General features: G+C 31.5%; 3 protein-coding genes across 6 annotated transcripts; 2 read left to right on the top strand and 1 right to left on the bottom strand.

The window, feature by feature from the left end:
- The first annotated feature begins 11785 nt into the window (after nucleotides 1-11785).
- On the top strand, nucleotides 11786-14290 carry LOC120071481 (Tautomerase/MIF superfamily protein). Its single transcript, XM_039023792.2, has 3 exons — nucleotides 11786-12152; nucleotides 12449-12649; nucleotides 14024-14290. Exons 1-3 carry the CDS (start codon nucleotides 12042-12044, stop codon nucleotides 14057-14059), a joined length of 348 nt encoding a protein of 115 aa, XP_038879720.1. The 5' UTR covers nucleotides 11786-12041; the 3' UTR covers nucleotides 14060-14290.
- An 8285-nt stretch (nucleotides 14291-22575) lies between these two features.
- Nucleotides 22576-30725, top strand: LOC120070904 (mitotic checkpoint protein PRCC-carboxy-term protein). Its single transcript, XM_039022799.2, has 2 exons — nucleotides 22576-23947; nucleotides 30328-30725. Exons 1-2 carry the CDS (start codon nucleotides 22679-22681, stop codon nucleotides 30487-30489), a joined length of 1431 nt encoding a protein of 476 aa, XP_038878727.2. The 5' UTR covers nucleotides 22576-22678; the 3' UTR covers nucleotides 30490-30725.
- Nucleotides 30726-32047: 1322 nt separating this feature from the next.
- LOC120070905 (transcription factor bHLH35-like) lies at nucleotides 32048-37575 on the bottom strand. 4 transcript variants are annotated; one of them, XR_005480069.2, is made up of 6 exons: nucleotides 37247-37573; nucleotides 36978-37134; nucleotides 36635-36874; nucleotides 36373-36543; nucleotides 32623-32721; nucleotides 32048-32514 (listed from the first exon to the last, which is right to left on the bottom strand). XR_005480069.2 is itself a non-coding variant. In XM_039022801.2 (6 exons), exons 1-5 carry the CDS (start codon nucleotides 37318-37320, stop codon nucleotides 32674-32676), a joined length of 690 nt encoding a protein of 229 aa, XP_038878729.2. In that variant the 5' UTR covers nucleotides 37321-37573; the 3' UTR covers nucleotides 32048-32514; nucleotides 32632-32673. The 4 variants fall into 4 exon arrangements, 3 of the variants coding, with proteins under 3 accessions (XP_038878729.2, XP_090166921.1, XP_038878730.1); XM_039022801.2 differs by having other exon boundaries at nucleotides 32632-32721; XM_090310795.1 differs by lacking the exon at nucleotides 32623-32721 and having other exon boundaries at nucleotides 37247-37575.
- Between the last annotated feature and the right edge of the window lie 34514 nt (nucleotides 37576-72089).

The following is a 72089-nucleotide window of genomic DNA, read 5'->3' as shown; positions in this document are numbered from 1 at the left end:
GTCAACACAAAAAAATCATAAAAAGTCAAAATGTTGACTTATTGGTCAACGATTGACTTTGACCAAATGACTATTTTCCCTTTGACCAAAGTTAATAGGAAAATCCAAACTTTTGTTGGATAATTTCACTAACAAAATAGTGGGCTAGGTGTTGACTTATAGTAGAGACATTAAGCTCACTTAGAAAGTGGATTATAGGTGTTGGATTTTTATGGATTTTGATCATGCAAATGTTGCATGGTTTTTTTCTATAAAACGGTCTTTTGAATAAAAAAACTTTTGCCATCATTTTTTGCAAATGGTTTTCATAATTGGGCTAAAAATTAAAAACACAAACTCAAATTCATTTTTATTTTCCATCTCTCTTCTCTCTCTCGATTTTCTTCATCCATCGGGTCCCACAACCCGGTTCTAAGTCCAAAGGATAGTGGATCAACTCTAGTAGTGGTCCGAAAGAGTTTGAATTGAGATTCAGCGAGGAAAAGCGATTTTCGGGAGCTTCAAAGGTAAGTTAATTTACTGTTTTTCCTTCATTTTACATGTTGGTTTTCTTTTAATTAAAAGCAATTAGAGTATAATTAGATCCTAATTCCGCTACGTATATCTCGTGTTCCATCACTCCTTCACGCCGTCGACGTGAATGAGGACTGTAGGCCTCGTAGTCTCCGATGTTGAATGAGGTAAGTTTGAGCAGTGTGGAATTAGTCATTCAACGAGGGTATCTTCATATGTGGAATTAGTCATTCAATGATTTTTTTATTTTTTTATTTTTTAAAAAAACATTTGTTTCAGGGTTTTGTGTGGAATATTCTTTTCACGATTATCTAGATTTTGTTACCATAGTTCTCTCTTTTTTTTTTTTTGGTTATGTTTTTTTTTTTTAATTTTTGTATTGTGGTTTGGAATTTTTATGTTTTTGTTGATTTTCATTAGTTTTTCAATTCCCCCGATTTTTGCTGTTTAATTTTTTTTTCTTTTCATACACATTCTTTCACAAAACCATTTAGAGGGTTATTCTGAATAATCTTTGATTTCAAATTATAAAAGCAGCAAGTGAAAATTTCGATACAATGTAAACTATATACATGTTTGTAAGCAAATTTCTTTTGAATTTATCGTTTAGCTTGTAAAATGAGTTTATTAATTACCAAATTGCAGAAGATTTTAATTATTATTATTATTATTATTATTATTATTATTATGTTGATGACATTTTGTTCATTTGATTTTAGTTGCTACAGTTTTTCAAAGATAGAACCAAAGGGGAAGGGGAAATTTTATTAGGAGTGTTAATCACTCAACATATGATGTATATTTTACTTTTTCTTATATAAATTCGTAATTTCTATAGATTATGTTAATGGCATTAATTTGACTTCTCAATTATTATCTGTGATAATGCCTGGTTAAATAAAACCCAATAATTTTAGTAGAGAGAGTGTGGGATTGTTGGATGGTTAGGGTTGAAAAATGAAGTCATTTTTAGCTTGCCCACTTGAGGAAATAACATCTCCCAAACTTAAGACTAAGCCCTCTGGTCATTGAGACATGTTTAAGCTTTTACTTCTAAGTTGTAATCATTTCTCGTTTGTACTTCTTCTTCTCTCCTTTCATGTTTTTTTTTTAAGTTTACTTTCTGGTTTAATCCTCTCCTATTGGAATATTCTGTAAACCACCAAATCAAATCCATAAATTGACATCCAATTCTCTCTCTCTCCATAAACTTTTTCAGTGTCAAGCTGGTGGTATGTTGAGAATTGGATTCTCCTCCACCTCATTGGGAAACCTTGGTTTGATTTATTTGAGTTTGTATTGGCTTAATTCTATTATGTTAATGGTTCTTATAGATAAAATGGTTCAAAACTAGTAGGATAATTTTGATTCCTTTTGCTAAATGATGGAGAACTCTGATGATATCGAGGCTTGAATTCAGCAGACTCTAAATCTTTGTTTGGTTTTTGTGAGTCATTATCAGATGTGAGCTTCTAGAGATTGAAAAGGTCAAATAAGTAAGAAAGATGAAAGTTTCTTTCTTTTTCCTTTTTATAAAACATGGAAATGAGGTAATGTATTGTGCAACAGTTATCAATGTAGCTCCTAATTAGTATGCCTCTTTTATTTTGCTTAGTAGATGTATGAACTAATTGGATATTGGTTTCACTATCTCGTTTTCTCTATGATTAATTCACTTGAAATTAAAGAGTGCAAACTTTGGATTGTTAGTGAAGTACGTTTTTAGTCTTTGAGTTTGCTTGTTCAACTGCATATTTAGAATTAAACATTTGTTGCTTTCAGTTAAATATTACTTGTATTTTCTTAACACAGCTTCTTGCTTTATTATTCAGAATAACCATGAAATTTTGTTTTTTGGCTTTTATTTTTATCGATAGGAACTGAGTCCTTGATATTGACTCATACAAAACACGGTCTAAGGACACGGTTTATTGTGATATTTGTTTGGATTGATGTTTGTTTTGATTCAATACTTGATTTTGAGTGAAGTTTTTCATTTGTTAGGTTCAAGTTTGACGTGTAAGACTAAATTTTGATTCTTGGGAATTTTGAAGGAAGATAGGAAGATTGCATTTGACGTGTTTTAAGAAGGTTGATAAGTGGAGAAGATGCACCCAACACAAAAAGGACTTCATAACAACATTAATAACAATGACAAGGTAATATTTATAAGATGCTTATCTTAAAAGTCTATTTGTTCTAAATTTGTTGATGTTGCATATTTTACAATCATAATTTTATGCTTTTAAATTTTCCCTTGTTATTGTTTTTTTTTTTTTTTTTTGTAGATTAAGTTGCATATTTTACAATATGGATAAGTCATGGATGAAAATGAATAGAATGTCAGCTGAGTATGGTTTAGGGGTCGAGGTGTTTATTAAAAATGGTCTACAACATTCAAATATACCGAATGTCATGAGTTGTCCATGTTTGAAGTGTGTTAATGCAAAGACTCTAGATGTGAACAAAATAAGAGAACACTTATTTTTTTAATGGTATAGATCAAAGTTATCAGACATGGATTTTTCACGGTGAGTCATTACCGAATAAGAGAAACAATGAAAATATGTCTACTAGTGAAAGAGACGAAGTTGATGAGGATGATGTTGATATTGATGACACAATTGGAATGTTTGAGGCTGCATACAATAACTATTTTAGTGGAAAATCCGATAATTTTGAAGAATTATTAGATGATGCGAAGAAACCATTGTACCCAAATTGTAAAACTTTTTTTAAAATATCTACATTGGTAAAGTTATATAATTTAAAAGCTAAATTTGGATGGAGCGATAAGAGTTTCACCAAGTTGTTGGAATTAATTCATGACATATTACCTAATCCTAATGAAATTTCAACTTCTACTTATGAAGCAAAAAAGATGGTGGGTACTCTTGGAATGAAGTACGAAAAGATTCATGCATGTAGAAATGATTGTTGCTTGTTTAGAAAAGAACTCTTTAATGCAAATGTATGCCCTATTTGTGGTACGTCAAGATGGAAGCTTCAAAAAAATTTAAACGAAAGGGCTAAGAATATCCCTAGTCATATGGCATTTCCCCTCAATTCTAAGATTTGAAAGAATGTTTCGAAGTAAAGAAATAGCAAGATTATTGACGTGGCATGCTAAAAAAAAAGAAATAGATGGTTTATTAAAACATCCCAAAGATGTTATATCGTGGAAAAAAAATAGACAATTTGTGGCTAGAGTTTGGGTCAGAACCTAGAAATCTTCGTCTTGCTCTTTTGACATATGGGGTAAATCCACATGAAGATCTTAGTAGTAGATATAGTTGTTGGCCAGTGATGTTAGTGACGTACAATCTACCTCCATGGTTGTGCATAAAGTGAAAACTTTTTATGTTGACTGCACTAATATCTGGTCTTAAACAATCGAAAAATGATATAGATGTTTATTTAGCTCCGTTTAGTAGATGACTTGAAAAAACTTTGGAAAGATGGGGTAGAATGTTACGATGCATATGAAGAACAACGTTTCATGCTTAAAGCCATTTTATTATGAACCATTAATGATTTTCCTGCGTATGGTAACTTGTGTGGTTGTATGGTTAAAGGATATCATGCATGTTCAATTTGTGGAGAGAATACTTCATCCACTTATTTACCAAAAGGAAACAGGATGGCATATCTCGGGCATCGCAAGTTTCTACCCCGCCATCATCCATATAGGAAACAAAAGAAAGCTTTTAATGGCGCACGAGAATTAATATTTGGTCCATAACCATTTAGTGAGGAAGAAATTATTGCAGAAACAAGTAAGTATCAATATTCATTTGGTAAGAAAAGTATCAAAGAAAATAATAGTGGAGATAGCACTTCAACTTATTGGAAGAAAAAATCTATTTTTTTTCGAGTTAGAATACTGGAAGTATCTTGACGTGCGACATTGTTTAGAAGTGATGCACATTGAAACTAATGTATGTGCAAATCTTATTGGCACATTGCTTGATATTCCTGGTAAAACAAAGGATTGAATAAAGACTCAATTAGATTTGGTGGAACTAAACATTAGATCAGAGTTAGCCCCTCAAGTAGGAGAGAAAAAAGTTTTTTTACCTCCCGAATGTTATACATTAACACGAGTTGAGAAATTGAGCTTTTGTAAGGTACTATAAAAAATTAAAGTACCTGAAGGCTATTCATCAAACATTCACAGTTTAGTGTCGCTCACAGATTTGAAACTTTACAGACTTAAGTCGTATAGCCATCACGTTCTTATGCAACAATTATTACTGGTAGCCATTCATGCTATTTTACCCAAACATGTAAGACTTGCAATTACTCGCCTATGCTTCTTCTTTAATGCTATATGTTGCAAGGCGACCGATTCATCTCATTTAAAGAGTATGCAAGAGGATATCGTTGTCACTCTATGCCTCTTAGAGAAGTATTTTCTTCCATCATTCTTTACAATAATGGTACACCTCGTAGTGCATCTCGTAAGAGAAGTTGAGTTTTGTGGACCTATTTATTTGAGGTGGATGTATCCTTTTGAACGATACATGAAAGTGTTGAAAACTTATGTACGAAATAGAAATTGACTAGAAGGATGTGTTGAAGAGACTATAGAGTTTTGTTTTGAATTCGTATCTGGTGTTAATTCTATTGGGCTAAACTCATCAACAAAGAAAGTGAATTCAAACATTGATAGAGCATTGTCAGCTGCTTCTTTTATCAGATCGAGTAAGGATGAGTTGGATCAAGCTCATTTTTATGTCATTCAAAATGTAAATGATGTGCTTTCTTACGTCGAGTATGTAGATCTCTATCTTATTCTCGTTTTAGGTTACTTGATCATTCAATAATCTACTAACTTTGTCATTTATAATATGCAACATATGGATATTTATAATAGACATCTTATTCTTTGAGATGGATAACTAATGGACCTTGTCCAACTGTGGCAAAATATTCTAGTTATGTGGTCAATGGTTACTACTATCACACAAAGAATCGCGATGATGTTAGGAGGGTTTAAAATAGTTGAGTTAGTATAACGGCTACCACAATGCAAGTCTCTAGTGCTAAGGATAAAAGACCCGTCATGTCAGATATGACCTTTTATGGTGTAATACAAGAAATATAAGAGCTTGACTATCATGGATTATCATTTATTTTATTCAAATGTAATTGGGTTGAGAATAGAACTTGAGTCAAAACAGACGAGTTTGAGTTTATTATTGTGGACCTCGATCGTATTGAACATAAATCAGACCTATTTATTTTATTCTCTCAAGCAAAACAAGTGTTCTGTGTAAAAGATCCCGCACATTCGGGTTGATCAATTGTTTCAACATCTCCACAACGAACAATTGAGGATGATTTTTATGATGAAATGGGAGACATGCTACAATAGTGTGGTTATGGAGGTATGCAAAGAATGCCTAATGTTGATACATTTACTGAGATTAATGATACAACATCCACATACATTAGACATGATTGTGAGGGTCGATGGGTTGATAAATAATGAATAAAATATGTTACGTCATTTACTATGGTTATATATATTTAAATATTAAGATTATATGTTTTTTGTGTGAGTAATGTTTTTTTTTTTTTTTTCCAAATTGACATGGAAACTCCAACAAGTAGCAACGAGGATGATAGAAATATGATCTCACAAAAATATAGTAGAATAAGTATACCACGTGGCCCAATTACAATGTTTGAGTTGGCACAAATAAAGATATCTGGACAACGGTTGACCATCGATTATAATAAACATGGACAACCGGTTGGATCTGGAACAGAGAAGATGCAGAGTTATATAGGAGTTTGTGTTCGACAACAAATTCTTATAACGTATAATTCTTGGAAAAAAGTTCCAAACCATTTAAAAGATAAAACTTTTTTATTGTGTAGCAGTATGTCTTCTAAACTTTTAATTCATGTGCATAGTAGTTCATTAGTTTAATGTTTAACTACTTTTTTCCTTGTGCAGATGTCATTCAATGTGGACTATTAATCCAAACATTATATACTAATGTCTGCATCTAGGAAGTTTCGGACTTTCAAGACAACGTTAACTCAAAAGTTCATACTTTCGTTTAAGGATGAACCCTCGGTCTTGCAATTTCCACCCTAACAATATTCTCATATAGAGCAAAATCATTGGACATCGTTCGTCAATGAACGATTGGGTGAAGAATGGGAGGTAAGTCATTCACAACAAATTACATGTCGACATTATCATTGTTTTGATAGGTAACTCCAACTAGATTTGTTGTACAGAAAATCAGTCGTGTTAAAAAAGAAAGACGTGTGAAATGTGTATATAATCACCACATTTCTTGGAAGGGCTATGTGAATCTTGCCCAAGAATTAGTGAGTTATTCGACTTAAATTAAATCTTTTATTCTAATATGTTTATGCTAATTCAATATGTATGTTCATGTAGAACCTATCAAATGGCCCTTCTTATTAGGCGACTTTATGGAAAGAAGCAAGAAAAGGAAAGAATAATGAATACTTTGATGAAGTTACTTGAGAATGTGCCGATCGGATTGTAAGTATATATTATGCAAAATTTAAGATGACATATATATAAGCTTAAGATGATATAGATTTGTGTGAAAATTGTAATATGTATTATAGGATAAATTGGTTGAAGTTCATGAAGATGAAGATGTTCTCACCGAAGCATTAGGTACGGAAGAACATTGAGGATGTGTTAAAGGAATGGGTGATTTTATTTCCCATTCTCAATATTTCAAATTAGTAAAACCAAAGTCCTCTATGAGCCAAGAAATTGAAGGAGACTCTAGTAAAAAAAAATGTTCGACATGCATGGTAAAGTATCAAAAGAAATAACTCACAACAGACAATCTCATCAGTCCAAATCATCTGTTGGAAGTGTTGCACCAAGTGCATCTGAAGAGGATACTGAGAAAATATCTACAAAAGAAGATACTGAAAAAATGTCTAAAGAAGATTTGGAGGTAATTTATTTATTGTGACTTTTAAATTTTAATCATATTGTACGTGTTTAACCATGCATGACATAAGTTCTTTTAAATTTGTTAAGGGGACACCATGCCACTTGGCTATAGGAACTGTAGATAATATTGTTGCAGTAACCACAACATTTGATGATGATGTGTCATGCTTAACTGTTAAAGTACTGATTGACATTGTCATTTGAGAAGATTTGCCTATACCAATTCCTGTGAAGGGTAAAATAAAGTTCTTAAAACAAGCAATGGACAACTTCGTAAAATGACCTCGTGAACTTGTAGTTATGGTCGACGAGAAAAAAGTATGTTTCCTTTTCAATATATGAGTTTGGTTATTTATTATTTTTCCTACTTTGAATTTTTGTAACTTTGGTTATGGTAGGATCATTCACCAATTAAGAGCTTCGGCCGGTCCTCTAAATATACTAACGCTAACGGTAACGGACATGCCATGTATAATATGAACGATGTAGACATGATCCGTATCTTGTTGGATGAGCATATATTTGGAAGAGACAAATTTGTTTATTTAGGGTGATGATCTGCTCCAATATTGCAATATGGTTGAAATAAGCTATATGTGTATTTTGACATACATTGCGTAAGTATTACTAATCTAGATTCACTCATGTATACTTTGTTTCATGTTGATAAATAATAACTTTTACTTTGTTTAGGTATCTTTGGGATGAATGTGGTCGTGATATTATGAATAAGTTTTTTATAATTGATCAAGTAAGAATATCGCCACACGTGAAGTCTTAAGATATCCAATCCAGAAATTTAGCCAATCAATTAGAATTGGCTAATTTAGACCAATTAGTCCTCATTCCATATAACACGGGGTTAATAGATACAAGTTCTTAAGTTATTTTTAATTTGCATTATACACGTACTAATATTTCAAAATTGTTGCTTATTATAGTTATCATTGGATATTGATTGTAATCAATCTATAAGAAAATTGTGTTTATGTTCTAGACTCTCTTCGAAGTGAGGTTCAAGAGGATTTTCATGGAGTTATAAATATATAAGTGTACTTGAACTTTCTTAGCTCTTAATTGAAGTATTTATGTTTAACTAATATTTTTAAACTATTTAGTGGATTGAAAACATGGCAGCTAAGCACGATCTCCAACACTATCGGTCTTCTCCAAAATGGAAACCTGTAAAGGTAAATTTGTATTCATTTTTTAACAATTTATGTTCATTCGACTTCTTTATAACAATTTAACAATTGTTTTCAACTTCTTTATATGCAGTGCCCTCGTCAATTAGATTTGCGGGTACTATATGCAAAAGTATATACACGAAATAATGCATAATCCTACTACTCCCATTACTAGCCTCGTACATAAATTATTTACTTTTTATATAGTACTAGGTTTAATTTAATAAATGGACATAAACTTATGTTGATTTTTTTTTTTTCTTTTTGTAGTTCAATACAAAAGACGCATATACGCAAGGAGAGATCGACGTAATTTGGACCCAGTGGGCAAGTTTTGTGGGCCGATTTGTGTAAGGATGTATTTCGTCTCAATAGAATGTAAATGCTAGCTTAGAATGAATGTAAATTTATCTAACCATGATCTTTGTGAGTGGAATTAGTACTAATATGATATTTGTGAATGAGAGAAATGATGGTTTGGTGTAAGTATTCTATGAAAGTCTGGTTCTGGTATTGTGATTCTTGTTTGTGGATAAATTCATAGGTGGAAGACATGATCTATTTATTATTGGAAGCTATATTCATAGTACTGTGATTCTTGTTTATTCATGGAATTAGTACTAATTGATATTTGTGAATGAGAGAAATGATAACTTTGGTGTAAGTTGTATTATATGAAAGTCTGGTTCTGGTATTGTTTTGCAAATTTTGGTGGATAAATTCATAGGTGGAAGACAAATATTGATGAGTATATGTAATGGATTGGAAATATTGGTTCTTGTTTGTGGATAAATTCATAGGTGGAAGACAAATATTGATGGGCTCGCCATGCAAATTTTTTTATACTTTTTAATATAAAACAATGACGGATATTTCCTAACCCAACACGAGACATATAATATCGTTTTTAACTTATTTGATCAAAAAAATGGGTTCGCAACGGAATTTAAAAAACAGACAGATTCGGGCTTCAATGTCGGTTAAGAATTAAAAAAAAAAAGCTTTAATGTCGGTTGGCAACCGACATTAAAGGGCTTTAATAACACTATCTTTAATATCAGTTGCCAATCGACATTAAAGGGCTTTAATAATATTATCTTCAATGTCAGATGTCGGTTAACCCTCAATGTTGAAGTTGTATCTGATGCACTAAAGGTTGTCAAGCTTTTGAATAGATTAGATTTTTCTTTAGCTGAGGTTGGGGTCCCGTTGAGGATTTTTTTTTTTTTTTGGTAACTCTGTTGATATTTTGCCGAATTCCTCGTGAGGAGAACAAACATGCTCATGATCTTGCAGTTCTAGCCTCCTCTTAAGGTTTTTTTTTTTTTTTTTTTTTAATATAGAAAGATGTTCTTTTAGATTGTGTTCTTCTCTTGTTTGGTTAGGAGCTTTTGATGTAATTGTGTTTGATTGTTATGTTTGTCTAAAAAAATGTGTTTTCTTATTTTATTTTTTATTTTTTAAATCGATTATGTTTTTAATGTAGCACATTCCTGAATATATAAATTCAAAAATTTGGAGACATAGTAGAAATAAAGTTGATTATCGATAGCATAAACTAGTATTTTTCTTTTTTTTTTTTTAAGCTCGACCATTGAAAGGGTAAAGCATTGAACCAATACAGACATCTGAAATAGAAGAAGGGAAAGAAACAATGGATTTTTTTTTATTTTTTATTTTATTTTATTTTTTTTTAAAAAAAGTAACATTTTAGTCCATAAATTTTGAGTCTACTTTTTATATGGTTCCTCAGTATCGAATTATTAATATTTTGATGCTCGAGTTTTGAGTTTTTTTTTTTTGTATTTTTTCTCATATATCTCAAGATGCTACATTTTGATAGTTGAATTTAATTTCTAACCGATTAATAGGTTCTCTTACTCGTAAATTTTCACTAATGCCCAATCTTGCCATTATGCATTATTTTTATGGTGTAAATTTTTTAGTTACATCTAGCATGGGATGTAAAATGGTCAAAATTATTTTGATTTGTTTAAATTAAATAATAAAAAATTAATACCAATGATGTATTTAGTGAAACAAATCAATAATAAGAGTGTAGACACCGATACCTATTGATCAAATAGAAATACGACTAAAAAATTTAAGACTAATGACGTAGCATTTTTTAAATCTATGAACCAAATGAAAACTAACCTCAAAACGAATAAAGGTAAAAATGTTAACTTCTAAATTTATAAATAAAACAAAAACACACACACGCACGCAATTTCCGATCTTTTAATGCAACATTTTCTTTCTTTTATTTATTTATTTATTATTATTATTTTAAATTAAGAATCACCTTTGAGGATTAAGATGATGTTTTAAAATTAGAGGAAAGCTTACCTATAAACTCGGTTACACCCGCCAAAGAGAGCATAATTCGATTGGCATCTTATATATTAGCGATCACATAATCGATAGCTCGAATCTCCCAACTCCGATTGTACTTGAGAAAATAAAAAAGATTTCGACTACACGTTTATACCTATCTCATACTAGGAGACATGTGCCTCATTCTTATAGTGTCACGTTTCAATTCTACTTCTTTCTTTTTCTTTTTCTTCTTCTTCTTCTAACAATTTTCCCTCTTTTATTTTTCATTAAACTTGCAACCTATGTTTTTTTTTTTTTATTTCAAAGTGCTTGAGAATATGGGTTTTGTTTAAAATTTATATATTTGTTATTTTTAATATCTTTTCTCCTCTACCTAATACCATTTATGTTCAGTTAATCATTTGAAAATGAAATGTTTAAAATGACAACACGTTTCATAACGTAAAACTAACAACTATTTTATAATATTCTTTTTTATTTTATGACTTATATTCATCTCCTTATCTTATTTTTGTCATCTAGATAATATTTTATTTTCAACCAATTAATTGAATTTATAAAATAAAATAAAAAAATATATATATATATATATATATCATTACAATAACACAATAACGATAGGATGAGATTTGAATCATAAACCTCTTTCATTAATTCGAATTAACACACCATATGCTATGTTCGCTTTGGAATTCATCCACGGAAGATAATGTTTTAAAATTATTTTAATGAATCACTTAAAAAATATATTATAACGAAAGGAAGTAATAAAAAGAAATTACACATGGAGTGTTTTTATTGGACAGCCACAATGAGCGGTTTCTGCGGAATCGGATGCCAATAATCTCTCCAAAGCAGGCAACTCTGTCCCCTACTACAGAAGCGAGTCAACCGAGGATTGAGATTGCGTTCCGACCCATTTATCTGCAGAGTCTCCTTCAAAGCCACCCATCGCCATTGCCACATTTTCTAGCTATAGCCTCACCATTAGATCTTTCAACCTAATTTGGCACATCCCCATTAGCAGCGCCAGAGGAAATATGCCGACTTTGAATTTATTCACGAATGTTCCAGTCGATACCGTTGTGGCCGCTGACATCCTTAAGGACGCATCGAAAGCCATTTCTAAAATTCTCGGGAAACCTGAATCTGTTAAGTTCACTGTCCTTCTCTATCCTCCCTCAGTCTCTTGCTTGTATTGGGTATGTTCATTTGCATAATTCTGGACATGCCCACATGATGTTCGACAAAATTACTGTGAGAAAATGGAAGTCATTTTAAGTTATTGAGTTGAGATTTGTCACTGCTAGACTGATAGCTGACTTGAATTTATTTTTCCTGTTGATCGAACTAGTTCTTTTATGGTGATAAGTAGGGTAGCATTGAAAGCATTTTTATGATATAATGCAAGCGCGTGAACTTACATTTTTCTGCTTCAATGGTTCAGTACGTGATGATCTTGCTGAATGGTAGTACCCCAATCGTTTTTGCTGGCACGGAAGAGCCAGCCGCGTATGGAGAATTGATCTCCATAGGAGGCCTTGGACCTGGCGTGAATGGAAAACTTAGCTCAACAATTGCTGAGATTCTTCAGACTAAGCTCCAAATTGATAGTTCCCGTTTCTATATCAAATTTTATGACGTTCAGGCAAGTTTTTCTCGTCCTTCCCAAGTGTTGTGACTAGCTGGGATTACAGTTTATCGTGGTATCAAAGTAGGATAGGAGATATATGTGTTTGAATCCTCACAATACCATTTCCTCTCAAATTATACATATAGTTCACACATTGAGCTCCATAAATTAAATTATTAGCCTCGAACTTATCTTTAGAGTTTAGTGATGTGATAATTTAACATAGTATCTATGAAAGGAGGAGATACCATGTACAAACCTCTCACAAGCTTTTGGGTTTAATAATAATTTAATTTAAATTGTTTTGGTCACAAATTTTGAACTTACATCTTCCTATTGAACATGTTCCCCCCTCAAAAAACCCTTGTTTAAGGCGTTAGTGATATCTGACACGGTCAAATGTGAATCCGGAAGCCAGAGAAGGTTGGCCATTCAAGTATTAAATATTTTTCGAAGTTGTCTGTTCAAAACTTCATGTTGTGGAACCCTGTACAATTATTTATTAACTCCGAAGATTCTTTCTATTTGGTCAATGTTTTAAAAATGTCTAATTAGTCCTTAAACTTTCAATTTTGTGTTTAATAGGTCTTTTAAACTTTCAATTTTGTATGTAATTCATTATTATCATTAACAAATTCGAAATATTTAAAAGTCAATTGATCTAGTAGATCTAAATTTGAATTTTATGTCTAATGAAACAAGTCATAACTTTTAATTTTGTGTCGAGTAGATTTGTGAGTTTTTAAAAATAAAAAATTTAGGAACTAAATTTATAATTTTAAAAGTTCATGATCAAATAGACACAAACCTTACATTTGTGGGATTAAATTTATAGTTTAACCTAGTTGGATTTTTGTGAAGAATTAGTCTTTTAAACCATAAACTTGCATTAAATCTTTAACATTCATCTGTTCTTTTGAGACCTAGAGGTAGATTCCTACCTTAGTTGAGCGGGAAATTCACCCAATTGGTCTTTTTGACACAATATGAACTGTTCCTCGTTAAAAGCTACGAGCTTTTGGTCAGTTTGACATGACATTAGACTAGAATGTGTTTGAATTACTACTCGTCATCTATTCTTTGATTAGTAATGAACGCATTTGTTGAGTTTTGCACTAATGGCTAAACTCACGAGATAAAAAGTTAGTATTAAGAATATTATAACTTTGACATATTTACCTATCTACTTTGAGTTTTTTAATTTAGTAGCGATTAAACACTATAAATATCTTAGTCCGACTATTTTAAGTTATTGATCGCATCCATCCATCCATGACACTCACACTAACATATTTCTTATGTCATGGTTGTGATGTATCTGTACTATAATTGTTTTTTATATAGATAACATGTTGATTAAATTAACGCATTCAACTTCATCATTTCCAGGCTTCATACTTCGGATACAACGGATCAACATTTTGATCAGGATTTTGTAGAATCAACAAAAGAATGTTGTCAAGAATGAAAATCGTGGTGTGGTGAGATTATTCAAGGGAGTTGATGGAACTCCATTCTTTGCCTTTATATGACTATTTGAATGTGTAAATGAAAATAATTATTTTGCATTTTTATTTGTTTGAGTGTTTCATGTCTATAAGTTAAACAAGTTAAGCTTCTCAGTTGAGTTATTTGCTCTCGTACAGAGAATTGGTACATCTTGTCCTCAATTATGTGGTTTTTTTCTCCTTCAGTCATGTCCAAAATCACTTCTAATCATATTGTAAGTGTATGTTTGAGAGTTATTTTAAAATTGTTAAAATCATTTTTGTCAGGTTCAAAATTACTCCAAAACTCACGTTTAATCACTCATAATCAATTTAGTGTTTTATTTTACACTTTAAATGCAATTTTCATGTTATTAAAATTAATTTTAAATGATTAAAAATATTTTTAGCGTAATTGTTAATTTAATTGTTTGAAAAAATTAGGAAAAAATTAGGTTAAGTTATAAATTTAGTATAGAAAAAAAATAGAATTTAATTTCTACTATGGATAAAACTCATAAATACTCTTTTATGATTTGATAAAATTCTCATAAATAATCTCCATGGAGACTATTCATGAATTTTTTATCAATCCATATCATATGAACTAAATTTTGATTATAAATTATAGAGACTAAATTTTAACTTGTTTAAATTTGGATTAAAATTATAATTTACCCAAAAAATTTAGGGGAGAAAATATCTTTTTGGTCTCTGAGTTTTGGGTTGAATTTCTATTTAGTCCCTAAATTTCAAAATGTTACACATTTAATTAGTTTTGAGTTTGGTTTTAATTTAGTTCCTATGTTTTAAAACGTTACAATTTTACCTATGATATATGAGTTTTGTTTCAAGTTGATCCCCATAGTTCAAGATTGACACTTTTACCATCGATTTCCACTAAATACTGATTTTTGGTCTTTAGTGTTAATATATGTTAATAAATTTAAATTAATTATAATTAATTAAGTTTCACGATTTTTCATTATTTTTAAACTTAAATTTAAAATTTCACTTTATAGTTATTTAAAATTAGTTAAGAGACGTCGAGTCAATGATTGAAAGTGAATATTTAATGAAAAAATGATGTTAAGGATGCAAAATCTAGAAACCGAGAGACAGTATTGAAACGAGACTCATATCTCAAATAGTAAAATTGCAACATTTGAAATTTAGAGACTAGATTGAAATTAATCTCAATGACTAATTGTGTAACATTTTGAAACTTAGGGATCAAATAAAAACTAGGCTAAAAAAATGATTAATTGAAGTTCATGGAGTTTTTTTTTTTTTTTTTTTTTTTAATAAACATTGTGATTAAGAAAACAATTTAGGGAAATATAGTGGTTCTGAAACTATTTGAAAATCTATGGTTGTTTTGGAGTTTTCGAGACGGGGATTTTGTGTAAAATATTTTGTCGAGGGGTTCAATCCTCGACTTGTCGAAAATTAAAAAAGAAGAGGACGAGTGTTCAACCCTCGACCTGTCAAAAATTAAAGAAGAGATAGAGGGTTCAACCCTTCGAAAATTAAATAAGAACCCTTCGACCTAAAGGAAATTAAATAATCGTTTAGTAATTATACACGATCACACACAATCGCTTAATAAATTACAATGCGATCTTTTAGTAATTATACACGATCGCAAACAATCGCTTAGTAAAATTACCATGCGATCGTTTAGTAATTCTTCATTAACGTAACAATAGGTGCAAACTTTCGGAAAGAACGGGTGAATGATGAACAACTTATTTATTAGACGATAGGAATCAAACAAGATTAATCGGTCGCTTACAAGATGTTAAACAATCGTTTACAATATCTCCACAATCGCTTACTAAATCCTCTGCGATCGGTCATAAACTCCTACACGATCGCTTAACTATTACTATTACACGACCGCCTTCTCATAACCTATACGATCGCATACCTTTTACTATATGATCATCTACCAAGTGCTATACAATCGTTGAGCTTTATTATACGATCGCCTAGTGGAAGTAGACGATAAGCGACACGCTGCGATGACTTCTCCACGACAGCGTCTGCCGAACTCTCACTCTCGATAGCTCTCTTTCCTCACTACACGATTGGCCACAAACTCCTACACAATCACTTAACCATTACAATTAGACGATCGCTTTCTCAAAACCTATGCGATCGTTTACCAAGTGCTACACGATTGCTGAGCTTTACTACACAATCGCCTAGTGGAAGTAAACGACAAGTGACACGCTGTGATGGCCTAACCACGACAACATCTTTCGAACTCCCACTCTCGATAGCTCTCTTTCCTCACTACACGATCGCTTAGCTATTACAATTAAACGATCGCCTTCTCAAAACCTATACGATCGCCTACATTTTACTATACGATCGTCTACCAAGTGCTACACAATCGTCTATGGAAGTAGACGATGAGCAGCACACTGTGATGGTCTCTCCACGACAACATCTTCCAAAATCCCACTCTCGAGAGCTCTCTTTCCTCACTACACGATCGTCCACAAACTCCTACACGATCGTGTAACTTATTTATATTTTGTTTTATTAGTGTTAATCTTATGGTTGGGATGTTATACCGACATGTTGATCTTATTTATATTTTGTTTGTTTTTGTCTGTATTTAAGTATAGTTTATTGTTGTGTTTAAAATGTTGATGTTTATGCTTTAATATTTTTAGTTTAATACAAAATTATTATGATTTTTTGAAATATATTTCTTATGATATTTGACTTTTTTAGTATTAACTCTGAAAATATAGTTTTAAATAGTTTGAAAAAGTTTAATTTGTTGTTATGTTTAAAAATGGTTATAAAAAGTTTAATTGATTGTTATGTTTAAAAAGTTGATGTTTATAAACTAAAAAGTTTAATACAAAACTATTGTGATTTTTTTATAATATATTTCTTATAATATTTTTTGTTGTATTAAATTTGAAAAAAAAATAGTTTTAAGAAGTTTACCTCATTGTAATGTTTAAAAAGTTGATGTTTACAGTTTAAAACTCTAATATTTTTAGTTTAATACAAAATTGTTGTGATTTTTTGTATAAATTTCTTATGATATTTGAAAAGTTTAATTTATTGTTATGTTTAAAAATAGTTATAAAATGTTTAATTTATTGTTATGTTTAAAAAGTTAATGTTTATAAACCTTAAAAAGTTGATGTTTATAAATTAAAAAGTTTAATATTTTTAGTTTGATAAAAAATTATTGTGATTTTTTAAATATACTTCTTATAATATTTTATTTTTGTATTAAATTTGAAAAAAAATAGTTTAAAAAAATTTACCTCATTGTAATGTTTAAAAAATTGATGTTTATAGTTTAAAAACTTTAATATTTTTAGTTTAATAAAAATGATTGTGATTTTTTTTTTTATAAATTTCTTATGATATTTGAAAAGTTTAATTTGTTATTATGTTTAAAAATAGTTATAAAAAATTTAATTTATTTCTATGTTTAAAAATAGTTTTAAAAAATTTACCTTATTGTGATTTTTGTTGTGATTTTTATTGTGGTTTGTTTTTGTTTAAGTTTGATATTAGTAGAACAATTAGTAATGTATTGTTTGTCTCTTTTTTTTTTAGAAAATGGCGGACAAATGCTTGGGATTTTTGTTGTTTACAAATGGTAATATGATTGATGGTACTGATGGAGTTGACTATGACCAACCACCAAATGGAAGTGTGGAATTGTATTTGAACAATTCATTGAAATAGTTAGGATGCACTTGGTGTAGATATGGGAACAAATCAAGAAGTAATATATAGAAATCCTAATTTATAACCATTAGGATCAATAAGGTTTATGTCATTCTCTATTCCGAATGCACGAGCTATGAACTTGATGTTCTCAATCGCGATGCCACTGCCGAATTTAATGCATTTGTATGTAAATGTAAATAGGATAGGGGTGGATATAAATTTGAATATATCATTTAGTCAGTTTGAAGATCCAACTGAATGTATTGATCTTGATCTGGAGTCAGTTGCATCACCATATGACAATGAAGATATGGCGTCTAATAACCAGTATAGATATTTCAGAACTGAAACGGACGATGAATTTAAAGATTTGGATTTTGATGGTCGTGAACATGAGTTACTTCCAGATACATTCAACGATTTGGATAGCATTCGACAACATGCCCAAATTGTAGCCCCCATGGACGTTGACAATACTCAGTTTGTATAAAGGGATGATTTGTCAAGACAAAGAAATGCTACAACATGCGTTCAAATGTTTTGCTATTAAATGTCACACACTATATGAGGTTGTGGAATCGACACCGACGATTTGGATAATTCGGTGTAAAAAGTATGAGGAAGGTTGCAAGTGGAGACTTCGTGCAATAAAAAAAACAAAATCGCATGGCTTGTTTGAGATTACTAAGTACGATGAGCAACATACATGATTAATCATGTGCAAATGGATTCATCGATTATTGCGCTAGAGTTCTGAGATATCGTAAGAGAAAAACCATCTATCAGCGTGGCATAAAGGCAGTCCGACATCAAATCAAAGTTTGGATATCATATTTCTTACCATAGGGTATAGGAGGGCAAAAGAAAAAGCGTTGGCTAAAGTGTTTGGTGATTGGGATGGGTCTTACAAATTGTTACCCAGGTGGTTGTATATAGTTAAGCAGACCAATCTCCCGGAACACATGTAGAGTGGAGAGTGAAATAAACGCTTACTGAAGACCGTGTTATCTTACTTCTGTATTTTGGGCATTTGGTCATTGTATAGAAGCTTTTAATAAATGTTGGCCGAAAATTCAAATAGATGGTACACACTTGTATGACGAATATCGAAGAAAATTGTTGATTGTTACATCAGTTGACTGGAATGAGCATTTTTTTCCACTTGCATTTGTCGTTGCTCATGAAGAGTCCACAGACTCATAGGGATGGTTCCTGAAACACTTAGAGAAATTGTAACATATGAAGAGGTGTGTTTAATTTCAGATTAACATGCTGGCATAATTGAACAATCCAACAAATGGTTGGATGGGACCAAAATGTCACCATCGTTTCTGTTTACGACATATCGTCAACAAATTTAATAAAAAGTACAAATTTAATACATTGAAAATTTATGTTTATCGTACCAAGTGTCAGTTTCAAATTCAGAAGTTTAATAAAGCAATTGAAGATATCAAATGAATAAATTAGAGTTGTCTGTGTTTTTTTGCTAACATTGCTTTAGAGCAATTGACTCAAGCACATGATGGAGGGTTCAGATATGGATGGATGACGACAAATCTATCAGAGTGCATAAATGGCGTCCTCAAAGGAGTTCGAATGTTGCCTATAAATGCTATTGCTTAAATAACATTCTTCAAGTGTGTGAATTATTTCAAGAAAATAAGATATGAAAAAAGGGATGCATTGGAGCGTCAAGATAAATACACCCGGTAATATTATATATACGTGTTATTAACAATTTATTTCAAGCATATTTTATAATACTAAGTGAAGTAAAAATTCAGGTACGCACACGAGAAAATAAATAAATGGGCTGCAAGATCTAGTAAACATGAAATACAATCATACTATCGGTATGAAAGTGAAAGTGTGTTTCATGTGAAGACCAGACGTCATAGTCTCAATGCCAAATGAGGAAATGTTCAAATATTGAGGCTAAACGTCCGAGCAATACTGCTCATGTAACAAGTGGCAAGTGTTCGACATTTCATGCTCACATTTTATGGCCGTTTGCTCACATTTTAACATGAACTACGAATTTGTTGAGGACTACTATAAATTGTCAATGTATATTGAATGTTACTCTCCTCAATTTCAACTTGTACATAGATCATGCACCCTAATATGCCCGTTTTACATCCTGAACAGTTGTTGTTGAGAAAACCTGGTAGACCAAAAAATTCACATTATCACATCGAGATGGATTTTGTAATCAGTTAGGCCATAATCGAATGAAGTGTTTTCGTTACTAAGATGGGCTCCAGGTAATTAGGGATTGAGAAATAAATATTTTTTTAATTATATATTCAATTTTTTATTATGATTTATTGTATATTCATTTTTTTTATCATAATTATTGTATATTCAATTTTTTTTTATTGTAATCTATAAAGTTGTACATTATTTTTTTAATTGAGAAATAAATACTTCTTTTATCATGTATATTTAATTAAGCGTAGATATTTTTACTGTATATTCAATTTTTTTATTATAATTTATAAAGTTGTACATTATTCTTTTAATTAAGTTGTACGTTATTTAATTGAGAAATAAATAAATTTTTTATCATGTATATTTAATTTAGTTAATTAAGTTGTACATTATTCTTCTAATTTATAAGTAAATATTTCTAAAATTGAGAAATAAATATATATTTTTTCTTTTAGAACATGGCTTTAAACACAAGACCTATTGATCCTGATGTTTTGTACGACCAGTCCATTCATCGATCATCTGTTGTATGGTGAGATCGTACTATTGGAGAAATATCTTGCAGGCGTCGAGAGACAGTTCTCCAGCGCACCATCCCACTCCACCATCGAATACTACCGCTACTCCACACATCTGGATTCTGTGGGTTGCCAGATTGGGATTTATTCCGTTGAACCGACATCTGATCACAGACTTGGTCGAGAGATGGAGGTCTGAGACACATACATTTCATATGTTTGTTGGAGAGTACACTATCACTTTACAAGACATAAAAGTGTTGTTGAGGTTACCTGTTGACGGTAAGCCAGTCACCGGAGTGATGTACGATGACTGGTCACAAGTTTGTCAATTGTACCTTGGTGTGACCCCACATGTTGACAAAATTAAAGGATCGATGTTAAGTTTGATATGGTTAGGAAGGCTAGGAACACAATTCCGTGAGCTCGCAAAAGATGTAGACGAGGAAACCGTCATAAGATATGCGCAAGCATATATACTACAAATGATGGGTGGAAGTTTGCTTTCCGAAGTTATTTTGTTTACTTGATGTTTTTGCCACTATTAGCTAACCTCTATGATGCGGGACGGTATTCGTAGGGTGGAACATGTTTGACATGGTTGTATAGACAACTATGCAAAACAACAAAACCTGAGGTTTGTGAGATAGTTGGACCGCTCATACTTTTGAACTATGGGCTTGGGAGCAATTTCTAACAATGGCTCCACAGCTACAATATGTCAATGACGCTTAGTTAGCTGGACGAGCCTACGGTTCTCGGTATGTTATTTTAATTCAATCTAATGTTTACATCACTGATCTAGTTAATTTAGAATCTAATTTGTCAATTTTAAAATTTAGGTGATGAGACAAATTTTGTGTGACTAGGACAGCCACATATGTAGTCAGCCAATACAGATACATGTTTGATCTGCTTCAACCTGTACATTAACACTTAACGAAATTGATTATTTTATACACATTTTTATTGATTGTCTTGAATGTTTTCCAATATAATATTTTGTGTTTTAGGTTATTTGGGAGTCGTATAAAATTATTATGCATACCTTGCCTAATTTCTGTATGAATGGTCAAAACATATGGCGGACGATGAGCTATCTCATATGTTTTCACATTGGTGAGTGACATCTTCCTAACAGGGTGATGAGACAATTCGGTTTTCAATAGGATGTCCCATCGCCTTGTAATACTGAACCCCTACTGCATGATATCGACTTAAGGATTGTAAATTGGTCCGAAAAAGTTGCACACTTGGTAGTGTGATGACACTATCGTGCAAGGTTTATTGCAGTGGGGGTTTCTATTGAACAGTTTGATAGGGATGTTACTCAAGACTATATTCATTGGTATAATAATATCACAAGGCACTACGTCACTCGTCCGGGAGCAGCTGTAGGTCATATGGTAAACAAATGAATATTATCTAATTATTTTTAATTTAAATTTATTTTAAATATTATCTAATTGTTTTATAATTCACATAGATCGAATAACAATAGACTCCGTGATGTTGTGAATGATCTGAACCAGGTTCTTGCTATATGTAGTGACAACTAAAGCTACATGGAGGAGATACATTATGTGTACGATTATTGTTCCTCCACCAACTCCTAGATGTAGAGGACCGAACAATAGGATGAGTTTGATGAGGGTGGCCATAATGTGGTAAAGTTGCCACTGTGATGCGGACACATAGTCAAACTAATTATGTTAGTCCGATGATGATGATGCCAACATTTGGTTCAGGACATTATGACTCAGAGGCTGGTCCTTCATCTTCATAGACATGGTCGGGGTCGTAGCCTGCAGAGGTACTATAGCAACATCAAGAAAAACATTAAAATAAACGAGACATTTTAATTTACATTTTTTTAAAATTTTTTATGAGATATATATTTTTTTAATTTATTGTTGTTAGAGAAGTTAAATAATATAATAAAATAATAAAATAATACAATATTTTTAGAAATTGTTATAAAATGGAAAATTAAAATAAATTAAAATAAATTGATTTTTTTTCTTTTTCCAAGAAGGGTATTCACACAATAACCACGTCGCCATTTCAATTGCGTCCATTCCCCACTTCCAAAACCTCGCCATCTCTCTTAACTCATGGACTCTCTGTTAGCCAACTACGCCTCCTCCTCCGACGAAGAAGAGCAGCACCAACAACCGCCGCCGCAGCCACCGTCGTCAATTAGTAAACCTCAGAGATCCGAGTTCTCGGAATCCTCCACCTTCAGAATCTCATCTTTCTCCTCGTCTCTTCCCCCGCCCAAATCTTCATCCCTTTTCCAATCCCTCCCCCAGCTTAAGCAATCCGCCAAGCCTTCTCTGCCCACCGGTTTCTTCGATGGCGATAAAAACGAAGACCTAGAAGAAGGAGATTCGCCCTCCGCATCGAATAAACCTTCCTCTATATTCTCTTCCCTTCCGCGGCCCAAGGGAAACCCTACGGACTTTTCGACTTCCAGTTCCAGTTCTCGATTTGATGGCGACGGTAGTGACAACGGGAATCTCAAGAAATCAGTGTCTATGTTTTCTTCCCTTCCACAACCTAATTCGCAGAAGTTGAAGGAACCTAAATCAAATCCCTCGTCCTTGGTGTTCCAGCAGAAAAAGGTCGTCCTCTTTAAGCCACCCGTCAACTCTTCTTTGCTGAAATTGGGTGAAGAAGAGGACGACGATGACGAAGAAGAAGAAGAAATAAGGCGCCGGAAGGCATCCCAATCCTCGTTCCAAACTCCTTCTGTGACGTCGTTCTTGTCAAGCATTCCAGCACCAAAGAATTCGGCAACGCTGGGAGTTGGTTCGAGCTCAGGTTCTGGCCGGAGGTCGATTATCGAAACAGATGTGTCGGTCTCGTCTTCTGATGATTTAAACGTAGTGAATGATTCGGGTAGCACTCAAAATATTGATCACAGTACTGAAAACTACGATAGTTTTGTAAATTACAATTCCGGTGTTGAGCAGAATGTTGCTAATCACAGGGAAAACTATGAAAATGCTGCAACTTACAATTTCGGTACAGAACAAAATGCTTGGAATCACGCAAGCTACGATAGTTATGGGAATTACCACTACAGTGTCGATCAGAATGTGGTTGGTGAAGCACAGTCTGTCTCTAGTGCAAGTACCGCTGGTGACTATGGAAGTTATGGGAGTAATGGTAACTATGGTGATCACATGCAATACGGTAGTGACCCTGCCAGTCAGCCGACAATGGTGGACACCCAAAATGCTGTTAGAATACCTGAGAAGAGAAGAAGAAATGAAGTTCCATTAGAAATACTTGAGGTGAAGCAAGATGAATTGATGAAGAATCGGCCGAGGCAGGATCAGGTCAAGTTAACTGGGATCGCTTTTGGTCCTTCTTACCAGGTATGTCACTTATCGCTTCATGGCAAAATAACATACAATGAGACTGTCTGGTATATACAATTACAACATAGTTTATCTCTGGGACTTCTTGTGAATTTTGCATCAGCAAGTCGATGTCCTTGGTTTTAGTTTTCACATGTACATTGGTTGTTAGGATAGAAGACTATACCATCCAATGAAAGATTAGAGTCATGTTATAGCATTGGATATTTATGTTATGTGGTGCTAAGATGGTAAAATTACCATTCGATAGTCTTTATTTTGGATATTTATGCATAAATATTTAGGGTTATGGGTACAAATGTCATGGCTGAATTATTTTGGATATTAAAATCGTGCAACTAAGGGTATTTTTGATTGACAAGAGAGAAAAAAATATTTTTTTTAATAAAAAGTCAATATTATTATTATTTGATAGGAAGCAAATTCATTAATGTATGATTTTTTTTTAAAAAAAGGGAGCCCAAGCCAATGGAGTTACATAAGAATTCTCCAGTTGGTCAAAAGGGAAGAAAGGGTGTATGAATTAAAAAATGATGTGCATTTACACCAAGATATAGTATGAAAGATAATAAGATAAAAAAGATATCAGAAGAGCTTCCCTTATCTGTGAACAGACGTTTGTTTCTCTCCTTCCATGTAATTCATAAGAAAGCACGTATCAAATGCATCCACATTTTTTCCTTTTTTTTTTTTGGTGAAAGGATGACCGGTGGGAGTGTAAGTGAGGGTGCCACTAGTATCTTTAGGGAGGGCTGTGTGCCACCCAAAAGAAATGAATATTTCCTTCCAAAACCTGTCAGCAAAGTGACAGTGTATGAAGAGGTGATTAGATGAGTCAGGACCACACTTGCAAATGTAGCAGCAATGGGGGGAGATGGCCATGTAGGGGAGATGGTTCTGCATTCTGTCACTGGTGTTAATGGCATTGTGACTAACTTCCCAATTGAAGAACTTGATCTTTTCTGGGCATGTGTCCTTCCATATAGCAGCATGGAAGGGGTGACCGAGGAAGCCAAATTGCTCCCAAAACGTGGGAGAGGGATTTTGTGGAGAAAGAACCTTTGGCATATGGCTCCCAAATCCATTTATCCTTGCTAGTGGATAGAAGGACACCGTGTAGGCAATTCATAAGATCAAGCCACTCATCAAACTTTTCATCCTTTAAATTTCTCGTGATAAAGAGACCATCTGTGTCTAGAGTCCCACAGTCATGAATGGAAGACCTTTTTTGTGTGGATAGGTAGAATAATCTAGGGAAAGCTTCTCTAGAGGGGAGGTTCTGATCCATCTATCATTCCCAAAGAGGCATTTTTCTCATTACCCATTTTAATTTTGACTTTATCTTTAATAAGATTCATATGCTCTAAAATGTCTCACCATGGTCCTCCAATATAATTTGGAAAGGTGGTGTTGGCTATTGTGGAGGGTAATTTGTATAATGGCATGTAATATGTGGGTAGATTGGATAGTGTAGCTTGGAGGAGTGTAAGGCGACCACCCTAGAGATCTGATTGTGGTTCCAAGTGTGGAGACTTTTCTCAACCTTTTCGATAATAGGATCCCAAAAGGAAACCAATTTAGGTTTGCCAAATAAAGGGAGACTGAGGTAGGAGCATGGCCAGTGGCTTAGAACTCTTTTGATCAAAACTATTTAAAATACACCCTGAAAGTGTTTCAAAAGCTATTTGTGGGGTTGCCAAACATTTTAATTTTTTCTAGAATGACTTATTTTCAAACTAAAACATTTGAAAAGTTAAACCAAATACACACGGAATGTTGTGAGGTTAAGTTGTTGGCCTGTGAGATTAGTTGAGATACGTGCAAGTTTTGTTTGGTTTGGGGTGGGGAGAAACAATTCGTCGAATAAATGGAATAGGGAAAAACCCAACACCTAAAGGTGATTACAAAAAGTCTCTCCAATTGTGAAGGAAAAAAAGATAAAGTATGAGAAGTAAAAGGAGACTCAGATTTACACCAATTATAAACATAAGTAAGAACCGTATCCAAAAATTTATCAAAAGTAGAGGCTGTCTCTCTAAAAAGATGACAGCCCAAATGAAAGCACGCAGCAAAACCAGCCAAATAGTCTGCTTAATACCACCCAGAGGATGACCCTCAAACAAAGATGCCAAGAGATCAGAAATAGAGTTTGGGAAAGCAAGGGACCAACGATGTAGCTTGGACGCTAAAAAATATGAAAGAAATAGATTTATGGTCTGTAGAGTATTAAGAGGAAAATCTCCCAAAAAGTTAACCGGAGTTCTTTTTCTCCCATTCGCACATATGATTGTAATAGAATAGTTGTGACAAGGTAAATGCCCAAAAAAGAATTAAGACATTCTAGTGCCAGTGCACATTAGGCAATATCAACACTCAAGAAAGAACTAAAAGAGACCTCCGTTGACTGGCCCTCCCCTAATATGTTGCTATTTATGATCAGTTATGGAGCTTTATTCTTTCCATTTTGTTGGGCAACTCCTTGCTGAATGACATCAAGAATCTCCTTTCATTTTAGATGGCACACTTGAAGACGGAATGCAAAGATTAACCTGACTTACTTTATCGAGGGCTCTTCTTTGGTGTCTTTAGCTTGAGAGGAATAGTGAGATTTTTTGGGGGAGAAAATATATCTTTTGAGGCATTTTGGAAGTACTTCATCATAGAAATAGGATATAAAAATGGAAATTTGAAGGCTCTCATAATTTGGATTCTCCTTTGGGAGAACTTCATCAATGAATAAGAAGATACAGAAGTGTAGATTTGAAGGCTTTCTTTGTTTGAATTTTCCATTGAAGATCCCTTAGCTTGATTTTTTTTTAATTGTTCCTCAAAATGTCAAATTCAAATAAATGTGTGAAGGAAAAGCATATCTATTTTTAAGTACACACTATTTTTAGCTCGAGAATGAAAATATCCATGGATATGTCGATATATCTATCGATATATACGTAAATTGAAGGGTTCAATATCGATATTAAATATCCATGGATATCTCAAACATTTTTTATACATGCTCATAAAACATAAAAATGTCTTCTATTTTGTCCAATATGAATATGACTACTAATAACAATATCCATAACTTAATTTTGGAGTAAAAACAACTTAATTATCAATTTAAATAAATTTTATTGATTTCGCGACTTACAGAAATATCCGTTGATATCGATATATCCATCGATATATCCGTAAAATTGAAATCTCAATATCAATATCGACATCTATATTTTAGTCCTTCTTAGCTTTGAAGAATTTTTCCATATGAAACACTCATATCCATGCTGATTGATTTGAAATTGTGAGAAACTAGTAAACTGTTGCCATCTTGTTTGATTTTGGGGACAAAGAATACATCTGAGGGTGGTGGGGATAAGAAAATCGTGGAAGCTAATTTAGTATAACTTATAAGTATTCACCAGCTTTCCACTGGTTGGTATTCTATTTGTGGTAGGGATGAAGAAACTCTATTATGCCAAACAGTTCTGGAATTTCATAGCCCTGCCTCTAACTTCAATTGATACATAAGCTCCTTCAATATAAAAAGCCTCCTTTTAGCTCTTGCCAGTCACCCTTTCGAATGAGATTTTTTTCCCTGGTTAAAGCCAGTTTAATATATATATATATACACATACATACATACATACACACACACACATATATATATACACATACATACATACATACATATATATATGTATGTATGTATGTATGGCTTTTGTGGTTTGGAAGGAAAAATCGAACCAAATAAAGCATTCTTGGACAACCATAATTTTATTCCTCTTCATTGATATAAACGATATGCTCATTGTTGTATTTACCTCTTTGAGGGCAAAATAAGATTTCGGCAAAGTAATGTAGTAGAAAAAGGAAGGAAAGTCTTCCTAAGGTTAATGGTTGTGGATGGAGAGTTCAAAAAGCCCCTCTAGTTATCCCATAGGTCATCAAGGGAATAATTACAATGAATATGAATAGATTTTTTCGGGTAAGAAAGCAAGGTTTGATTGAAAAAATGAAAGAATATAGGTGGATACAAAAAACAAGTTCAAGAAATTGTGAGTTGGACACTAGCTACAAAAAGGACTCCAATCTAAAAAGCAATTCTAATATCATAATTTCATTAATCAATGAAATGTTTCTCATCCCCCATCCCACCCAAAAAAAAGACTAACACCCACAGATAAGCATCCTCTAAGACCTCCACTCTCGATTTCTCGACCTTTCTAAAACTTCTTTTCACAATACTTTGTTCCTCTTCCTAAATGGAGGATTAAAAAACATTTCCCCCCAACTAAAATCCCATCTTTATTGTGTGCCCCAGTAACACCAAACGAACTCAAACCAACTCCAAAGTAGTTTGCAAACTAGCAATCCCACAACAAATGATTTAGGTCCTCTTGATGCCTCCGTCAGAGAATGAACAATTGTGGTAACAAAATGAAAAAAGAGTGTCGTTGAACATGGTACAAGGTATTAACTTTGGAGTTATAACCTTCCATGAAGTGTAAAAAAAAATTGATGTCTTGGAAGGAGTCGTCAAAGCAATAGTGAAATATGAAGCATGAGAATGGGAATGACAAGAGAACACGTGGAAGGAGAAGGGTTCCAAACCCTTCTCCCTGGAAAAATAATTGCAGATGAGATTAAGCCAAATAACATTTACCATCTTTTTAAGGGGTGGGGGATAGCATGAGAGAGTATTTCGTACTGGATATATCACTATCTAGAGCTAAGGCCTGGCCGAGCCTCCAAAATCTACAAGCAAATAGACGTGGACAAAAAGGGGGTCTTTGGATTCTCAATCTTGTTTGAAAATAGGGCACCAGTGGGGGAGTCTGAAAACTACTGAATTCCTTCTCTGAATTTTTGTCTTGTGTGTTTAGTGTTTTTTAAAATTCTAGGCGCAATAGTCTTTTGGGACTTAAGTACAAGACGCAAAAACTGTCTTCTTTTTTCACTACATATATAAGTACTAGTACAAAGAAGAGGATGCATAGTTGAAGTGAGAATATGAAAAGGGAAATCCTGGACACAAGGACAATTTATTTATTTTTAAGTTAATAAAAGAAGGAAAACCCTAATTATTACAATTTTTTAAAAGAATGAAAAAGCCCCAAGGCTCTGGGCTTTGGGTCTTGGACCTTCATAGAAGGCCACCTTCTTTTGGGTGCCTAGTGCCTAAGTGCGCTCCTGGAAGGAGGGCTTTTCAAAACACTGGCGTTGATGCTCTTCATTGTGATTTCCCAAATAAAAATCTCAATCTTTTGGGGGCATTTGTCTTTACTTATCACTTTGCAAATGTTGGTAAGGAGAGCTGCAAGAATAGGTATCTATTGAGTCCTGAAACCATACCTACGAATCTGGATGGGCTGAGGGATTTTGTGACCTGGGGATTTGGGGGGATGGGAATAGAAGAAAGATGCTGTGTGAGTATCATTGAAGGTGGAGCAAAGGTTGGGGAATAGACTTTTGAAGGATACATCGCCAATCATGAATGTACAACTCTAGTTGTGCCAATTGGAAGAGGTTTCCATAGTCTTCTTTGGCTTGGAGACTTAGTTTCTTCTGTAATTTTCTCTCTATCAAATCAGTTTCCTAAAGAAATGAATATATATTTTCAGAACGTTGAATCACTAAGGCTTCATTTGGTAATCATTTGGTTTTTGTATTTTAAAATTATGCCTATTTCATCCACATTTCTTACAATGATTTGTATCTTTCTTAAATACAATGGTTTAATTCTTAGCCAAATTCCAAAAACAAAACAACTTTTTTAAAGCTATTTTTTTTAGTTCTCTGGTGAAAAGTAGATAACAAAAGAAGAAATTTGAAGGTGGGAGGAATGTCCATAGGCTTAATTTTAAAAAACAAAAACAAAAAACAAAATGGTTACCAAATAGGCATTCTGAGAATTAGAGTGTGTTTGAAATGCATTTTCAAGTGTTTAATTTAAAAAATAAGTCATTTTGGGAAAACAAAATTGGAGCATTTGGCAACCACTCAATAGATTTTGAAATGTATTTTCAACAATTTTTGTCAAAAGTGTTTAAATGAAAATCAGTTTATTGAAAAACATTTTCCCCTTAATATGTGTAGATGGAGTATTGGTGCAAGATGTTTGAGAGGTGGATCACTTCATAATCTTTGTTCATGTAGTGTATAGCAGTTTCATGTTGTCATCGGAGGATGATTCCACATTGGAATCAAATAGCCATTGGAGCTGAAATTTGTATTCAAGTGCTGATGCTTTTAAAAATGTATATATCAACCAAATGATGGCTAAATATGAAAGTTTTGTCCAAGTCGTATTGAGGTCCTATATTTCATATTTTTATTTCTCCATTGCACTGATTTGTTTGTCTGCATCTCCTTTTCTGTAGCCTGCCCCCTCAACCAAGGGGAAACCTTCAAAGTTGCACAAGAGAAAGCATCAAATTTCTTCGTTGTATTATGATATGAAGCAGAAAGAGATGGAATTAGCGGAGAGGCGTGCAAGAGGTTTATTAACAAAGGCTGAAACACAAGGAAAGTATGGCTGGTGATCCCTAAAAGATATCCTTGCACCTGTGGTATGTAATTAATGTGCTCCACGGAGGTAGCGTGCTAAATATCATAAACTTGCATGGTTTATATATACACTTTATTGGTCTTAAGGCAATCGTGTAACTTGAATGGTTCGTTATAACTTTTTGCAACACGGCTTCTTCTATGTTCAAGAATGGGATTTCAACGACTCTATCGAAATCCAACGCTGATCAAGGAGGTTATGTTTTAAGCTTATCGTTTATTTATTATTATTATTATTATTATTTTAATTTATAGAAACAATTTTAATTGAGAAAAAAAAGATGAAAGAATAGAAAGGTATATAGAAAAACCAAGCCCACAAAAAAAATTCCAACTATGGAAAATAGTGCCTATAGAATACTTTATAGGTCTTTGAAATTGAAGCTTAGAGAGTTGCCTCACTAACGTCCATTTCTACTCCTCTAAATATCTTGCCATTCTGCCTTTCTCTCATAACTTATAAGATTGCATACATCTCAACAAACCAAAAAAAGCGACCCTTCTCTTGAAGAGTGGATGGAGAAGGAATTCTCCAGTCATATCTCTACTGTCCATGTGTTGCCCATGCAAAAAACTGAACATTTGGAAAACTCACAACACGGGGAGTATAGTCCAAATCTTCTGGTTTAAACGGCTTGAAGGATAGGGTGGTTGTTTGTTTTCTATTTTTTTTTTTTAGAAAATAATGTTTTTGGTCACTGAAATTTGAATGATAATTCTATTTGAACCCTAAGTTTCGAAGTTTTACACTTGTCAACAAGGATTCCTCATCTTTAGCCATACCACTGTCTCGGTTGCCTACCTATGGTTGTGTCATTGTTAAACTTCAAAATGTCACCCTTATCTTTTGTTAAGTGTCGAATATCGTTCATGACTAACCTTGAACCTCTTCTAAACTTCTCAAATGGAAACTATAAAATTATTGATCCAAAGTTCAAACTTGAGGTTAGAGGGCACAAGTTTTCCCCTTTTTGAAAAGAAATGGTGGAACTCCTTTTGAGCACCATTTTGTTAGTTCTGTGTCTTCTGGTTTTTAGACCCATCGGGTCTTTTTTTTTCCTTTAACTCGAGAAGAAATTAATAGCGGTTTTAGCACCGATCCACCCAACCTCCCATGGCCCCCACCCCATATACTAAAGGAAATAGATAGATATGGTGACTGCTTCTGTCTTCTTATATATTCTTTTTCAATTTTTCTGATGTATTATCCTTAGATAGGGGTGGTTGCCACCATCAGGGTGAAACCTTGTGAATTCAGTTTGTCATACTGTGTGATATTCATTTTGTTCACACTATAAATTGTTTTTCATAGATATTAGTGGATCCCAACACTATTTTTAAAAGCATGTTAATGTATCAAAACAATCTAAGTCTTCCAACAGAAAATTTTCAAGAGGTATATCGATCCTTTTCAATATGAATCTTTTATACTGTCAGATTGTCAGTATTGCAGATTGGTCGAATAGGCAAAGTTGACTAATTTTTTTTTTCTTTTTGATAAAACTGTCAAGAAATTGGATATTGCAATCTTGATTGGTCGAATAGGCAAAGTTGACTAATTTTTTTTTTTCTTTTTGATAAAACTGTCAAGAAATTGGATATTGCAATCTTGATGATGTGCCGGGCATTTAGACACTCAAGCACGTCAAAGGGAAAACATTATCATGTAAACACTCAAACTAATTATTATGTAAATACATTCCTACATCTGATATCTTCTTGGACCAAGAAACGAATTATCGGAACCCCTGAAAGGAGAACTCTCTCAACAGGAAAACAATTTGTGACATGAAAACCCCAAGAAAGAGCAAAATGGAAAACTCTGATCAGGGAAAGAGAACTAGTTTCCAGCCGTTGACAGCTAAAAAGGCCGAGAGATAATCTCTCGTGTGTGTTTTCCATTTGTGGGCTCAGATACTCATGGGGCTATGTGGGTCATTAAGACCTGCAATGGCTGTTTCTATTTTAATCTTCAAGTAATCTCTCTCCTCTTGCTCAGCCTGCAATTCCAGAAAGTATAAACTTCATTAGATCTTGGAGTTCAGCTTGGGAAGGGTTAATTTTCTAAGAGCTAGTTGTTGTTTTAATGGCTTCTACTTCAATCTCACCATGTCTACCTTCTTATACAGGGAGTTGGAAATTTTTCTAACAGATATTCCTTATATGGTCAGATAAAGAATAGTGTAAGTTGATTTGGACACAGGTGGCTGCCATAAAAACACAAATAATTAAAAGCATCAATTATATGATTATTCTCTTTCCTATTTGTCTGATTGCTTTCTAGAAAAAAGTGAAAGCTAAAAAAGTTAATTATACAACTTATACCTATTTAAAGTATGAGCACCCATTCGACAATTATTTCCAGTAATTGGAAAGAAATGATATTATTATTATTATTATTATTATTATTATTATTTTAAAATAGTTGTCATCCTAAACTAGAAAAACAAATATATAAACTTTGTCAGATCCAAATATAGTTTAGTAACTATGTCATCAATTCTCACTCCAATATCAATCTGAGAATGTGATTGATCGATAAGTCTTAAAATACGGTAGTCACTATTCTTTTGTGTTGAATTCAATCACCAACCAACTTGTTTTGAATTTCTTTGTTCCTAGTAAGTAATAAATGAACCAATAAAAAAGTTGACCTAGAGTTGTGTAGTATCTATCAACTTGGTTGGATAGGCTTATCATCATCAATATAACCCTCTGCCTTGTGACAAAGACACCTAGGAGAGAGGTGTGAACTTAAGACAGGCAGGTTAGCCTCGGGGGAAAGAAAAACTTTATAAATGTAAACCTGCCACTAGCTGGATGTGAAAATTTTGTATATAATTGAGAACACAATCATGAAAAAGAAGGGTGAAGTGGAGAAAAGCAATAGACATGTTAGCCAATTACATGTTCCAAAAAATGTGGGGTGATGAGATGAGGTAATGGAGAAATGCTGTCATTCCTAACCTCACCAAATTTTTGCATCACAAGTGATTTTTCACTCTGGCAAAGTGGTTTCTTATAACTTTTATTGACTATAAGCCCACAAATTAGTCTATCCCATTCCTTTATTTGCATATCATATCTTTTGTCTTCCTTGGACAGCTCATTATAGAATGATTTCCCATAGACCCACTTCCTTCTACCTTTCTCCATTCAAAAGCAATCAATACTTAGTTTATGCCCCATTTTGTGCTGTATTTTCTAATTTTCCTTCAAAAAAAAAAATAAAAAGATCTCCAATCAATGTGAACATAGTTCTAATACACATGTCCTCTCCCCCATCGAAGAGGTTAGAGATTCAAATTTCTTAAATTTAATAATGAATAAATAAATCAATCTCCAAAAACAATGTATTTAGTACCAGCTATTCATTTATCTCTTTGGGTAGCACCACTAGATCTTCAACTCGATAGAAATTGAAAGTTTTACAATCGACTAGTTTCAAACATGAATACTCATGGATTTCATGGTGTTCTCTCCCGCTTCCCCCTAATTTTGACTTTATTTGTTTATTTTCTGAGTTGTATTTTTTTTTCTCCTTCCTAAAATGGGATTGATTGTCACTAAAGGGCCGTTTGGTTGGTTTTAAAGATGCCAAGTATTAAATATGCTTAGGTATAAAAAACTTGGGAATAAGATTACGATGACTGTGTTTTGTTGTACATGAGAATGTTATCAGATTTTACGGTAATAAATTAGCTTTGTATTTTATTTATAAAATTAATCATGAAAACCCCTTTAAAATTTTGATAGATTAATTGATAAATAATAAATTCAATTCAAGATTTTTTAGCAAAATTAATTATTTAACTATCAAATAATAATAATTAAAGTTACTTGATTACATAATTTGATATATCAATTTGATGAATTTATATAACAATTAAAATAAGTTTTAAAATAATAAATATAACATTTTGTGAATAAAAAATAATGAATTACAATTAATTAATGATAAACTAATTATAATTATTAAAAATAATCTCATAAAATATTGATCATAATCATATTTAGTTAATTACATATATAATTTATTAATAAATTGATATTATCAATATACCCTTTTTTTTATGGTTTATTATAGAATTAATTAATTGATTTATAAATATGGAGTAGTTAAGTCCAAATATTATAATTCAAAATTTAATATAGTTTTCTAAATTATAAATTTAATATTCATATAATAATTAATTTTAATAATATAAAATAAAGGAATAAATTCATATATTAAAATAGGAGAGAGAGTAGATATCAAGAAAACTCATCCTTTTGGATGGGTATAAGAAATGCATGGTAATAACTTATTCCTATTTCTAAAGCTTCAAAACTTGTATCAAACAAGGGGATGTGTATTCCTTACCCATTTTCACCCTTATTCTCATCCCAATTCTCTCCATCTAAACACCCCCTAATGATTTAAAAAGTTGTGAAACAAAAATTTAGGCTTTGTTTGATAACAATTTAGTTTTTAAAATAGTTCTATTGCAGAACATAAATTTCCACGTTTTATTATTATTATTTTTAATTAATATTCTAACAAATCGAACTAAGTTTTGAAAATTAAAAAAAATAGTTTTGAAAAATTTGCTTTTGTTTTTTTTTAGAATTTATTTAGGAGTTGGAGTGTTTCTCGAAGAAGTATGAAAATCATAATGAAAAAATTAGAAACAAGTGAACATAAATTTCAAGAAAAAAAAAAAAAAAAAAACAAAAAGACTTTAAGATAAAAATCATTATCGTTCTAGTCATTTATGAGACTGTTTCTATGTTTAGGAATGGGAAGTGTTTGGTGTTATAAAATATTGTTTATTTCCAACTCGTAATTTATGTTATACGATTTTGGAATTATTCGTAAATGAATAACAAAACGTCGCACTTTATGTAAAGGAAAAATACACACACCAACCATAAGGAGAAAATCTGGCCCACAGGAAAAGAAAACATGATTGCTTGTTGGATTTTTATTTCATTTTATTTTTGGAAATTCCAACACCTAACTCACCTATAAACGTTAAAATAAATTTTTTAATTTTTTTAATAGATAAGTGTAGAAAATTTGAACCTAGAGTTTTGGTTTTTTTTTTTGGGCACATATTGAGTGGGGAATTGAACCAAATCATCGTAGATACTGTGAGCTATGCTCTAAGCTGGTCAGATGCTTGACAATTTTTAACGTTTTTTTTTTCTTTGTAAATATCTTTCAAAGAAAATTAGGTAAAGGAAAAAAGAGAGTTAACAGTAAAGCGCACATTGTAAATTCGAAACCCCAAATAAACAAGAAGACATCAAACAACCAACCAAATAAAACGACATAATAGTAATATTAGAAGGCTAAAAAAACAGAAAAGAAACATTTCACTCATACCACCATATGTTCAGTCAGACAAAAGCATATCTGCATATCTCTCAGTCTCCCCCCTTTTTCGAGGATCAATAATGGCTATGCTTATGGTAGCACACATGGCAAACGTTTCTTCTATCTAAATGATTGAAATTCACAAAAAAAACATACCAAAGTTCCTACCTAAGGCCACGAGTTCCTTGTTTTCCCATTTCATTTCTTCTTATAGTCACTGATAAACCACTTCCCACGTCCCATTTATACTGGGTTTCAGTTAGTTCTCTTATGCATTTAATACCCATTTGAACAGGTTTAAGAACAATGAAACAAAATACTTCAAGCACAAAAACCTAAAAGAGAAAAAACCCAGTTTCTGTTTAAGTTTTTTATTCGATGAGGTCATCACAATACGGATATCTAATAGATGTTCGAGAGAAAAGTGTCTCGAATCTATAATCAGTTTGATTATATGAATTATATTAAGCGACAGTCACATTGGAAAGAGGGTAGTTACCTCAATGAAGACAGTTTTCAAAAGCCTTCCAGAGACGGCAGTAATATTGGCAGTGATGATCTTGAGCTTCAGTGATTCAAAAACTTCACAGAGTTTAACCATTGAATCTGCTCTTTTGCAGCAGGTCATGCTCACTACTATTGTTCTGTCCCCCATGTATGTTACACTAAGCTGCAATTCATCACAGACCCCTCACTTCAAAAATCTGTAATCAATTCATTTGTTGCAACTTTTAGAGACAGCAAGAGAGAATGAAACTTACATCCAGGACTTCAACGGGGGAAATTCTTGAAGCAGGAGAATCAAAGCTGAAGTAAGGATCAGTTTTCTTCCTCTTTGATCTGAGCAGCAAGGGAAGCTGATCCTGGTCAAATTCATAACCTGTTATCTTCTTCAACTTTCCTGTTTCGAGCTCATAAATTTCAGCTTGAATCCTCCTCTCTTGGTCATGCAATTCTTGGATATAATCGATAGCATCTTTTATAATTGAAGCCTTATCCATCTGCTCGATCCGTTTCTCGATTGATTAATTTCAAAATCCAGAAGTCCAAAAAGAGAGCTAATACCTAGTTATGAAAATCAAACACCAGGAATTTCATCCTAACCTTAGTTATATTGGGAACAACCGATCGGAGTGCAAAAAGCCTCTCGTTGAGCTTCTTTCTCCTATTCCTTTCCGATACTGTGTTCTTCGAAGCCGACGACGACGGGTCCGGCGAACTCGAATCATAATAGCCGGAAACCGGCTCGTCGAATCCCCAACTGTCTTCACCAAAACTCCGGTGTCAAATTGCAGTTCAAAAAAATCCCTAAATCCCTCATTGAACATATCAACATTTTCAAAATAGAGAAATAGAGAGGGGGAAAAAAAGACCTGCCAGGCTCTTCTGTTGCTATGAAGATGTCAGTCCCTAAGGAATTATAATAATCCTCTCCGATACAATCCATATCCCGGCGGACGGCGGACGGCGGACGGCGGACGGCGGTGTTGTCCGATTATTGCTTCGACGGAGAGGAAGATTTTCTTTCTTCTTCTAAAGAAAATAAAAATAAAAAAAATTATAATTTCATCGTGTTGCTTTCACTCCGAGCAGATGACTTGAGCAGGGGTGGAACTTCATTCGTGATTAGTTATATATATATATATAGAGAGAGAGAGAGAGAGAGAGAGCAAGGGGGATGTTACAGTTACCTGCGGATTATGGAAGTTTCAATCACCTCCAACTTGTGTGTGAAGTCTTGAGATTTCCCGGAAAGATCTCGACCGTCCAGATTGCCGTGGGAACGATTCGTTCATTTCTTTGACTCGCTTTTTGCTTCACTCACCTTTTACTTGTTTTTAGATTTGGACAAATGGTAAAAATCACAAGCAAAATAAGGTGATATTTGCAAATATCCTCTTATGTGTAAAAAAGAAAAAATTTAGGTACTTCAATTCAGCTACCATCCAATTGAAACGTGCCATATGACACTTTTTTTAAATATATATATATATATTTATTTATTTAAAAAAATTTATTCGTGTGGTAAAGAAGAGGAGAACATGATGGTTACGAATAAATAGAAATTGAGTTTTCGAATTTATATAAATGTTAAAATTAGATAAATAGAAATTGTAATTATCACTTAATTTGAATGTTCAATTTTTATCATTTAGTGGTTAAATTTCTAGGACTATTATAAGTTTGATGATTTGATTTTAATACTTATATAAATTTGAGGGTTTAATTATAAAAGTTTGATGATATAATTTCAACTGTTACCATATTTTATTGATGACTTTTGTAATCTACTCTTTAAATTTTATTTTTTTTTCCCTTTTTTGTTCTATAATTGTTTGAGTGGATATTAAAACCTCATACTCTGATAAATTAATAAAAATTTTCATTATATTAATTTTGTTTTTCATAATATTATAATATAAGTATTTGAATTTCTAATATTTTAGTTGATGATATAATATTTTAACCAATTGAATTCTATTAAGTTGGTTGTTGAGTTTTTAGACGATGAATTTTACCATTTTGAAATTATAATTTTTCAAAGATGTATTTTTCCTTCTCCTTTTCTCTTTTTCTCTTTTTACTTTTTCAATTTTTTTTTTTTTTTCCAAATTACCATTTGTGTAAAGGCAAAGTCAATATTTCTTAAGGATATTGTTGGAGGAATTTTGTGATTGGGCAAATATTCTATTTGGATGACATTGAAAAAGTGATGGGGCAGAGCATTTTTTGTCTTTATGTTTGAAAATTGAAATGGGTGTTGATGTTAAAATTTGGAGTCTTTTAGTTGTCTTAAATGACAATAGTTAAAATTTTGCTAAATGTATGAAAAGTGGGTCATATTTGATAACGATTATGTTTTTTTTTTTTTATAAGTTAGGTTTATTTTTTCTTCAAATTTTTAATTGCGACTTTCACTCTTCTTAAGGAAACATTTGTTTTTCTCGTTAGACTATGAAAATAAAAACAAAAATTTAAAATCTATTTTTTTAGCTTTTAGAAACTAAATAGTTATTACGAAATAATATTCTTTTCTGTTTGGCTTCTCCTTTCTCTCTCTCTTTTTCATTCCCTTATGAATCCTTGCCGTGGATAAAAAAAAGGAAGGAATTTTGGTAGTGATTAATGACCTTATTTATGTTTTAAATGTAAAGTTTATGTACTTTCATTTTATTTTCAAAGGAACATTTTAGGAAATTTCTTCCAAATTTGAAAAGAAGAGTTAAATTACGAGGAAAATGAAAAAATTGTAACTGTTTAAAAATAATGCAATCAAATTGACTTTTGGTTTTGTCTTCCTTCTTTTCCCATCATTTTCACGTTTGTAATATTTTGATTGAACCAACTGAGTTACAAAGTTACAATGAAACAAAATTATTATTTTATAATAATGATTCTATATATGTAATGTATGATTTTGTAGGTTGTTTGTTTGTCCCATCCAATCACAAGATGGGATGATTATATATATATAAACCAAAAAAATATAGGAAAAATTACAGTAAATGAATTAATATAAGAGTCTGGATTGTGTTTTCACGGTCAATAATTTGACATTTATAAATATATATATATATATATATATATATAAGCAATAAAAAAACAATTATAACTCAAGTATAGAACACTTAAACTTTTTTAATAAAAAAATTAAGAATTAATTTTTTTAAAAACATTTTTTTACATACAATTCATACACGCTCAAACTATGTGGCATTGTTATATTAATAGTCATACTATATATGGGTAGAAGTGTTAGTTGAAAATTAAACATGTTTCAATTAGATAATTTATAGATGAACTAATTTATGAGTGTTGAAAAAATTAAAATATTAGAGTTAATTAAGTAGAATTTCACATGAATTAAGTGTAGTATTTTAATTGTTCCATGTATATTTAATTTGGGTATGAGTTATGTATTTAAATTTACCCATGACAATCCTATAAAAATTAAAATAGGATTGTCATTGACATTGTTGAAGCAATCAAGTGTATAGAGAAGAACACACAAGGAGAGTTCAATCAAAAGTGTGAACCAAGTTTGAAGAGTTTTTCAATTAAAAGTGTTTTTGTTCCTCTCAAATAATCTTTTGTTGGTTATTTATTTGTGAGTGTCCATCACACGCGTCCAACAAAGTAGTATCAGAGTCTGAGTTTGAAAAACAATAATTGTTGTTGCAAATGGCAAATAGAAATTTGGTTCCCTTCCAAGTGACTCGACTTATGAAAGAAAATTATAGCAGTTGGTCTATTTGTATGAAAGCTTACTTGGTTCACAATATGTATGGGACATTGTCAATAATGGTTATGAAGAACCAGTGATGCGACTTTAAATCAAGTTCAATGAGAAGCTTTACAAAACACAAGAAAGAAAGACCAAAAGGCTTTCACCATCATTCATCAAATCATTGATAATCCAAATTTTATGAAGATCTGGAGCAACTATTGCACATCAGACATGGAAAATTTTGGAGAATACATACAAAGGAGTAGATCAAGTCAAGAAGGTTCGCCTCCAAAAATTGAAAGGTGATTATGAATCACTACATATGAAGAAATCTGAATTGGTTTCATATTTTACTTCAAGATTGCTAATAGTAGTAAATGAAATGAAAAGATATAGTGAGACGATAGATGATGAGCAACTGGTAGAAAAATTCTTCACTCATTGAATGAAAAATTCAATTTCATCGTTGTAACTATTGAAGAATCAATGAATTTGAGTATAATGTCCATTGATCAACTTATGGGTTCCTTACAAGCCCATGAAGAGAAGCTTCTCAAGAAGAACAAACAAACAAACAACTTTTTTAGTCAAAGTTGCAGTTGAGAGATAAAGAATATAGCCAAGAAAAAGGCAATCGAGGACAAGGACGTGGTAACAATTGTGGACGTGGTGATTTTATAGGTTGAGGTCGATGAAATTACGGTCAAAGAAAATTTGATGAAAGTAATTCAAACTCTAATTCATCAAGAGGTCGTTGAAGACAAAATTATTCGAGGTCAAATAGAAAAAAATCGAATAATGAAAACAAGTTGAATGTTATATCTGTAATAAATTTGGTCATTATTCATGTGAATGTAGGAATAAAGTAGAAGAAAATGCAAATTATGCTAAGAAAGATGAAGAAAGCGGTGAGTCATCTTTGCTTCTAGCATGCAAAGCTGAGAAACATGTGAAAATAATGCATGGTATCTTGATTGCGGTGCAAGCAATCATATGTGTGGATGTACGTGAATATTTGTGGAACTTGATGAATCTGTTGTTGGTAATACCATATTTGGTGATGCCACACAAATTCATGTTAAAGGAAAAGATTAGATTTTGATCAACTTGAAGAATGGGTTTATCTCTAATGTTTATTATGTGCCTGATATGAAGAACAATATTTTGAGTTTGGGACAACCCTTAGAGAAAGGCTATAATATTTTAATGAAGAATTATAGTCTTTCGATAAGGGAAAATCGTGATAATATGATTGCTAAAATGCAAACGAAGAAGAATAGAATGTTTTTATTAAACGTTCAAATTAATGTTGCTAAATGTTTGAAGTTGTGTTTGAAAGATCCATCTTGGATTTGGCATTTGAGACTTAGGCATTTAAACTTTGATGGTTTAATACTATTATTGAGGAAGAACATGGTGAAAGGACTGCCATATGTTAAACATCCAAATCAATTTTGTGAAGGTTGTCTTTATGGTAAGCAAGCAAGGAAGAGTTTTCCACAATAATCTTCTTCAAGAGTAAGGAGACAGCTAGAGTTAGTTCACGCTTATCTTTGTGGACCAATTAAACCAAGTTCTTTCGGTAAGAATAATGATTTCTTATTATTTATTGATGATTTCAGTCGAAAAACTTGGGTTTATTTTGTCAAGGAAAAATCAGAAGTATTTGGCATGTTCAAGAGATTTAAAACTCTTGTAAAAAAAAAAGTGGTTATTACCTAAAATCCTTGAGATCAGACAAGGGAGGAGAATTCACTTCAAATGGATTCAAAGATTTTTTCACAGAAAATTGAATTTGTCGACCTATGACAGTTCCATGGACTCCTCAACAAAATGGTGTTGTTGAGATGGAGAATAGAACGATACTTAATATGGCTCGAAGCATGTTGAAAAGTAAGAAGATGCCAAAAGAATTTTGGACATAAGTTGTTGAATGTGTTGTATACTTGTCCAATGGTTCTCCTACTAGAAGCTTATGGAACAAAACACCTCAACAAGCATGAGCAAGAAGAACACCATCCATTGCTCATTTGATAGTATTTGGAAGTATCATTTATGCACATATACCTGATCAAAAGCGTAGGAAGCTCGATTATAAAAGTGAGAAGCATATTTTTGTTGGCTATGATGCGAGCTCAAAAGTCTACGAGCTTTATAATCCTATTACAGAGAAGACAATGGTAAGTAGAGATGTTGTGTTTAATGAGGAAGCAACATGGAATTGGAATGATAAACCAAAAGATTATAAGTTTTTACTTTTTTTTTTATGATGATGAGTCTAGTGACATTGTTTCTCCATCAACACCAACAATGTCGCGAATCATTCCACAACAATGCATACATTCATCATCTATAAGCTCAAATGAAGGACCTCGTGGCATGAGAAGTTTATGAGACATATATGATGAGATTGAAGAGTTAAGTCAAAGTTTAATAATCTTACTTTTTTTGTCTATCTGGTGACCGTAAACCTTTGAATTTTGAAGAAGTTTTGCAAGATGAAAAGTGAAACACCACCATGAATGAAGAGATAAAGGCCATAAAGAAGAATGATGTATGAGAACTTTCTAGTCTTCCAAGTAGAAAGAAAGCAACCGGTGTCAAATGGGTTACTCAAGACAAAAAGAAATGAAAAAGGAGAAGCAGAGAGGCATAAGGCAAGATTAATTGCAAAATGCTACTCTAAAAGAAAAGGCATGAGCTATGATATGAAGTATTTACTCCCGTTGCTCGCTTGAAAACCATAAGGTTGTTAATTGCAATGGCTACTCAAAGTAAATGGAAGATCTTTCAAATAGATGTTACAAAATTCTTAAATTGATATTTGGAAGAAGAAGTATACTTAGAACAACTTCTTGGCTATGCTGCGAAAGGTCAAGAAGATAAAATCTTGAAATTAAAGAAGGTGTTGTATGGATTGAAACAAACGCCTAGAATGTGGAATAGCAGAATCAACAGATATTTCCTTGACAATGGGTATTTGAGATATCTTTATGAACATTCTCTATATATCAAGACTAATGATCGTGGAGATATTTGTTTGGTTTGTCTGTATGTGGATGACTTAATTTTTACAAGAAATTTTGTAAGTATGTTTGAAGATCTCAAGAAGACAATGACCAAAGAATTTGAAATGACAAATGTCGGGCTGATGTCATATTATCTTGGCATTGAGGTGAAGCAGTCAGAGGAAGGTATTTTCATCGCTCAAGAATGATATGTTAGAGAAATTCTAGAGAAGTTCAAGATGATCAATTCTAATCCTGTCACAACTCCAATTGAAGTTGTGATAAAATTGTCTAAATATGAAGAAAGGGATGTTTTTTATCCTTCATATTTCAAAAGTTTAATTGAACGTGTGAGATATTTGACTTTCACACGACCAAATATTCTTTTCAGCATTGGATTAGTGAGCTGATTTATGGAATCTCTTAAAATTACTCATTTGAAAGTGGCAAAGAGAGTTCTTCGTTACTTCAAAGGTACGCTTGATTATGGATTATTTTATTCTCCATCTAAAGAATTCAAGCTTGAAGGTTATCGTGATAGTGACTGGACTAGAGATGTTAATGACCGAAAAAATACAATTGGATATGTGTTCTTTGTTGGTAATACTGCATTTACTTGGAGTTCTAAGAAGTAACTTATTGTGACATTATCTACTTGTGAGGCACAATATGTTGTTGTAGCCTCATGTATTTGTCATGAAATTTGGTTAAAGAATTTGATGAAGACAATTGGAATTTTGCAAGATGATGCAACTGCGATCCATGTAGATAATAAGTCAACAATTGCTTTAGTAAAGAATGTAGTGTTTCATGATCGTAACAAGCACATTGATACAATATTTCATTTTATCAAAGATTGCATTTCAAGAAAGAAGGTTCAAGTTGAATATGTGAAGATTGAAGATCAAATTGTGGATATTTTCACGAAGCCACTCAAAGTTGATGTGTTTAACAAGTTAAGAACTTTGCTTGGAGTTTTCAGAAAACATGTTTAAGGGGGGATGTTGAAAAGTGAACATATAATTTGATACGTTATAGATGAATTAATCTATGAGAGTTGGAAAAATTAAAAGATGGTAGTTAATTAAGTATGTTAATGTAAGAGTTAATTTAGTAGAGTTTCACATGAATTAAGTGTAGGATTTCAATTGTTCCATGTATATTTAATTAGGGTGTGAGTTATTATTTAAATTTACCCAGGACAATCCTATAAATAGGATTAATATTGATATTGTTGATGCAGGTGTATAAAGAAGAACACAAAAAGAGAGTTCAATTAGAAGCGTGAACCAAGTTTGAAGAGTCTTTCGATTAAAGGTGTTTTTGTTTCCTCTCAAATAATAGTTTGTTGATTATTTATTTGTGAGTGTCCATCACACGCTTCCAAGAAGTGTTTCTTATTCTCGATTAATATCTTATCCTCCCTATTCTTCTTCTTCTTCTTCTTTTTATTTTTTATACATTAATGTGTTGAAAATAATATAAAAAAATGGCTATGTAAATTTAGGAGGCGATGAGTTGGTTATTGTAGTCTTATGTTATTATAGTTGAGTTATAATAGTTTGTGTTTGAAGTATAGATTATTTTAGTTTGAGTTATATAGTAGTTTGTGTTTGAGGTGTAAACTATTTTAGTTTGAGAAGAAAATAATAAACATTGTAGTAAATAATAAAACGTGATGAAGGTAAAATAATAAAAAAGAAATATAGCAAATAGGAAATACGACAGCAAATGAGGGGCTTTGAAAGAGTGTTGACGGTAGCTAAGTATAAACTACAAAATAATATTCAGCAAGAGATGATTATTATAGTTTTAGAATAGTCCTCACTTTAAATATCCTCTTAATATTAAGAAATTGAGAGAAGATAAACTTAATTTTTAAAAATAAAAAATCAAATAATTATTTAACTGACACATTATTTTCTATATAATTTTAGTAGTAATCTATAATTAATTACGTTTCCAAAGGGAAGTACAATTCTAATATGTGTGCAAATTTCATTCTCTTTGGATTGATTCAATCAGAGTTGGCCTTAAAACTAAAATTTAGAGAGACTGTGGGACACGCGACTGTAGAGAGCGTGGTTATGAAAATGTCAATGATTGTTAGAAGATAATAAAATTAAAAACCTAAATTTTGAATCTCGTTCTATTTTGGTTCTTTAATTTTAAAAAACATTTGTTTTAGTCCTAATTTTTTTACAAATATTTATTTTAGTCCTCACTATTAAAATTATATTAACTCTTCAACATAAATGTGAAGGAACATGTACTTTTGAATGATTAAGCTCTTATTGAACAAGATGAAAGTAAAATAAAAACACACTAAAATACTAAACGACCAAAATTTTGGACTAAAAATATCTTAAATTCTCCTACTTTGTCATCTTCAGAATTAAAACTCTATATTTTTTAGTATAACTAACTTATTTGGTAGCCATAAAAAAAAATACAGTCATCTCACCATTTTATTAAAAACTTAACAAAATTTTCATATATCATAGATAAAAATAAACAATTTTTAAAAGTTCAATGACTAAAATAAATATTTTTAAAAATTTAGAGATCAAAATAAAATAATATTCAAATTTTAGAAATTTAAAATAATAATTTTAAAAATTTAGAGACTAAAATATAATATAATTTAAATTTTAGATACCAAAATAAGATTTAAATCCATTAAAAATGATATTTTATGTAAATAGGCCGCAAAGGTAACAGAGCCTTGGAAGTCCAAAGTCTTATATTTATTTCAAAGGCCGAAATTGAGGATACTGATCTCGTAAAAGTCTAAAATAATAATAATAAATAATAAAGATACTGTTGATTTGAATTGATTTTTTTTTACATTTAATACGTGGCGGCCATTCATTGGGCAATCCTCTATTATTGCCAATATAATAATCCAATTACATCATTTGATTGTGAAATTGTCCTTTTTGGTGCAGAACTTGGAAAAAAAAAAGAAAAACGTTCTAATATCATTTTCCTATTTTGTCTTTGTCGAACAATCATTCTATTTTAATAGTTATATTTCAAACATTCATGATTTTATTTCTACATTTTAAATTTTTAAGGAACGTTTGGTATCTAGAATTGAGTTAAGTTGAGTTAGTAATTATTATAAAAGGAAGTAATCGGGAGAGTTGACGTGAATAACGAGATAATAAATCTCTTTAATTATGGTGAACCAAACGATTGGTGAATTTTTGTATCCCAACAACCCAACTTGGGGGGCCGAGTGCCTCTTAAGGAGTACTTGACTCGCTAAATCGAGTTAATTTAAACTTGGTATTTAATCCATATTTTAAAACTTAATGTTAAAAGCTGAAGGACTTTAAATTAATCAATTCTGCACTCGAAAATCGAAACACAAATTACTTAACTTCTAAACAATGTTGTTGGTCGTCAAGTCCAGATCTCAATCGTTATTGTGCCATGGATCTACTACCTTGAAAACAAAAATCGACACAACCTCAATACTAAATCGTAATTGTCGGTTGCTTTTCAAAGTTTACGCAACTCCAATCTCAAACGTGAACTCATCTGAGAAAGGAATGGAATCAAATAAATATGCTTGCTAAAAAATAAAAAAGACGAAGATAGAGAGAGAGAAAAAAAACCTTTGTTTTTCAAAATTGAAATCTCTGTCCTAAATTTATAGAAAAACATTTTAGATTTGTAATGATCAAGTGTATTAAATATTTAAAATTGTCATCAAACCATTTTTTTTTTTTTAATTGTAACATTCAAACAATCACAAACTTAAAGATAGAATGATAAGTCATTCCCAACAAACAAAACAATGCTATTGACTTAGTAACTCAACTCAATACTTAATATTATCTAAATGAATTTTAAATTGAATATTTCTTAATTATTTTGAAGATAATTCCGTTCAATTCGATTAAAAAAATATTATAATTTTCATTCAATAAAAAGATGCCGTGTAAATATATATTCAAATTTTATCCAAAGAGCCAACGATGACTTGTACTTTGAAATAAATTATGAAAAATAAATAAATTTTAAATAGTATCAATTTCCCTATAAGCAACTCTAGCAAAAGTTAATGATTTTAATGTGTTTAATACAGTGTTTTCAACTATTTTAAATTATAAAAAAATTATTTTTTTAGTAAATAAAAAACAATTAAAATCCACTTTATTGTATTACCAAAAGAAAACTATTTAATCTAATTCAATTATTCCATGTGCTTGATAAAAAGAAAAAAAGAAAAAAGAAAAAAGAATCTAATATCCCTTACCATAAACAAATATAACAAGACTTCACATAAATGGCAAGAACCAATTACAATTTAGAATCCACCCCATTAAAAATTTGAAATGATTAGACCTTAGAAAAAGTTATAATTCATCTTATTTTGTCAAGAAAAACAGCATAAAGTTCAAGGTAATATTAAATGAAATTGGCAGTGAAAGGGAAAAAAAAAAAAAAAAACACTTTTTAGTACATTTTCAAAATATTACATTTTTACCTTAATTTTTTAGTTTCATTTTTATTTCGTCTAATGTTACAATATTACCCTTAAGTATTAAACATTGATTCCATTTGATCCATATGTTTCAAAATTTATATATTTATTTTCTACATTTTTTAAATATTCACTTTTAGTTCTCTATATTAATGTCGATTAATTAGTTTAATTATATATATTAGATTTAATTAATTTTTATTACTATTAAAATTAATTAAAATTTTTGTATCATAATTATTTTAAATTAAAAAAAAAAATCAACCGCAAATAAATACTGGACATAAAATTCAAAGGTAAAAATACAATATTTTAAAATATAGAGATCAAATAAAAAATTATTTTGGAATCTATTGGTAAAAATGTAACTCTATCTAGAAATTAGATTCAAAATCTATAGAAAAATAAATATTAAAAAATGTATATCCTTAACAACCATCTAATTGCTTTTGGTAGCTTTGAAAAATATATGGGAAAGAAAGGGGACAAGGAGAATTAAAGGCATAAAAATGAAAATAGAATCCAGCTCATTTCTAATTATTACATCATCAGCTTACGTCACCGTCATTTTCTCGTGCTTACCTCATATTCCTCTTTCTCCATCTTCTTTTTCTCTCTTTAATTGCTTTTGTGCTTTATTTATTGATTTACTTATTATTTTCCATTTTCTAAATAAAAAGGTTAGCTCGTTTAATTTTAATTTACACACTTTTCAATATCTAATTTTAATCTCCTTACATTCGATCAATCTTAAATTTAATCTCTCAATTTAATTTTTATTAAAATTGATTAAATAATAATAATAATAATAATAATAATAATACAATGTGGATATGAAAATTGTAGTAAAAATGTTATTGAATAACAAAATAATTTTAAAATAAAAAATAAACTTGCAAGATTTATTGAAAGTATAGGTATAGATACTAAAATTAAACAGAGATATAATGACTAAAATAATATTTAAAAAAAGGGTTAATTTCTCTCTTTTTTTTCTGCCATGTCTCAACGTTTAAATGAAATTATTTTTTTTAGGTTCTTTAATTTCACTTGAAAAAAGTTCTTTTAAATGACACAGTTTTTCTCTTATTTTTTAATTTTTTTTATTTCCTATTTTTTTAAAAAAACCAAATTATGTCCATAAATTTTTGAGGTTGTATAAATTAAAATTTTGAACTAATAGTCAAATCAATTGAAACTTTGAAATTTTTGTAATTATACCAATAATTGTTTTCAAATATAAGAAAATGAACTAAAATATTTACAAATGTAGTAAAACATTGTCTATCGGCGATAAACCGCGATAGACTATTATTTGTATCATAACATGGATAATAGTTAATCGTGATTTATCATAGTCTATCGCAAATAAACTGTGATATTTTGCTATTATTTTTAAATATCTTCAACAGTTTTATCATTTAAAATAATTTATCTTATATCAATTTATATACGCTCTTTCAAATTTTATTAGAAAAATCATAGTGTGAAACTAAAAAATGTATCCACTAAACTTCTAAATTATCATAAGAATATCGATTTAGACCTTTAATGGAGAATGTCTTTGAAAATTGACCATACATCCATTCTTACTTGCAGTGCACATTCATAAATTTATGTCACGAGGACACGAGTTCATATGAAGTTAAATTACAAATTTAGTCATTTACTTTTAGATTTGTATTTATATTATCTTTAAACTTTAAAAATTATTGAAGCATAGATGTTTGAATTTTTAATTTCATATTTAATAAATTTTTGAACTTTTGATTTTGTATATTAAATAAGTGTTAGGCATATTAAAATAAATTAAAATTTAATTTAATCTTATTCTACAAGGTCCTCTAGTTATTTGAGATTATTTATAATCTACAAATCTATTAGATACAAAATTAAAAAAACAATAACTAAATTCTATTCTAATTAAATTGTTATTTTTATTTTATTTTATTTTTCTGAATATGTATGAGATCTATTGAATACTAACAGAGAAATACATAATTGAAAGTCGATGAATATATTAACATTGTCAAATTTTAAAAACTTTAGAATCTTGTTAGACATTTTCTAAAAGTTAGATATCTATTGGACACAAAATTTAAAATTAACGGACTAAGTCTAAAATTTAACTTTTCTCTAAACAAAATTTTAAATGCATTGATGTATATTATTTGTATTAAGTTACATTAAATTCAAAATTTAATAAACCATTCGAAAATCATCTAAGTAAATATATAAAAGATAATAAAATTTGAAATATTTATAAAAATAATCAAAATAGAATTCACTATTTTTCAAGTAATTTGTCTAAAACAATATACTTCTTTCAGCTATTTGAAACTTGTAAAACATATCTATAAATATTTGCAAATTTGAAAAAAATAATAAAAAAATAGTCGATTAGCAATTATGCATAGACAATTTTTAAAAAAAATAATGATCGAGAGTCTAAATTGATTCACTCATGAAAGTCTCAAACGATATTTATCTAAACAGAAGATAATGAATGATATAAATTCATATACTTATAAATAAATTTATGATCTAAATGGATATAATTATTAGTTAATGATTTTAATTGATATAACTCATAAAGGTTATGAGATAAATAAATGTTTTTTCAATTTCTTATAGATATTGATGTTATGACTAAAAATGAATATTTAATTAAAAATCGATGTTAAAAGTGTAAAATCTAAAAAAATATTAATAAAAAATTTTATAAATAGAAAAATCTATAATAAAAAAGTCCAAAAATACTTTACACTTTAAAGAATTTAGAAATTTTCCTGTGGAGCAGTAACCACGGTGTATCAATGTTCGCTAGGAGAAGATTCAGCTCATTTTGCCATGTTAGTGTCCAAATCACCCAAAACAGAGCATTAAATTAATATATTTTTGTCATGTAATCAATTAACGTTGGTTTTATTACGTTAGTTTCCATTCATTCAATCTTTTTAAATGTATTGATGACACATTTTTCAAATTTCACGTACTGATGACACATTTCTCACGTTGGAGGTAAGAGACGCATTTCAATAAAAAGAAAAAAACATTTCTCTTAAATAGTTTCAAAAACACCCTTTTTCCTAATTTGTTTTTAAAACTATACTATTTATCCAATTAATCCGTAAAAAGTATCCTTCTTGCATCAAATAAATATTAATTCCAAATCTCAATAATTCAAATAAAAGTATATTTTACATTTTTGTAATGTTATGATTTTGAAACGTTTTCTTTAAAAAAAATATTCATATATTTATATTTCGCTCGACTTCTAATTAATTAAAATTCACTTCACATTAGAAACGACAAAATGTCAGAGGAAAAATATATGTATAATACCTATGTTTCAGGTCTAATTTTTATTTCGTCTTTGACTTTTAGAATGTTATATCTTTAGTTATTAAGTTTTGAATTTGATTTTAATCTAATACATAAATTTCAAAATATTACAATTTGATCGTTAATATTTGAATTTTGTTTGAATTTGGCCTTTACATTTTAAGATTTAACATTTTTAACTTCATTTTTCATTAAATAATTACTTTCAAACATTAACGTCAATATCTATTAATTAATTTAAAGCAATTATGAAGTAAAATTTTAAATTTAATTTTGAAAGTGATGAAATAGTGAAACTTAATTAATTATAACTCATTTAATTTTTTTAAATTTATTAGCATATATTAATACTAAATTAAAAAAATTAGTATTTAGTGAAAAATTAAGATTAAAAATATAACTCTTGAAATTTAGAGATCAAATTTAAACAAAATTTAAATGTCACATACTATAGTAATCAACTCAACCTCGTAAACAACTTTTTTTTTTTTTTTAATCTTATTTGCTTTATATTAAAACTTCAGCACAAACTTTGATAAATCACTAAATTTTTTATAACATAGCCCTAAATTTAGTAATCAAAACAACTATTTTGAAATTGTAAAAAAAAATGAACCAAAGTTTTTATTTGTTTATTTACTGTGATAAGCAGCAAACTAAAAGTGAGATAATAGACAACCATTTCTCTTTATTGAAATTAAGGAAGTCGAAGTTAACTTTTTCGACGTTGAAAATAAATCGAATCGAGTATAATTTAGTTGACATTCGAGTGTATTAATAACCCCGAGTTATGTGATTCAAATTCCTTATCTTCAATTAAAAAAAAGTTAAAAAATAAAAATAAAAATAATATTTAATTTAAATACGAGATGATGCTACTGGACGGCCCTTAGGCTTTATTTCGACGCTCGTGTGAAAATAACATAATTTCAAACGTGGTGATATATTTTTCTTTCTTTCCATTTTTTTTAATTTTATAATTAATAAACAAAGAATAAGCGGAAAATGATTTTAATGAAAGTCAATTTGAAGAAAGGAAAGGCAATTAATTCTTTCATGCATTTGAGAATGTTAAATGGGAATGAAATTGTAAGCCACAGACGATTGACGTGAAAAAACGGCCCCCTATTTTTTTTATATACATATATAATCGTTTTACGTTATCCTTTTCCCTTTTCAATTCCGATGTAATTAATATTATATGGGATTGGAGAAACGGTTCGGTTTAGTGGTCGAACCGAACTAAATCGAATTTTTTCATATGTAAAATCGAATCGAACTGATTACAATTCGATTTGGTTTTAAATTCGGTTTTGATATTTTAAAAAATATGTTATATTTTTTAATTAAAAAACGGTTTGATTCGGTTCGGTTTTAAATTCGATTTTATTTTTTAAATTAAAAACGATTCGGTTTTACTCTTTTATTTTATATATATTAGTTAAAAATGGTTCAGTTCAGTTTCAAATTCGGTTTTCAAAATTGAAACCGAACCGAACCGAATTAATTCGGTTTCAAAATTTTTTCAAATCCGACCGAACCCGATTTTTCGGTTTCACTGAGTTTTCGATTCGATTTTTAGAAATGATTCGGTTTTTATGGTTTGAATGGCCACCCCTAATATGGGGCTCTTTGGAATGTTGGATTGATATATGATATCTAAAGTTCATATGCCTGTGTTTGAGATGTAAAATTACTTGGTTTGAGTTCATGTGTCTGTGTTTTGGGTACAAAGTTGAGTTCATATCTCTAATATCTGGTGCAGTTTTTTTAAGTCTAAATAATTTGGTTTTATGATGACTATTTTTGTTTTGAAATTTTCTATTCAATAATTCTACCTATCTTCGTGTCCAATAAAATATGGATTATAATTTTTTTCTTTTTTCTTTTAGATTTTTTTATTATTTTTTTGTTTTTATCGAACAACAATTAACCCATTACATTTCTAATTTTATCTTTTATCTTTTAGAGTTTTTTTTTTTCATTTTTTCATTTTTTTTTGTAACAAACAACAACTAACCCACTACATTTCTGGCAAGAATAGGAGTTAAATTAAGTAGGAAATCAAAGAGAAATCAAAACTTTTGATTCCTAATTTTTCTCTACAAATTTCATCATCATCTCAATCGTTTTATTTTTCTTTATGTTGTTGCTCTATATTTTTACTTTGGCATGAATATTTTTAATTGAATTTCCCCTAGCATCTAAGCAACTAATCGAATGCCACCATATTTTCAACAATTTCACTTTCAATTCTTTCAAATTTGGATCATCACCAGATAACAAATTTCAAATTTTCACTATTTCTTACACAAAAAAAAAAAAAAGTGTTAAAAAAAATCTTCATTATATATATATTTTTTAAATATAAATAAATGTTTGTTACATATCATTCAGCTACACACATAGGTTGGCAAAAATCTCTACAGGGTCGGGTCCCCGCGATTGGGGCGGGGAATCCCCGATTTGATCGGGTATGGGGTCAAATCGGAGATTTTAATCGGGTCTTCGATTGGGGACGAGGCAGAGACGGGTATCTCCGCACCCCTCCCCCTCCCCCCCATCCCTGACCCTGATAATTTTTTTTTCATACATACTTTTCCAAATAACACACATTTGATATGTGAGTTCAATTAAATAAAAATATATTTTTACAAATTTTTATGTATAAATATTGCACTTAATATTAACAAATACTTTTATTTATATAAACAACAATCTTACAATATACTTTATGTTGCGTTTTATGTCCTAAAACTCATGGTATGTAAACATTAGAACTTATTTTGAAAATTCAATAAATTGTTATTGAATAGATGTTTTGCTTAATAGAAATCTAATAAACCCGAAAGTCCCTTGACTATTGGATGAGTACTAAAACTTTATGTGGAGACATAAAGGGGATTAGGTTCGAGTAAATAGTCAAAATGATCTATAGTATATGAATAAGGTTGGGTACCTTATTTTGGTAACACTATTGGATGCGGTCTGCTCTGTAGTTGTTACAAACGAAGTGATCCTAATTCGCTCATGTTGGGACATGAGGAGTGGGGGTGTCATTGTGCAAAAGGGTTTGTACAAGATCGGACCACGAAATTAGTCACTCTTATTTTATAACGTTGTTTACTATTTAAGACTGACTATTTCAAAGCGTTGAGCTAACTATGAACTCCTGTTTATTTGAAGTTATCCTTAGATTTGCATAGGTGAGGGTTGGCTTAATAGCGCCGACTCAATAACCTCCAATTTCAAGAGTTAGACTGGATAAATAGTTAGGGTCATAGGGGTGCAAGATGAAATTCACTTCTACCTACTTATAGGGATAGTAGAGAGGTTGTTCCCTTAAGTGCTGAGTCTGGGTCTTGAACAAGGGGTCCCGCCCTCTCACTGGCCCGAGAGGGACTCGGTTTTGTTAATTGGATCACAAAATAATTGTTCATTAGGGGATCAGTGGGGACTTAAGCGGTACTTCATGTCACCCTGGGAGTGACCTCCATACGGAAAGTATTTTTTTTAGCTTAAATCTAGATTTTGGTGAATAAGGGGAAGTTATTCGAACAGAAATCAAGTATACGATTTTAACTGCCACGTCTCCACATAGTTTACACCGTGAGATTCATATGACACTTCATGTCACCCTAGGAGTGACCTCCATACGGAAAGCGAATATATGAGTCAATAACAAGGTAAAGGGGGGAAGTAGTTCATAGTAAGTGGGTGAAGGAAATGTGTCAACATATCCTGCGGTCTCTTTCGTTAGTTTGGACCGTGAGATTCCTATGTTGCACCTGCTGGTTAGCTTTAAGCGACCCTTTGTTAGTCGTTTAACGACAACTATCCACATGGAGGGTTGTAACATAAGATTCGGAACAACTCAAGCTCCAGAGATGGATAAGATTTCTTAGGTCCATTCTCAACCTTAACTCTCCATTACGGTAGCATAGTTGGGGCTGACCTCTGACGTCTGAAAATGGAGGGTTACACTTACAGAATTATTAAGTGTTTATAATTTCTGACCAAAAGTGGTACCTAAATGACTATCGGAATATGAGTTATTCTAGAGATAGTATTTAATCAAGAATGTCTTGATATAGTATCGTTGCAAAAGAATAATCTTGGGTACATTATTAAAATTGTTAAAACTTGATTGGATTTAAAAGCAATTTACTTATAGAATTTGTTTATAATTTTAGAATGACGAGTTCGATAATACAATTGTTGGCATTATTTTATTATTTTCAACAATGCTATTTTTTTAAATTTTCCATTATGTTATTATTTAGTATATTCCACTTTACAATATTTTATTATTTTTTAAACCATCTTAACTTAACTCTTCTATATATATATATATATATATATATATATATATCATAAAAATAATAAAGTGTAAATTAAAATATCTCATTAAAAAAATAATTATAAAAATCAATGTGTCCCACAAGGCGGACGCATCAATTTCAAGCTGGTTGTCGTCGTCGACTTCGAACTTAAGGTTGCTCTGATACATCTGCAGACGCTTCATAATACAAATATTCATTATACTTTCCATGACCCCGACCATGTCCATGCACGTATGAAGACGAAGGACCAACCTCTGAGTCATAATGTTCTGAACCAAATGCTGGTATCATCATCATCGAACTAATATAATCAGTTTGACTATACGTCTGCATCACATGGGGAAAATCTTCCACATTGTGGGCAACCTCATCAAACTCATCCTCTTTCCGTACAGGTCCTCTACGTCTAAGAGCTGGTGGAGGAACAATAGGTATATTGTACATATAATGTATCTCCTCCATATGACTCTGGTTGTCACTACATATAGCAAGAATCTGATTCGACTCATTTATAACATCACGGAGTCTACTGTTGTTCGATCTTTGTGAATTATAAAACCATTAGATAATATTTAAAATAAATTTAAATTATATAATATTCATTCATTTACCCGATGACCCACATCTCCTCCCGGACGAGTGACGTAGCACCTTGTGATATTATTATACCAATGAATTTAGTCTTGAATGACATCCATGTTAAACTGTTCAATAGAAACCCCCATTGCAATAAACCTTGCACGATAATGCCATCACACTACCAAATGTGCAACTTTTTTAGACCAATCTCCAATATCACACTACCAGATGTACAACTTTTTTAGACCAATCTCCAGTACTTAAGTCAATATCATGCAGTAGGAGTTCAGTAGTACAAGGCGATGAGACATCCTGCTGAAAACCGAATTGTCTCATCACCCTATCGGAAGATGTCATTCACCAAGGTGAAAACATATGAAAGGACTCATCGTCCGCCATATGTTTTGAACATTCGTACATAAATTGTGCAAAGTGTGCATAATAATTTTGTAGGGCTCCCAAATAACCTGAAACACAAAATATTATATTAGAAAACATTAAAGATAAATACAATAAAAATGTGTATAAAATAATCAATTTGGTTCAGTGTTAATGTACCTGATCAGGTTGAAGTAGGTCAAACATGTATCTGACTACATGTGTGGCTGTCCTAGTCACATAAAATTTGTCTCTCCACCTAAAATTTTAAATTGATAATTTAGATTCTAAATTAACTAGTCATATAAAAATTAAATTGAATTAAAATATATCGAGAACTGTAGGCTTGTCCAGCTAACTGAGCATCATTTACATGTTGTAGCTATGGAGCCATTGTTGGAAATTGCTCCCAAGCCCATAGTTACAAAAGTATGAGAGACCCAACTATCTCACAAACCTCAGGTCTTGTTGCTTTGCATAGTTGTCTATACAACCATGAAAAATATGCTCCACCCCACGAATACATCATAGAGGTTAGCTAATAGTGGCAAGAACATCAAGTGAACAAAATGACTTGATTTGTCGGAAAACAGACTTCCACCCATCATTTTTAGTATATATGCTCTCGCATATCTTATGACGGTTTCCTCATCTGCATCATCTGCGAGCTCGCAGAATTGTGTCTCTAACCATATCAAATTTAACATCGATCCTTTAATTTTGTCGGCAGGTGGGGTCACACCGAGGTACAGTTGACAAACTTGTAACCAGTCATCATACATCATTCCGGTGTCCGGCTCACCGTCAACAGGTAACCCAACAACACTTCTATGTCTCGTAGAGTGATAATGCACTCTCTAACAGACATATGAAATGTATGCGTCTCAGACCTTCATCTCTTGACCAAGGCTGTGATCTGATGCCAGTCCAACTGAATAAATCTCAATCTGATAAACCCATAGAATCCAGATGTGTAGAGTAGCAGTAGTATTCGAGGGTGGAGTGGGATAGTGTGGCTGGACAACTGCCTCTCGATGCCTGTAAGATATTTCTCCAGTAGTACGATCTTGCCATACATCAGATGATCGATGAATGGACTGGTCGTACAAAACATCGGGATCAATAGGTTCTGGGTTTAAAGCCATGATATGAAAGAAAAAAATATTTATTTCTCGATTAAAAAAAATATTTACTTCTCAATTAGAAGAATAATGTACAACTTTATTAACTAATGAATCAACATGATCTGAATATACAATAAAAGTATCATCTACATTTAATTAAATATACATGATAAAAAAAATTATTTATTTCTCAATTAAATAATGTACAACTTAATTAAAAAAATAATGTACAACTTTATAAATTATAATAAATAAAAGTATCTACACTTAATTAAATATATTTATTTCTCAATTAAAAGAATAATGTACAACTTTATAAATTATAATAAAAAATTGAATATACTGTATCATCTACACTTAGTTAAATATACATGAAAAAAATATTTATTTCTCAATCCCTAATTGTTTGGAGCCCGTCTTAGTAACAAATGACATTTTCTTCGATTATGGCCTATCTGATTACAAAATCCACATTCTTGTCGAGTGACTGGTTCTGTCCAATCCATCTCGTTATAACATGAACTTTTTGGTCTACTAGGTTTTCTCAACATCGATGGATCAACATGTAAGACAGACATATTAGGGTGTGTGATCCAGTAATATTTATGCGGTACAGGTTAAAATTGAGGAGAGTAACATTCAGCATATGTTGACAATTTATAGTAGTCCTCAATAAAGTCTTCGTAATTCATGTTAAAATGTGAGCAAACTGTCATAAATGCGAGCATGGAATATCGAACGCTTGTCACTTGTTACATGAACAGTACCGCTCGGACCTATTTAGCCTCAATATTTGAACATTTCCTCCTTTAGAATTGAGACTATGACATCCGATCTTCATATGAAACACACATTCATATAGATCGTATGATTGTACTTCATGCTTACTAGATGTCCATTTGAGTCAACTGATGTAGCAATAAGCAATTTTCCTCAAAATTTGTCATACAAGTGGTACCATCTATCTGAATTATCGACAGACATTTATTAAAAACTTCTATACAAGGACCAAATGCCCAAAATACAGAAGTTAGGATAACACGACCTTCAGTAAGCGGTTCTTTCACTCTTCACTCTACACATGTTTTGAGATTGGTCTGCTTAACCATATACAACCACCTAGGTAACAATTTGTAAGACTCATCCCAATCACTGAACACTTTAGCCAACGCTTTACTTTTTCCCTCCCATACCCTAAGGAACATGATATCTAAACTTTGATTTGAGACTGTAGTTGTGCCACGCTGATAGATGGTTTTTCTCTAAAGGCACCACAAAACTCTAGTGCAATCATTGATGAATCCAATTGCACATGACTTTGACTCAGTTTTAAATAAAAACATATATGTTGCTCATCATACTTAGTGATCTCGAACAAACCATGCGATTTTTTCTTTATTGCACGAAGTCTCCATTTGCAACCTTCTTCCCACTTTTTACACCGAATTGTCCAAATCGTTAGTGTTGATTCCACAACCTCATATGGTGCATGATATTTAATAGCAAAATATTTGACCGCGTGTTATAGCATTTCTTTATCTTGACAAATCATTTCTTCATACAACTGAGTATTGTCAACGTCCATAGGGGCTACAATTGGGTCATGTTCTTTAATGTTATCTAGTTCATTCATATCCAAATTGTTGAATGTATCTAAAGGTAACTTATGTTCACGACCATCGAAATCCAACTTTTTAAATTCATCGTCCTTTTCTGTTCTGAAATCTCTATACTGATTGTTAGCCGCCATATCTTCATTATCACATGGCGATGCAACTGACTCCGGATCAGGATCAATACATTGAGTTGGATCTTCAAACTGACTAAATGGTGCATTCAAGTTTATATCCAACCCTATCCTATTTATATTTACATACAGATGCACTAAATTCGGCAGTGACATCGCGATTGAGAATATCAAGTTCATAGCTTGTGCATTCGGAATAGGGAATGACATAAACAATCCAGATGGTTCGAGGTTAGAATGTCTATATATTATTTCTAATTGATTTGTTCCCATATCTACACTAAGTGACATCCCAACCATTTCAATGAATTGTTCAAATACAATTCTACTGTTCACATTTATGCTAAAATTCTTACTTGGTGGTTGGTCATAGTCAACTCCATCAATACCATCAATTATATTACCATTTGTAAACAACATAAATCCCAAACATTTGTCCGCCATTTTCTAAAAAGAAAAAAAAGACAAATAATACATTACTAATTGTTCTACTAATTATCAAACTTAAGAAAAAAAAAAATTACAATAAAAATTACAATAAGAAATATATTTAAAAAATTACAATAAAACATAACAATAAATTAAACTTCTTAAAACAATCTTTAAACATAACAATAAATTAAAATTTTTAAAACATAACAATAAATTAAAATTTTTAAAACTATTTTTAAACATAACAATAAATTAAATTTTTTAAAACTATTTTTAAACCTAACAACAAATTAACTTTTCATAACTATTTTTAGACATAATAATAAATTAAACTTTTTAAAACTATAGCTAAATTATTTTTTCAAAATTAATACTAAAAAAACTATTTTTAAACATAACAATAAATTAATTTTTTTAAAACTATTTTTAAACATAACAATAAATTAAACTTTTTATAATTATTTTTAAACATAACAATAATTTTGTATTAAACTAAAAATATTAAGGTTTATGAAAAGCAACTTTTTAAACATAACAATAAATTAAACATTTTAAAACTATGTTTTCAAAGTTAATACTAAAATATGGACAGTAATTTTTTTTCCTTCAAAGTGACAACGTTCACCCTTTTTTCCTGTTATTTGTTATCTAGCAACAACTACAAAAAAAAAAAAAATATTAGAATCTATAAAAAATATATATATAAGAACAAAAATAAAATTTATAATTATTTTTTTAAATTTTTTTTAGTAGAGTAACGAATCAGTATAGTTTGTGATCAAGGGATAAGTGTGAGAATAGTTTGTATCAAACGAAATAGAAGAAGAGAAATGGAAATGAAAAGCTGTGAGGTAAAAAATGGGAGGAGGGGGATTTAATATGCGCAAGGAGGAAGAAGGCAGAGATTTTCAGAAATGAGATGGCAAAGGCAAAGACGAAATGTAATCTAAGAATGGGAGGGGAGTGGTTTAGAAACACATAGGTCGAGTGTTCCATGGGAGTTGAAATTAAAATCAGTGGTTAGGGGAGGAGGCACGACAGCACGACATAAGTTTAAAGCTGCCCATATTCGGTCAGCAGCGCAAGCTGGCATCGGCAAGTTGACAACGACGATGGGACGAGACATCAGCTTGTGAGGGTTGAACTTTCGACTTATGTATGTCGAATGTTCAACACTCGACAAGTCTCCAAAGAGACCGATCCACCATCGTCGAGTTCTCAACCCTCGACATTCAACTTCGTCCAATTCTCAATCTTCGACATCTACCCATATCGAATTCTCAATCCTCACTAAAAGTCTTGAATACAGAAAACTACCACAAATCTCTAATTAGTTTTAAAACAACAATATTTTCATAAAAGGTTTTCAAAACAACAATATTCAAATAAAAGATCCTCAAATGACAAACGAAGATAATAATAATAAATTGTATTCCGTCTTTTTCGCGTAGATAATAATATGATGACATGTCATCACCGACCATTGACTCTTGTCCTATCGCGTCCAGACATGGGACTGCTTTGTTTTGTGAAAACTTAATCGTCAAGAGAAAACGTTTTTTGGTACCGCGACTTTCAACGGTTCCTTAAATTCATCGGAATAAAAGTAAAACTTCTCTTCGTTGGACTTCTTTCTTCATTAGCAGCAATTTCATAGTCAAATTTGTCCTATTTTAAGAAATGATTTCAATTTTACATTATGTTTATGATTTTCTATGAACTTTTATATTATATAAAAATAGCTCTATTAACTTATATATACACTTTGGATTAAAAAATTGCCCCTCTTTTAGGTAATTTTCAATTTGGTCTTTAATAATTTGAAATTCTCAATCTTATCAATTATTTACAAACATTGATTTACCACTAAATTATTGTTATATTGAAAGCATTACGTATATCATGACATATACAAAACCTCCTAAAGTAAAATTTGACTTGCTAATCAATAAAATTTAATTATTCAAAAGTAACATGCTTAAATGGGAATATTGTGTATGGGCATGTTAACAAAACAATGATTTAAATGACATGTTAGTTTTTTCTGATGCTAAAATTTAACAAGTTTTATCTTTTTATATGATGATTTAATTGATTTTTTATATAAAGAAAACAAATGACGCAACAAACTAGAGAACAATATCGAAAGACGACAAAAAAGACAACCATTGGAGATAAAAGATATAGAGAAGAGAAGACATCCGCTCTTCAAATGATTTTCTCCCACAAGAGAATGTGCCAAGTAGTTATAATGTCGAAAGGTGTGATGAAGGAAACATTCCCAACATCATAACCCCTATTCATTATAAGATTTTTATGGAACGAGAAAACTTTGAGAATTTAAATTATACTAAAGACAAAAGCCAAATTGAGTTATTTAGGTTTTGTTTGATAATTATTTTGTTTTTTGTTTTTGTTTTTTTAAAATTAAGTCTATAGACACTACTTCGATCCCAAGTTTATTCATTTGTTATCTATTTTTCACAAATGGTTTAAAGAACCAAACTAAAATTTGAGAATTTAAAAAAGTAGTTGTTTTTGTTTTCAAAATTTGACTAAGAATTCAACCATTTTACTTAATAAAGATGCAAATCGTTATAAGAACTGTGAATGAAATATGTTTTATTTTAAAAAACAAAAACCAGAAACTTAATAATTACCAAATATGACCTTAATGTTTGTTCAACTATTTTTTTAGAAAAAACAGAAATGGCACTATGTATTTATTTATTGATCAAATTGAAAATATTAGTTAGAATTAAGTAGTTATTTATATATTTATTTACAAAATTATGAATTTCCTTTTCCATATTTAGTTCAAAAATTGATGACTTTAAATTAATTCAACCATTTAAAAAAATTAGAAGATGACACTATGTGTTTTATTTATAGATCAAATGAAGAATATTAGTTAGAATTTTTTAAGTAGTTATTTATATATTTATTTACAAAATTATGAATCTCCTTTTCCATATTTAATTCAGAAATGTTTATGACTTTAAATTATTCGAGTTACCTCAACACTTTTTAGTAAATTTAATGTCATTTTATAATTAATACATCCTTTTTTAAACGTTGATGCAACAACTAATAAAGTAATAAATGAAAATTTTGAAGGGATTGAATTCCCGAAACGGAAGTGTATGAACGCATTCGTGTCTCTAATTTTATTTTACAGAACTTTAAATTGTAGAATGACAAAAACAACAGGATAAATAACAAAGAACATAACAAAGAACCTAAGCATGCTTCTACTGAATTAACAGAGAAAGGACGATGATATGTTACTAATCCTTGAAGAACTATCTTCTCGCTTTCCCTCCTGCGAAATCATGAACTTTGAAAAAACTTCTCTCCAACTTGAAACACCAAATACAACAACCTAAGAACACACAGTGAGGACACCATCATAATATCTTCCTCGTTAGTGTCAAGGTGAAAATCACATGAAGTTGTGGGTTTCTATGTGTTAATTTTGGTGAAAGAAGATTTTAGTTTTTCTAGAGAGAAAATTATTGAGAAGATGGAGATCTATGAAGATTGAGATGAGAGGGAGAGTAATCTGTTGAAACCAATTTTTTTTTTTCACGTAAAAATAAAATCCTCCTCTTTCATCCTCTAGCCCACTACGTGTATGAGAGAAATGAAAAATAACTTCCCACTTAATAAAATAACTCCCTAAGAATTAATTGATTTTTAATTCAAAATTCAAAATTGTTTATTTAATTATATTACATAATATAACTAAATGTAAGCCTATATTATAACACAGGTAATATATAACCTATATAGTTTATTATATCACATATAATATCACATATAGATTATTATTCTCTCATATAAACTATAGCATTGATATGAATCATATTCACATAATTTTAACCTATAGTTTTTATATAAATCATATTCATATAATTAATATTCGAATCATTTCAAATATTTATTTCTCTTATTAAAACTTTATACTATAATGTATCACGTACATTATAATAATTGTATCATATACAATTAATTCCCTTTAATTAATTAGAACAATTCAAATTAATCCAAGATTAATTTGATTTTCATTAATTCTTATTGAGCTAACAAGGGACCTTATGAACCTATAGATTGAAGTTCAAATTATATGAGATTAATTAATTAACCTCTTTAATTAAATTAATCAATCTTCGTTAACTGTCGATCACTCCATTAAAGATGAACAATTGCACTCTTTGTTAATTATATGTCCATTGGATATAACCAATCAATAGTGCGTTGACCCTTCACAAATTGCTCGTGAGTACAGTTGAATCAAAATTACCGTTTTACCCTTATAATCACATCTAACTCCTTATGTACCATCAGTCCCTTTAATGAACAATTAGTCATAGTCCAACTATAACCGAACCCCTATCGGGCCAGAAGAAGATATGACGTCACATTGTTTAAGACCTGGAATGGGGAGGATTGAATTCCTTCTTGTGTAGCTATCATACCCCTACCCAGATTATCCTCTAAACTCGAGAAGGGATATGAAGAGAGTAATCACCAATCTTGTTGTGACAACTACTGTCCTACCTATTCCTGTGACCTTGTCTCCTTAGCATTTGTTAAACTTGGTTAGTAGTTTATACCTTCCACAACTTCATACAAATCTTATCAACAATTCATCTCGTACAAGTATTGCTAATCAGAAGATTACAACAGTATATAATGGTTACATAAATCCAAGTCCAGATACAACATCAGTTTATACAAGTCTTACCCTGCCTCTCATGACATGTACAAACAAAAATAGAGTTATCTGACATAGTAGCTATCTAAACTTCAAACTATTGGACAATCCTGATCAGTGACTGACTGGCAGATTTACTCGGCTTCGAGACATCTACCGCTACCTTAGGAGGGAAAATATTTAAAAGAATGAGCTTAAAGTTCCCAATTAGTGACTACTTAAGTTATTGAAGGAAATAAAAAAAAAATCTCCATGAGCAGCAGAAGTGGATCGTTCCAAATTCTATTCAGAATGAACACAACAATTATAGTCTTAAACGAAAACGAACAAATTATGCATAAACATAAATTAACCGCACGCTACAAGAAAATACAAGGGATAGAGTATGTGTACCTTTGAAGAACTATTCTTCTAGTATCCCTCAATCAATTTCCTCTACATCCAAACGATGCACTCGAATGCAACGAACGAAACAGCCAACAACATGAACAACTGAATCAACCTCGAATCCAATCGAGTCGAACTCGATCCATGAATGGATTTAGAACACCTCGAATACATGGTTACCTTGGTATTCTCGATGTGAGAATTTAGGATTTGTGGGCTCTGTATGATATTGGATTGAGGAAGATAGGAGGTAGACAATCGATTAAGTGGGAGATGAAGACTATATATCATATAGACTGTTGGGTTTTATGTCTTAAAACTCGTGGTTTGTAAACAATAGAACTTATTTTGAAAATTCAATAATTTGTTATTGAATATATTGTTTTTCCGAAATTTAATAATCTTAAGTCTCTTGACTATTATATGAGTACTTGAACTTTATGTGGAGACATACAAGTGGATCAGGTTCGAGTAAATAGTCAAAATGATCTATAGTATACGAATAAGATTGGGTGCCTTATTCAGGTAACACTATTGGATGCGACCTACTCTATAGTTATTACAAAGAGTTGTAAAGTGCTACAAACGAAGCGATCCCAATTCATTCATGTTGGGACATGAGGAGTAGGGGTGTCCTGTGCAAATGAGTTTTGTACAAGATCGGACCATGAAACCAGTCACTCTTACTTTATAACGTTGTTTACTGTTTAAGATTGATTATTTCAAAACGATGATCTAGGTAACTTGACCTTAATCCTGAGCTAACTATGAACTCTTGTTTGTTCGGGATTATCCTTTGATCTACAAATGATAAGAATAGACGAACTGTCTCTACTCAATAAGCCTCTCATTTTGGGGATAAGATCGGATGAATAGCTGGGGAGATAGGGTGCAATAAGGAATTCACTCCTACTCGATTAGGGTTAGTAGAAAGATTGTTCCCTTCAAGTGTTGATTCTGGGTCTTGAACAAGAGACCTCACCCTCTCATTGGCCCGAGAGGGATTCGATTTGTTGATCGGATCACAAATCAATTGTTCTTTAGGGGATCAGAAGGACTGAAGGAACAAGAGGTAATTTTGGGGGTAAAATAGATATTCGACCCAACCATTGTTACGAACAACCTGTGAAGGATTAACTTACTAATCATGGTTATATTGAGTGGACATAATATATCTACAGTGAAGGGAGTTCAACTATGGACTTTAGTGGAATCACCCATTAGTTAACGAATGAGGGTTAAATCGGTCTAATGAGTTTAGCCGATTAATCTCAAATCGTTAGAGCCCATGGTCTGTAGGTCTGCAAGGTCCCCCTACTAACTCGTAAATGGATTAACTCTAGAGTAGCATGATAAGTTAATTTGAAGTGTTCAAATTAGAATTAAATGAAATTGAGAAATAATATTTAAATATGATTTAAATATTTGAAGATGGAATTGTGTAAAAATTAATTAGAATTATTTAAATTGTTTAAGTAATTATTTATTAATTTTATTAAAGAAAATTAAGTTATGAAATTAATTTTATAAAATTAATAATATTTTCAATTTTATTAAAAGAAATTGATTTATGAAATCAACATTTTATAAATTAAAAAAGAAAGGAAAAACACAAAAATTGAAAATAAGGATTTTCCATTAATTTCATGAAGTAGCTCATGAACAACCACCTCTTCAAGCTTCATTAACTCCAAGCATGAGCTGCATCTCATGTAGCAAATCTCTTTGCATCAATATCTGCAATATTTGAAGAGATTGGAGTGTTTTGAAGCAAGATAATCGATCAAAATTTTCAGAAAAATTCGAGAGAAGAAGTTGTTCTTCCTTGGGGTTATTGTAGTGAGCTTATCTCCAAATTCCTTTGATTCAGGTTTTTTTGAGTCCCACTACTCAATCTAGAGTACCAAGAGGATAGTAGGGAAGATCTTGGGGTGGTCTACAACAAGATTTAGAGGAGATTAGTAGCTGGATTCAAGCTTGGAGGAAGTTCTACAAAGGTATATCATGAAACCCATTTATTTCTATTGAAGCATGCTTTCATTTATGTCAAAATTAATGAATTAGAGTGCTTATGGATCCTAGTAACTTCCGTTGCACGATGGCATATTCCAACATAGATGATGTACTCAATTGTTTAGAAGATAAAGCCTATCGTATAGACTTTGCTACTCGATTGTGTAGCAACGATCAACAAGTAACTATCATATAGTCAACTCGTAGCTCAATTGTGTATGCTCTCAATGCTATCGCTTAGTAAAAACACTTTTTACTTGATAGCCTCTTTCGTGAGATTTCCCGAATTAGTCTTCTTCTAAGTTTGAAAAACAATTTTCCTTTGATTTCACGGTTACCATAAAAATTTCTAATAACCTCCCACTCAATTCGGTTATTAGAGAAAAAGAATTAATTATCATATAATTAATATATTATAAAGAAATATGAGAACCAACTTATCATATTATATTTATAACCTATAGTTTTAATATTTTATTATATGAAACATATAAACCATAGTTCTTTTTCTATTTTATGGTACTTAATATAAATCATTTAATCATATAATAGAATTTCCTCATGTTAATTTGAACATTTCAAACTAACCTAAAATCTGATTCTCAACTTGATTGAGCTACCAAGGGGACTTCATGGACTTGTAGCTTGAAGCTCCAACGGTACGTGAATATCTTACTAGACTCTTTAGTCACAAGATCCACCATCCATTAACTATTGGTCACTCCACAAAAGACCGACAGTTGCACTCTTCGTACTACAGATATATTTCTATGTCCATATAACCAATCAACAGTGCGATGACCCTTCACAAATCGCTCGTAAGTACAATTGAGCCAATTCACCGTTTTGCCCCTGTGGTTACATCTAACTCCTCAAGTATCACTGATTCCTCTAATGAACAATAAGTTACAGTCCTACTATGACTGAGTCCTCTATTCCAAAGAGATGGTGTGACCACTATGTTCAAGACACAGAATCAGCCTTAAGGGAGCAATTTATCTACTTACCCCTGCTTCGGAGAATGAGTGAATTTCGTCTTGTGTAGCTGAGTTTCCGGCTCCCCAATCAGACGAATCCCCAAAAAGGTAAACTTGTTGAGTTGGCAATCTGGCTACTCTCACCCATACTAATTAAAGAACTGCCCTCATAAGTAGGAGTTTCCAACTCACTCAGGATTAAGGTCATGTAACTTATGGTCATTTTAGTAAAATGTAAGTCTCAATTATCAACAACGTTATACAAAGAGACTAATATTCTCGTGGTCTAGTCTTATACAAAATCTTATTGTAGGACATCCCCGCTTACATGTCTCCACATGAATGGTCAGGATCAGACCATTTGTAGCATTTTACAATACTTGTAACATCTATAAAGCGGGTCGTATCTGTAGTGTCACCAGGATAAGGTTGAAGGAAACTGAACACGAGGATTTCCATGAGCAGCGGAAAGATCATTCCAAACTACAATCGTATATGAACTTTACAATTACAATACAAAAGGAAATATATGGTTATGCATTAAATATAAAAATTACAGCATGATATACAACTGATCAAGGACAAGAGCAACACACTTAGTGGACTCATCACAAAGCTCCTTGATCACGAACGCTCGATCACAGCAACACAGCTACACACGAATGCTCGCCCAACACGACCGCTACACTACACGAACTCCACGCACTCGAACTAAGCGATCTCCTTGGTTATGAACACCCCGAACAACACGAACAACCTTCACAGAACCTCGACAATGTCGAGTTGAGTATAACACCACCAAGAAGGCTACCTTAGTATTATCGGTGTGAGAATCTAGAGGGTGGGCTTTGTGTGAACCTTGTTTGAGGCAGAAAGCAGGAGGAAACACAATCGTGTAAACGATTGAGCAAGTGAAAGATGGTCAAACCTATCGTATAGGTCGATGCCTAATCGTTAAGGAAAAGCTAAGTGATCGTCTAGCAAAAGCTATACGATCGTTTAACTCATCACTTAGCTGAGTGTCTGTCGCCTACTAACACTCCACGATCGTTTAGCTCATCCAAGCTGTCGTTTAGTAAATCTTATTTACTTGACAACTTCCCGTGAGTTATTTCCGAGAGAGGAAATCACAAATTCACTATTTTCTTTTTCTTTTTCTTTTCTTTTCTTTTATTACTAAAATTAGGAAAACATTTTTCCTTTTATCTCACGGTTACCATGAAACCACCAATAACCTCCCACTCAATTGGTTATTTTGAGAAAAATAAATAATTATCCAATAATTAATATTATTATAAATATAAATAATAACCAACTTATCATACTATATTTATAACCTATAGTTTTAATATTTCATCTCATGAAACATACAAACCATAGCTCTTTTTCTATTTCATGGCACTTAGTATAAATCTTATTTACATTAATCTTCTACTAGATGTATCTCATATCGATTATATCATATATAATCAAATTACCTCTTGTCAATTTGAACATTTCAAATCAACACCAAGAATGGATCCTTAACTGAATCCGTTTAGCTACCAAGGGGACCTTATGGACCTGTAACTCGAAGCTCCAACAGTACATGAATAACTGACTAAACTCTTTAGTCATGGGATCCACCATCCGTTAACTAGTAGGCACTCCACTAAAGACTGATTGTTGAACTTTCTTTACCACATATATATTATGTTTCCATCTTAACCAATCAGCAGTGCGACAACCCTTCACAAATCAATCGTAAGTACACCTGGGCCAATAACCATTATGCCCCTGTAGTTACATCTAACTCCTTAAGTACCACTGAATCCTCTAATGAACATAAGTCATAGTTCTACTATGATTGAGTTCTCTATTCCAAAGGGAAGTTGTGGCCATTATGTTCAAGCTCCAGAATCAGTCCTTAAGGGAGCAATCACTCTACTTACCCCTGCTTCAGGGAAGGATTGAATTCCTCTTGTGTATTGAGTTCCCAACTCCCAAATCAGACAAGTCCCCAAAAAGGTAGACATGTTGAATTGGCAATCTGGCCACTCTCACCCATACTAATCAAAGGACCGCCGTCAAAGACAAAAGTTTCCAAAACACTCAGAATTAAGGTCGTGTCACCTATGGTCGTTTAGGTGATATGTAAATCTCTAGTATCAACAGCGTTATATACAGAGTCTAGTCATCTCGTGGTCCAGTCTTATACAAACTCTTTATATAGGACACCTCTGCTTGCATGTCTCCACATAAATGGTCAGGATCTACCATCTATAGTAGTTTACAACACTTGCAAAGTTCTACAAAGCGGGTTATATCCGTAGTGTCTCCAGGATCATGTATCTCACCTTAATCCTTATACTATAGACCTATTTAGGTTATCACTTAAGGCATAATTCACTTGTATATCACATGTACATGCTTAAGTTTACATAAGATAACTATGGAGCTTTGTTTATTGGATATGAGTAAATGCCAAAATGAAATAACAGTTATTTTATTCATAAAACAATGTGTATCATTAAAAACAACGAGACTTCGGGAGAATTAGGACACTAATCCTAATAAAGGTATCCCTCCTTTATCCTTATACTACAGACCATTTAGATTATTACTTAAGGCATGATCCACTTGTATGTCTCACATACATGCTCAAGTTATATGAAATAACTACGAATCTTAGTTTATTGGATATGAGTAAATTCATATAAAATAACATTTATTTTATTAGTAACAACGTGTATAAAATATTTACAAACTACGAGACCACCGGGAGAATTAGGATATCAATCCTAACAGTTAAAACATGTTTTCATACATAACAACATAAACATGCCTTTCATAAAACATTACATGATCATTCTTTAGGGTTGGAAATAAAACTAGACACATGAAATCATATCATATTTTAAACCCTGAATTAAAACTCATAATCATTTCTGTATTGCACCTCTACTCCTCTATCTGAACATGTGGGAGAGTCCTTTTGCTTGATCCTTAATAACCTTAGATGAGAGAGAGCCTTTTTGCTAGATCTCTTCAACGTCAATAACATGAGTCATACGTGCATGTAAAGCTAGGTTAGGTCTTGACCATCTTACGATACCTTCTTTGTCAAAGAACCCTAACATAATTGATAACTGGGTACCTTACCATACCTTCGATAACAACATCGGAGTAGGGCTTATACAAGGCACCAAAATATTTTAGCATCCAGTGAATATAAAATAGAATACTCGAGGGGAATATGGTTAAACATCATAATTTTCATGCTAACATAAAGTGCCTTGCAATTATAATATGCACATAAAATTCTCTTATCGAAAATAATCATAACTCATAGCATGAACATTAACTTACTGGAATCGCATGCTAAATTTACATGTGAAATCTCAGTTTTTGAAAACATGGATCATGCGATCAACATATAGATAAAACACGTGTTAAGAAAATTATGGTAGTAAACAACATGTTTAACTGGCTATGCGTTGAAAATCGAATGAAAAACTTGTCATTTAGAGACCAATTATAAAATTTGTCACTCACTATCTTAAGCTGCTTATCTAAGGGTCTGTAAAGCCTCTCCTACTTGCATCTGTCGTAAAATAAAGAAAGGTCCATTTTTTAGTTTCATTAACTCCCTTCTGAGCTTAATATATAAATTCGACATTATCGCATACTACTAATTTTATTGCATCATGACTAAGTTCATCGCATCACTCATCTCAACGCATCAACTAGGCTTAGCCACTTTACCTTATAATTTGGTTGGAAAATGGCAACCCTCTCTCATGGTGCTCGGGTAAACACTAAAGCACCCCTTTGAGCCTATACGATGAACGTCCACTATGCGACGCACTCAACGCGCCTCGATTGTGAATACTTTGTTAATGCTTACACGCATTAGCGCATATCATCGGTTAGTCGGCTGCTTGCATGTTCTTTGTATGCAACTATCTATTTATTCATTGACAAGATTTCAATCTTCTAGATTACATAGTTCTAATTCTAGCCATTAACTAATTAGATTTCCTTTAATGAATTCGCTCATAGACATCTTAATTCTTTTACCTTAGAATTTGAACATCAAATTCCTTTGGATCGATTGGAAATCCTTAACTCTCATACTTGCCCGAGAGTTCTTCAACACCTTCTGAGCTTCAGACGACAGTAATATTTTCTTTTAGGCGTAGGAAAATTATGGCAAAACTTTTCCCTGCTTTTCAACTTCTATTTATATGTGAGCTTGCATGAATCAGCTAACTTAATCAAATTCCACTTGGCATCCTATTCCTCAATTAACGTTCCTAAGACTGCGTTTAGCCCACTCACTAGTGGACTAAGCTGAATTCTCCAGCTTAACTATATTGCATGGACTTGTAACCTCCAAAACCCTTTCCCGATCATCGCATACTTCAATTCTCATTGCATCCTCTGAACACATCTTCATCATGT

This window comes from Benincasa hispida, chromosome 2 (genome assembly GCF_027475165.1).
Source record: "Benincasa hispida cultivar pf3 chromosome 2, pf3_genome.v1.1, whole genome shotgun sequence".
Taxonomy (NCBI): Eukaryota; Viridiplantae; Streptophyta; class Magnoliopsida; order Cucurbitales; family Cucurbitaceae; genus Benincasa; species Benincasa hispida.
The sequence above is the reverse complement of the archived record's forward strand: the minus strand, read 5'-3'. Positions and strand labels throughout refer to the sequence as shown.

Excerpts from the sequence above, each read along its gene's own strand:
- LOC120071481 (XM_039023792.2), top strand. The coding sequence starts at position 12,042 with ATGCCGACTTTGAATTTATTCACGAATGTTCCAGTCGATACCGTTGTG. Across the intron at positions 12,153-12,448 it reads TTCTCGGGAAACCTGAATCT|TACGTGATGATCTTGCTGAA; the intron begins GTTAAGTTCACT and ends TCAATGGTTCAG. Across the intron at positions 12,650-14,023 it reads TCAAATTTTATGACGTTCAG|GCTTCATACTTCGGATACAA; the intron begins GCAAGTTTTTCT and ends CATCATTTCCAG.
- LOC120070904 (XM_039022799.2), top strand. The coding sequence starts at position 22,679 with ATGGACTCTCTGTTAGCCAACTACGCCTCCTCCTCCGACGAAGAAGAG. Across the intron at positions 23,948-30,327 it reads CTTTTGGTCCTTCTTACCAG|CCTGCCCCCTCAACCAAGGG; the intron begins GTATGTCACTTA and ends CCTTTTCTGTAG.
- LOC120070905 (XM_090310795.1), bottom strand. The coding sequence starts at position 37,320 with ATGGATTGTATCGGAGAGGATTATTATAATTCCTTAGGGACTGACATC. Across the intron at positions 36,544-36,634 it reads CCCCCGTTGAAGTCCTGGAT|CTTAGTGTAACATACATGGG; the intron begins GTAAGTTTCATT and ends GATGAATTGCAG. Across the intron at positions 32,515-36,372 it reads TGAAAACTGTCTTCATTGAG|GCTGAGCAAGAGGAGAGAGA; the intron begins GTAACTACCCTC and ends CTGGAATTGCAG.